The sequence below is a fragment of the Chlorocebus sabaeus genome, chromosome 11 (genome assembly GCF_047675955.1).
Source record: "Chlorocebus sabaeus isolate Y175 chromosome 11, mChlSab1.0.hap1, whole genome shotgun sequence".
Taxonomy (NCBI): domain Eukaryota; kingdom Metazoa; phylum Chordata; class Mammalia; order Primates; family Cercopithecidae; genus Chlorocebus; species Chlorocebus sabaeus.
In genome coordinates, this window is record NC_132914.1 from 88,459,978 (window position 1) to 88,532,066 (window position 72,089).

General features: G+C 34.9%; 1 protein-coding gene across 3 annotated transcripts; it reads right to left on the minus strand.

The window, feature by feature from the left end:
* Positions 1-19,708: 19,708 nt before the first annotated feature.
* On the minus strand, positions 19,709-57,381 carry DCN (decorin). 3 transcript variants are annotated; one of them, XM_008004232.3, is made up of 8 exons: positions 57,181-57,381; positions 52,864-53,107; positions 39,189-39,301; positions 33,241-33,454; positions 32,004-32,117; positions 27,800-27,893; positions 26,375-26,513; positions 19,709-20,701 (listed from the first exon to the last, which is right to left on the minus strand). In XM_008004232.3, exons 2-8 carry the CDS (start codon positions 53,072-53,074, stop codon positions 20,507-20,509), a joined length of 1,080 nt encoding a protein of 359 aa, XP_008002423.1. In that variant the 5' UTR covers positions 53,075-53,107; positions 57,181-57,381; the 3' UTR covers positions 19,709-20,506. The 3 variants fall into 3 exon arrangements, with proteins under 3 accessions (XP_008002423.1, XP_037852647.1, XP_008002422.1); XM_037996719.2 differs by lacking the exon at positions 57,181-57,381 and adding an exon at positions 57,100-57,116; XM_008004231.3 differs by lacking the exon at positions 57,181-57,381 and adding an exon at positions 53,893-54,076.
* Between the last annotated feature and the right edge of the window lie 14,708 nt (positions 57,382-72,089).

Sequence of the window (72,089 nt, forward strand, 5' to 3'; positions counted from 1 at the left end):
GTTCTCCTTCCTGTTGTCTTGTGAAGAAGGTACCTTACTTCCCCTTTACCTTCTGCCATAATTGTAAGTTGCCTGAGGCCTCCCCAGACATGCTGAACCATGAGTCAATTAAACCTCTTTCCTTTATAAATTACCCCATCTTGGCCAGTTCTTTATAGCAGTATAAAAACAGACTAAGACACCCTGCTTGGGTGGTTGACTCTGCAGTAACAGAACCAAGGACAGAGTGCAGAGAGCATAGTGAGGGAAGGAGACAACGGACTCAGGTGAGTTCCTGTATTAGTTTATATTGCTCCTACAATAAATTGCCAAAAATGTAGTGACTTAAAACAACACAAATTTATTATCTTATAATTCTTTAGTTTAGAAGCCCAAAATGAGTTTCACTGGGTTAAAATCAAAGTGTCAGCAGGACTGCATTATTTCTGGAGTAGCTAAGAGAGAATCCATTTTGTTGCCTTTCCCAGATTCTAAAGGCCACCAATACTTTGGCTCTTAAATTCATCAGCAATGGCTGTTTGCATCATATCACTCTGACATTTCCTCTTCTGTCTCCTTCTTCTATGTTTAAAGCTGCTCTGATTACATTAGACCCACTCAGATGATGCAGAACGATCTCCTTATCTTAAGGTCAGATGAGTAGAACCCTTAATTTTTCAGCTACCTAAATCCCTTATTGCCATATAATGTAACATATTCACAAGTTCTGATAATTAAAATCTGGCCACCTTTGAGAAGCCGTTACTCTACTTAGGAGAGTATCCAAAACATTTTGTGAAATTACAGGTTCACTTAAATAAAATCTGTAAAATCATTTCATTAGAAGAAACTCTGTTATTTAGATCTCTGACTTCTAATATGTTTGATAACTTAAAAAAATAAATTATAGCCACACTGCATGGGATCTCCTAATACATACTCTAACATTAGAGAATTCAACTTTCTGTTTTTGTGTTTTTTCATATTCAATTAGGAAGGTGACTTGAGATGTGACTTTCAATGAAGTAATTGAGCTGTTAGATCTCCATATTGTTAATCTAGTATTCTTTTGGAAGCCAGGGGAAATAAAATTATAGTGGACTTATTCTGTGTCTGGTTAACATCCTTTCTGGGAATAGACTTTGGATTAACCTAAAAAATACACTGGGAATTTTGCTTGTGGGTATGTGGATTGTTTTTCCCAGAAGTGACGCTGCACACTAGACTGGGCAAACAGAAGAGGGAGGGTGTGAGTGCTGGCAAGTCTGGATTTGGTTCTGTGATCATGACTCAGAGTGGAATCTCAAAATAAATTATAATCTTATTTTGCCACTTTGGAAAAAGGAAAAAGACAAGTACCTGAGTAGAAAAACACACTGTAGTTGTGCTGGATCATAGATCACAACCATTGAAAACACTTTCCCAAATTTCTAATATCACTTTGGCCATGAATGCTATTGGGATTCATATTTATCTTATCTCCCTCCTTTCTCTGCCTTCTTATCAATCCTATTTCCCTTCATTGTTCCTGTGACCACTTGTGGCACCTGCCATTGTACTATGAATATATATGTGTTCAGTACGTATGCTCTCCCCACAAACAGGGACTGAACAGAACAAGAAAGTACAAAAGCAGGGGGTGTCTCATGATTTTTAGATTCACTACCTCATACTTTATAATCCTTTATATATAATTGTTTCTGACATCCACTGTGGCCTAAACTATATGGTTAGAGTATACATTTTGAACATTAATTAGAAAAAGTTGAAAAGGAAGTAAAATATGTATTCTTAAATACAGTTAATACATGGTTTAACTTGAATACCATTCCTCCCTTCCTCAATTCCAAATATTCCTTTATTTTAAAGAATATTTTAAAGTGTAGAAAGGAAAAAAATAACACTGGGAAAGAGATAAGTTAATGAATACATTTTAATTCCAATATCTCCCTCTCCCACCAAATCAAAAGTCTTTCTGAATGAGGTGGTGAAAGATGCCCATGATATTACTTTTTTAAATAGGCTATGACTCTAAAGTGCCAAGTGATTCATGAAATAGAACATTCTTGTATGTATATTGTTTTACTTGATCCTTATTAAAACCCAGAGAAATACAAATTAGTCTATATTAAAGATTAGGAAAGCCAGGCCTCAGGCACAGGAGTGTAGCCTCCAAGATTCTGTGACTTTTCAGTTCTATCAGCCTTGAAATAGATAATATTTTCTATGCCCTCGAGTGGTGGTTTTCCCACCAGCCTTTTCCAACCCACCCTGCCCCAAACTCAACTCAGAGTCTTCCCTCATGCTTCGTTCACATAAACCCTTGGACTCTGCACTTAGTATGCTGCCTACCAGTTTCAGTTACTTTTTTGTTTCTGTCATAGCCCCATCACAATTTACCTTTTATTTACTTTTTCAATTACTTTTCTTACGTATATGTATGGGTGTGCATGTATCCATCATTAGAATGGGCCCATGCCTGTTATTTATTGTGTTGTCACTATGGTACTTTTAGTATCTAACACAACATTCTGCACAGGGTAGGAATTCCAATATTTGTTAAATGAGTCAATGCACAAATGAAGATCCTGGTTTAATCTAGTCATTGTTCGAACTTTTATACACACCAAAGGATTCTGAGTTCTATTAAGTGCCTCTTGAATATTCTGTAAGAATTACACCAAAATGGGGGTAGTGCAGAGATAAATAATGTCTTTGAAGAAAGTGGGAGACACCAGGATTTCCCCCACATTTTCAAGCCATATCACGCAAGCATTTGAGTGTGATTCTTTTATATCGCAGTAGGCTCTTAAAACTCCTCTTTCTCAACCAATTTTTGCTTCAAAAATATTCACATTCTGGATCCCACAGACTTAACAGTCTGTCTTTGCCAATTTAACATGTATTATTAACACTAAAGTTGAGTGTAAATGATAACAATATAGGACTTGAGGGCAAGCAGTAGTATTGGTTCTTTCACTAACTTGGTATTTTTTTCTTTCTTTTTCTGGGCAGTCATTTAACCTCTTTCATCTTTACAATCTTTAACATTTTTAAAAAGCTATTGAAGTGTAATTATGTAAAAAATAACCACAAAAATAATAGCAAGCATATAAAATGACATTAAAATCCCACTGTGTGTCTGGAATCATCCTGTGTTCTGGGAACACAACTAGAAAGGAAGGGTCTCTACTTTTAAGGAGCTTATATACTTGGGAGAAGAAAGGTAATAAAAAAGTAAATAATATAATTTGAATGTAATTGAACCTATAGAAATAACAAGATCAAATAAGTGTACTTTATTTTATTATACTGCTAATTTAAGAAATATTTTGAATTAGCCATATGTAGGAAAATGTTCATATGCTTTCATCCAGCAATCCCACTATATAGATAAAATATTAAGTGATTTAAAACCAGGACGATATATGTTTCAACACTATAAAATAACAGAAACAAAAAAAATTCTAAAATAGAGGATGAATAACACAGATAAGTGACCATATAGTTAATTCAAACAATAAAATATACATTATCAAAATTATATGGTATTATATAATGAAGTGGAAACAATACTATTCAAGGAATATAAATCAGCAAACATGTAATACAAAATTTCATAATTTCTATCTGCAGTGATATAACAATGTACACTTGGATTGCAATACACACCAAACAATGAAGCAAAATACATTTTAATTAAATCTTTGAATTAATTATCTCCTTGAGCTAATGACTTCCTTTAGCTTTTATTTAGTATTATAATTTTGTACAACTCTATCAATAAATAATTCCTGATGCAGATATGGGATTTGTTCTTTTATGTGCCCCTTTTTAAAATTATGATTTAATTCTCTCATCTTATTAATGTATTCTTACTCCAACCAAAAATAACATAAAATATTTTCCTGTTAAACTTATCTGGGCATTTTTGATGAAACCTTGAAATCTTTTCATTTCATCTTTCCACTGGTAGTTATGGTAATTTTCTTAGATGAAATTATACTTTCTGATTTGAGAAAAGAAAATTATAAATCAAAATTATACATTCTATGAATGCCATCACATCTTTATATAGTATGATAAACATTACGATTCATTTTGTCAAGTACTTCTCTCCTCATCCATATACCTATGTTTATTTTAAAGAACATTATCTGATTACTTAGAAATCATTACCTCACTTAAAAACAACACTATTTTAAAACAAATACACAGTCCAATGACCATGACCAAAGAAGACTTCAGACATTTTACCTAGGGTAAACATAAGCAAACCTCAAACAAGACATGGCCCAGTTTGCAAAAAGAAATCTTTGAGGTGACTGTTTTTAAACTTCATTGACTCTAAATTTCCATTTCACCAGTAATGACACTTCATAGTTCCTAAGGATCATTCCCTAAGGACTCTGCCTAGCTCACCAAGACACACAACCCAGTAACTGTGGAGTGACTCTCCTTCTTTTCGCTAGCTGAAAACAATGTGGTGTTCTACCACAACTGTAGTTTTTTGGGTCCAGAACCGAACCAGAGAATTTCATTTGGTTTTCTAATTTGGTCCAGCTGTTGAAATAGATCTCTCTCTTTTCTTTCTTTTCTTGTTTTCTTTTCTTTTCCTTTCTTTTCTTTTTTCCTTCCTTCCTTCCTTCCTTCCTTCCTTCCTTCCTTCCTTCCTTCCATCCTCCCTCCCTCCCTCCCTTCCTCTTTCCCTCCCTCCTTCCCTTCTTTCCTTCCTTCCTTCCTTCCTTCCCTACCTTTCCTTCCTTCTACCTCCTCACCCCTGTTTTTTTCTTTCTCTTTCCTGGAAACATTCTTTGGACGCTCATAGCAAAATGGAAGTAATCTTATTGAAAAATGTAAGTTTTCATTATCAAAATTGCTAGTAGCAGACTGGTTTTATATTGCAGGTATCTGTGGATACTTACAAGAAATCATGACGACTATACTAAATGTGGTAGTGCTATGTCTCCTTGAGATTTCCCTGCTGCCCTCTAGTATCCAAGTTACTCCTTCAGGTTCCTCTTACACTCTGGCAGAACTCAAGTAACAAAACATCCCTTTTAATTTGACCTTCCCTGCCCCCCGCCACCATCACTCCAAATTAAGGAGAAGGAGGTAAATAAAAGCAAACATAAAATAAAAGCATAGTTTTGAATAATAGTTCCATACCTTTTGAATAATTGTTTTGAAAGTGATAGACTAATCAAATAGTCTCCTTTGTTTAACCATTCATTTATTCAATTAGCTCATTCAGTCAATACAGAATGCCCAAGTGTGTGTCTGGAATCATCCTGTCTTCTGGGAACACAACTAGAAAGGAAGGGTCTCTGCTTTTAAGGAGCTTATGTACTTGGGAGAAGAACAGTAATAAAAAAGTAAATAATTTCTTAAAATAACATGTGTTATGAAAAATAAATAGGATAAGAGATTGAAAGTGATTAGTGTATATGTTGTTTTATATTAGTATAAATGGGAGCCAGGGAAAGTGACATGTGACCCCAGATCTGGAAGTATCTCAGGCAGAGAGAAGAGCTAATATAAATACCCTGAAGTAGGTAAGGCTTGTCATGTCAGTGGTAAAAGTGAAGTGCAGAGAGTTGGGCAAAGAAGTAATCCTGTACAGCCTCACCGTTTGTGTTGTTGTCCAAATATAATGGGATATTCTTGAATGGTTTAATCACGGAGTGATATGATTCAATCTAAGTTTTATAAAGGAACTGACACTGCTGAGTGAAGCAGTTGGGTAGAGAGAGAGAGAGAGAGAGACAGAGAGAGAGAGAGAGAGAGCAGAATGGAAGCAGAAAAATCCCTCTGAATATTTCCCAGCCCAGGGGAGCAACTGCAGTGTTGAATTGGGTGGTAGCAGGAGAGATGATCAAAAAACAATATTGAGGACATGTTTTGGGTGGTACACTGATAGTACTTGTTGATGGATTATTAAAATACTTCCTAGATTTTCAATGAATGAATAAATGCTGCTATATTATATAGGTAAGAACCTGTTCATTTTTACAACCCGGAAGTCGTAAAAATCATATGTTCTCCTGGAAGAAAAAGGTAAGCATAATAATGCCAACTAGCAGCAAACACATTTGGAATCCAGGTACACTACTAGTATTTAAAAATTGATAAGAAAAAAATTATACCTCTTGTTTAACATTCAGGGTGTCCACAATCAGTACATTAAGCTGTTCCCTGGTGACTTGAAAAGATGTTCTCTACTCACATTTTTATTATTCCTTTTTTTCACTCATTTAACAAATATTTATTCACTGCCTACTATGATCCAAGTCCCAAGGAAGTAACATAAAGAAGCACATAGGCAGAGTTAAATTTTTTTCTGTTAAAATTCTGACAATATTGCTTCATTTTCTTCTGAGGTTTAGTTCTGTGGAGAAGTCTGAAGTAACTATCATTGTTTTGTTTTTCATTTGTACAGAGTATGTTTCATTCATGTTTGTCCCCATTTATATTTGTGTGATTTTTTTAAATTGATATTTATGTTCATTTTGAAATTGAAATGCTTTACCAGGTTTTATTAATTTTTTAATGCTTCACTTGCCCACTTTTAGCCTGAACATTCAAACTTTCAAATCAGAAAATGTTTTCTTTCCCTGCTTTGTCTTTGATTATCCTTCTGCGCTATTTAGTTTCTTTTTAAAGATCACCAATTAGCCATAAGGTAGACTTCTCTTTTCACATTTTCTTTTCATCACATTAGATTCTTTCATTTTTTGTGTCTTTTCTTTGGCCTCCTAGGAGATAACTAATATCAGAAATGTTGCCCATTTGAATTTCTGTAGTGTTTATTCACCTCTGTACTGTTTCTGAAGCTATACATTTTTTGTTCTCATCTCATATTTCTTTTATTTTAACTCTACCTACCATCCAATTTTCTATTTTTTCTATCTCAATATCTTTTATTTCATACATACAATTTATTTGGCATTAACTTAGAGTAGAAGATAGAGCTGTCAACATTTGTTTCCTAAAAAATGATTTTCAAAAGAGGTCTTTCTTTCCACAACTTCAGTGTTTCTCTTTATGTTACGTAATCTTTTCATAAGGTTGTAACTATTTTGAAAATGTTTTCTCATCTTTGAGTGATTTCTATCCAGTCTGGCATTTTGCCCATAAACAAAAGTTTCAGGTTCTACTTAACATCCTTTTCTTTCTTCCAGCTTTTAAAGAATAATCCTTTTAGATATTAAGTTGGAAAATGAAGTGGTGAGTAACATTTGGTATTTTTACAAGGGTTTTCTTTTGAATGTGAATCTACTGAGCTAACAGGAAGTTTCTGATTCCATTACCTGGTCATCTTATCTTGCCAGACACATTAAAAAATGAAATTTAACAAATAACTTAGAGGCACAAGAGTCTATCTGGTGCTTTCAGGAAGCTTGAAAACAAAAGCCTATGTAAGATATTCTTAAAATGAATTGCCTCTCTATTTCCAACTTCATATTGTTAAATATGAAATACTATCTACAATGCAATTTTGCGTGAACTTCTTGAAGTTCTGATCCCAAAATTAGTGCCAAAAGTAGTTTAATAGAGGCACAATTTAGGGATTTTAAAAGCTTTTGTTACCCTAGAAATTAACTTTAGATAAGTAGTGTTCTTGGTCTCCTCATTTTGGCCAGCAAAGGATCAGTATTCGAGCAGTAAGATAATACAGTGGGAAGTATGCATGGAAGACTCTTTAATTCTATTCCATGTCTCCCCCATTTCATGAACATTATTTTATGGCATCCCCAATTCTTTTTTATACCCGGGTTTGGTTAAGGGAATTCTTCCTGGAGTCTAGCAGGACATTATTCAATAATGTAGTTCATTGTGTTGCTGAAAACATGCAACTTCTGGTAAATAACACACCAAAAGTTTTCTCTGGAGAGCAGCTCCTCATCAGGGATTTCATTTTCTAGCCCTGACTATCACAAAAGGAGATGCCATGATTAATACTCACTAGTGTAATGTGAGTGGAAGTGATGGCTGGCATTTCTAGATGGAGGTGTATGTGAGATGGGGTTTCATTTTTCACACTCCCATCTGCCATTTGCCAGCTGAATGCCAGGATGCCAAGCATCTCAGGGAAGGTGGAGCCACAAGACAGAGGGAGTCTGGACCCTAGCATCAGCACAGGAAGGCAAGTTGCATATCAATGAATATCCATATTGGACTGTTTATGAGCAAGAAATTAGCTTTTATTGTATTAAATCGCCAGGGGGTAGATTATTTTCCCCTAAAACATCTACTGTCATCTTATAACTAGAACTAGTTTGTGTTTAGTTTCTTATTAAGAAGGTGGAAAAAATCAAATCGGTTGTTTCTAACTTTCCAATGTTTCTCAAAAATAATTCCAAATGAGATGCTATAGGTAACTAGATGTCCTTCAGTTTCCCCACCATTTTAAGTTGCCTTTTCCTTCAACACACAAGAAGCATAAATTGCATACCTCATCCTGCATGATGGGGAAATTATTGGGGAATTTCCTATGTGTTTATAAAAAACCACATGAGATGGAATTTCAAGAAATACTTCATGTTGCCTGCACCATGGAATTTCAAGAAATACTTCATGTTGCCTGCACCTCACACCCTGAACTTCTTCGTAAATCTCTTTTGGTCTTTTTGTAATAATGAGTCAATACCAAAAGATGAATTTCTTAGGGCCATCCCTAACTTTACACTCACCCTTCTCTTCAGTCCACAAAACACAGACACTATTTGAATTTAGATATTAGAGAAACCATAACATGTAATAGGAAAATTTAACACAGATGCCATGTATCACGACTTATACAGCCCACTAGATATGTCCCTTCACAACTGTTCCCTCCTGGCTGTCTCTATCTTTACAACCACTACTTTTGCCATGTTGCCCATGTTGCTGGAGACAGATCTCATACGCAGCACTAACATTTCCCATGTCTTGTCTTTTCTTATTTAAATCAATATACCATAACCTGAATACATGCAATGAGTTATGACAGATGTATATACTTGTGAAACTAATACTTTGTATAGAACCTTACCATCATCACCTAAACTTTTTACTTTTCCCTTTGCAGTTCATATCTCCCTTCGTCCTCCTTTTTTACTAAGTACTATTCCATTTTATGAATAAACTACTTTATAAAATAATTTTTTTTTTCATCTGAGAATGGACACTTGAGTTGTTTCTAGTTTTTGGTTATTGCAAATAAAACTGCTGTGAAGATTTATGTCCAAGTCGTCTTAGTACGGACATGTGTTGTCTATGAAAAATACTTTTAAATGGAATAGTTGGGTCATATGGTAGGCGTATGTTTAACTTATAGTAATTATCAAAAATAATGTTTTAAGTGCTTATAATGTTATACCTTGTCACCAGCAATATATGAGAGTTCCAGTTCCTCCACATTATTTTCAAGGCTTGGTATTAGGAGTTTTAAATTTTAGCCATTTTCATAGGTACAGAGTAATATCTTATGATGGTTTTAATAAACATTTCCCTGATGGCTATTGGTATTGATTGTATGTGCTTTTTGAATATTTATTATTTATATATTTTCTTTTTTAAGTTTTATTTATAATTTGTGTAGGTATATAGTAAGTGTATATATTTATGGGGAACGTGAGATGTTTCGATATAGTCATCCCTGTGAAATAAACACCTCATGAAGAATGGGGTATCCGTCCCCTCAAGCATTTATCCATGAAGTTACAAACAATTTTATTAAACTCTGTAAGTTATTTTAAAATTTGCAGTTATTATTGACTATAGTCACCCTGTTGTGCTATCTTATAGTAGTGTTTATTCATTCTTGCTATTTGGTTTTAACCATCCCTACCTGCTTCCCAGGCCCCCACTGACCTTCCCAGCCTCTCATAATCATCCTTGTACTCTCTATGTCCATGGGTTCAATTGTTTTGATTTTTAGATCCCACATGTAAGTGAGAACATGCAATGTTTGTCTTTCTGTGCCTGGTTTATTTCACTTAACATAATGATCCCCAGTTCCATCTATGTTGTTGCAAATGACTGGATCTCATTATTTTTTATGGTTGAATAGTACTCCATCGTGTATATACACCACATTTTCTTTATCCATTGATCTGTTGATAGACATCTAGGTTGCTTCTAAATCTCAACTACTGTAAGCAGTGCTGCCACAAACATAGGAGTGAAGAACTCTCCTTGATATACTGAGTGTAAACCCAGCAGTAGGACTGCTGAATCATGTGGTAGCTAAATTGAAAATTTATATATTCTCTTTCATGAAGTGGATATTCAATAATTTGCTCATTTTCTGAAAGCTATTTGCTTGATCTTATTAAAGTCTGAAATTGTGGAGACATACACACACACATAAACACATACACATAGACACTCTGGATAGAAATCCTTTGTTAAGTACATGTAGTGTAAACATTTTCTCTCAGTCTGTAACTCTCTTTGTTCTTGAGATGTCTTTTGAAGAGCAAAGATTTTTAATTTGATATGGTTTAATTTATTACTTTTTTCTATGATAGTTCATGCTTTTCATATGTTCTCTAAAAAAAACTCTGCCTATCTTAATCTTGCAAAGATTTTCTCCATTGTTTTCTTCTAGAATTTTTTTTTAATTTTAGCTTTTAATTATACATATGCATTTTGGGTTAATTTGTAGATGTAATATTAATATAACGTAATAGTCAATGTGGATATCCCATACCAATATCCAGTTGTGTCAACACCACTTGCTGAAGAGATTTCGTTTCCTAATTGAATTGACTTGTCATTTTGTTGAAAGTCATTTGATTGTTTTTGGGTTGACTCATTTCAGAACTGTTTTCCGTTCAACTGATCTTTATGTCTGTCGTTTTGCCAATATCACTGTATCTTCAGGGAAAGACTTAAAAGTGAAAGTCCTCAACTTTTCCTCTTCATAAAGGGCATTGTATCCATTAGATTGTTTGCATTTTCATAGAAACTTTAGAATCAGCTTATCAATTTCTATATAAAGGCTAATTAACATTATGATTAGAACTGTGATAAATCTATATGTCAGTTATCAATACTGAATCTTTAAATGATGTATATGGTATATGTCTCAATTTTTCAAGTCTTCTTTCATTTCCATTAGGAATGTTTTATATATTTTAATGTATATATCACACATATCTCCTGTTAAGTTTATTCATGTGTCATTTTTTTGAATTTAAGATAATTTTTTTAAAAAATTACTTTCCAGTTCTTTGCTATTAATAAATAAAAATTGAACTGACTGCTATATATTAACACTGCACCCTATGACTTTGCTAAATTCATTTATTAGTTTTAGTGGGTATTTTTTATTCATGTCTTAGTATTTTTGATGAACATGTATATATCATTTTCAAGTGAACATAATTTTATGTTTTCCTTTCCAATTTTCATGCTTTCTATTTATTACTTTTTCCTACTGTGCTATCTAGAACTTTCTATTCAAAGTTTAATAGAAATGGTGACCACAGCCATTCTTGCTTTTCCCTGATCTTAGGGGGGAAAGCATTCTGTCTTTCACTATTTATATACAGTATCTCAGTTAATGGCCCTAAATAACTTGAGTGGTAGGCACCTAATTATTGTTTCTCATTTTGATTTGCTTAATGTCTCACAGCTTATGAACACCAAAAGAAAGACTACCCTAGGTCAGGTTGACCATAGGCTTTTATTCTGTCTCTTTTTAATCGTTATTTTTATAGATTTAGGAAGTTACATGGATACATGGCATAATGGTGAGGTCTGGGCTTCTAGTATGCCTGTAACCTGTAGAGTGAACATTATACGCAATAGGTAATTTTTAAAACTTCACCCCACTCTCATTCTCGCCACTTTTGGAGTCTGTACTACCTATTATTTCACTTTGTGTGTCCATGTGTACTCATTGTTTAGCTCCCACTTCTGAGTGGGTACATGCATTATTTGACTTTCTGTTTCTAGGTTATTTTATTTAGAATAATGGCCTCCAGCTCTATCCATGTTGCTGAAAAATACATGATATTATTCTTTTTTATGGTTGCATAGTATTCTATGGTGTACATACACCATGTTTTATTTATCCAATTATCCATTATTGGACACTTAGGTCAATTCTATGTCTTTGCTATTGTGAATAGTCTATAATAAACATACAAGTGCAGGTATCTTTTTGATATGATAATGAAGACTGGTCCTTTTAATTGACCCAGATGAAAATAAAGAAAAAAATCAAATAAATGAACAAAGACTTCTGGAAATATGAGATTAGGTGAAGCATCCACTCCTACAAGTTATAGGCATTCCTGGGGGAGAAGAAGAAAAAGTAAAATCTTGGAAAATGATAATGATAGAAAATTTCAGGAAAACGTCCCTCGTATAGCTATAGAATTAGGCATCCAGATACAAGAAGCTCAAGAAAACACTTGGAAGATTCTCAACAAGACAAATCTCATCAAAGTATATGGTCGTCAGACTACCCCAAGTCAATGTGAAGGAAAAAAAATAAAAGCAGTTAGAGAGAAGCATCTAATCATTTATAAAGAAAATCTCATCACACTAACAGCGAGCTTCTCAGCAGAAACCTTACAAACCAATAGAGATTGGGGGCCTATTCTTAGCTTTCTTAAAGAAATAATAATGTCAACCAAGAATTTTATATCCTGCCAATCTGAGCTTCATAAGTGAAGAAGAATTAAAGTCTTTCCTAGGCAAGCTGCTAACGGAATGTGTCACACCTAGACTGGTCCCAGAAGAAATGCTCAAAGAAGTTCTAAATATGGAAAGAAAGGGACAATGCTTTCCTTCATAAAAGCACATGAAAATATAGAACCTATAGATACTAAAAAGTGATTACACAATTGAGACTACAAAGCAACTAGGTAACACTAAGACAGGAGCAAAACCTTGCTGGCTTATATTCTTAATGCCTGCTCCGCACTGCCTCAAGAGAAGCTGGATCAGAGTCTGCCGCTAAATTTCAGGCTACCCCCCAGGCTGCTTGCACCAGGCTTAGACCCCCAGGCACATTCTCTCTAAGCTTTGAGACCAGGTCTGTGCTAGACAACAGTTGAAGTCCATTCCAGAAATCTCCTTTCCTGAGCCAGAGCTGTTTTTTATGACCCATTCATTTGGCAAGGGTATGACTCTCTGTGCATGGTTGGGGATGGAAGGCATAAATGGGAAGGAGAGGGAGTAAGGGAGTGCAGCGATAGAGGGCATGCCACAAAGAACACTGAGCCATTAAAAGAAATCGTTTTCTTCCCTAACTCTGTTAGTTCCTCAACTCTGTTTCCCCCGGCTAATGGATTAAGTCTATATCTAATCTCATAGCAGTAGTCACTTATTAATCAAATACCTCTTAAATTATTTATTCCTTGTCTCTTTTTCTTATCATAATATAACCCTATTTCACTGTTGATTTTGAAATAGCAATGAGATTATATCAGTGAATACGCTTGTAAACCAAAAGTTGCCATATAAGTGCAAAGTAACATTGCCATTGTTGTTACTATTGGTACTGAAAGAAACTCAGAGAATGCATACAAAACTGAAATAAGTTTGCTATTTCTGAGAGTCACAAAGGACCAAGATTAAGGTGCCCTTGAAACCTATGAAAAGATTGCTTTTACATTTTATTACCTGATTTTCATTTTTTGCCAACTACGCCTAAGACATTCTTTCCGGGAAAGGAATTTAAAAGTGGATGTTAGTATCTGGGAAAAAATGTAGGCTCTGTGAATATGACAGTCATTTTTAAACCTGGACTAAATTGTACAGTCATTCATGAGTAGTTTGAGTTTTTGCACTAACTTTCCCTTTCAAAAAACTATTAACTCTAGTACTACTAGCATTTATCTTAGGTAGATATATCTCTAGTATTCTTGTCAATAGGAGTCACTGAAACGAGGAAGGAATGATTTTTTAAATCTATCAATCCAGATGGTGTGAAATGAAGAATCATCTTAATCAAAATAACAGCATCCAGAAACATCTGGTCCCATAAGCTTTGTTTATCATTTCCTGAACCTCAGTAAAAGCTTTGTCTGTGATTTGTAGGTGGCCTGGTATTTCTTACAGTTTTCCAGATGTTTTTCCTGAAGTCAGGACAGCCACAGGAAATTTGTTTAACATTATAATTTTTAATCATGAATGAGTATGTAATACTTTTGACTTTCATTTCCTTTCAGAACCTTCTCAGATATTGTCTTTTTGTTCAGTTTTGAAGTTTATTGAAATACCTCACTTTTACATTCCAAAGTTATCTACTAGAGGGAAGAAAATATACATTTTTTGTTTCTATTTTCTCTAGACCTAGCATAGTTTCTGTCATAGTCTAAGTCCTCAATAAATATGTGAACTAGTGGAGTAAATGAATGAAAAGTTAAATTGAAATTTTATTTTCTCTCATATAAACATGTTAAGATGTTAACACACACATATACTTGGTTTTGTGGAAAGAGGAGGAAAAATAAATTATTTCAAGACTTTTTTTATGTTGTTCACATATCATTGTCAGACCAAGTGGCAATATGGGTGCTTTATAGTCATCAATATAAACATTTACGGAAGTAGATGAAGTCATTTCATGCTGCAATTCCATGTAAAAATTGCCTTAGCTATAGAAGTTGTATGTGTTTTCATAATTTTCTAGTTAAACGTGCTAGTATAATGTCTGAGGCTCACTGAGACCTCCTGCAGTTTCAGGAATATGCTTTCTTTACGTTGTAAGACTGTTTGTTTATAACTGTCAAACCACCAGCAAGTTATCAACTCACATTCAATACAGGCACCAAGCCACACTTTTGTTAATGTGAATTCTTGAAGAGAACAGAAACTAGACTGTTTTTATAAGTTTTAAACTCATAAGTCAAAACACAGCGATTAAAAAAAAAAAAAAACAAAACAAAACAAAAAAAAAAACAATGATTTCTTTCTCAAAAGGCTTTTTTCTTTCCTGGGTGGTGTTCAAGCAAGAACTGTTTTGGAAATGCTGACAGGATCATAGCAAAGGCATCCAGAGAGAAACATATAATATGTTTATTTATCTTAGAAACCACAGAACATTGCAAAAGGCCAAATTGGCCCTGTAAAATGTGTTGCTAACATGTACAGTATGATAGCTTAGTTTGGATAAAGTCAAGTCATTTCTGTGCTGATAAAGAAGGATCATTATCTATATTCTGGCATCTCTAGAATTTATGTCTACAGCTCAACCCTTTCCCTTGAACTCTAAAATTCTAGATCTAAATCCTTCTTGACACATCCATATGGAAGTTGAATATGCATCTCAAAAAGAACAGATTCAAAACCAGATATTTGATTCTCAGTTCTTCCAACTCAACCTCCCAGTCATTCCCATCTCAGTAAATGGTGACTTCATCCTTCCAGTGGCCCATGCCAAAATTCCTGAAGTCATCTCTGTCTCTTCTCTTTCTTTTTCATGCCCCATCTGATCATTCAGCCATCCCTGGCCTCTCTACCATAAAAACAAACCCATATTTTCATCCCTTCTCAACAGTTTTTCTACTATTATCCAGGTCAAAGTCTTCCTCATCTCTCAGCTGATTGTTGGACTAGTATCCGAAATACTCTCTCTTGGCCTATTCCTGTTACCTTACAGTCTATACACGCAAAGGGATCCTCTCAAGACAGTTGAATCAGGTCACTCCTCTGCTGAGAGCCCTCTAATAGCTCCCTGTCTTACTCAGAGTAAAAACTCATCTTTACAATGGCCTAAAGAGTCCTACAGGATGCAGTTGTCATTACCTTTCTGACCTTGTATCATATATTATCTCTCCTTGTTCACTTTACTCTTCTCACGTTTGTCCTCTCTGGTCTTGTTGGAACCTGTCATGTATTTTTTCCAAATTCAGGGCCCATTTTTTTCGCTTGCTCCCTTCAGTTCTTCATCTCTCTGCTCAAATGTCACTCCTGATAAGGTCTTTTTCTGACCATCCTATATAAAATAGTGAGTCTCACCCCCTTCACATCCCTTATTCCCCTGTTCTGCTTGACATTCCTCCACTTTAATTGTCATGTCCTGGAATGTCTCCTCCTGCTGCAACATCTGCTGCAGAGAGCAGGGCATTATGCGCTGCTGTGTCTCTGCCACTAGAACAGTGTCAAGCACACAGTAGGTTATTAATAAATATTGGCTGAATAAATGAGGTAATATGTGCTAGTAGATATGTCTGATCAAGACAAAAAAGTTGGATTGTTTTGACATTTTTGAGTGTATTTTAAAATTGATTTGTGGTTTTGTGCTTGTTCCTGATAGCCTGGAAGCATTCTTTCAGCCCTCACAGTCCCTACAGAATGTATGGCCTGGGAAGAGTCTCCTGATCTCCAATGCCTAAGTGATTGATGGCGGTCATAATACTCAGGAGGCAACTCACCCAGTCCTTGTCTGGTTATCTTATACTGGGGTAGGGTGTGCATATGGCCTTTCTCTTGGTTCAAAAATTGTTCAACTTCATTGAAGGTTCTTTTGCTTTCCTGAATGTTTGTGCTTGTATATGGTTTTAATAAGTTTAGTGTTCTCCTTTTCTTGATTTTACTTTGTTTTCCACTATTATATTTTGTAGTGTGAAATTGACAGTCTGTCACAGACCTGTGATTTGAAGTAATTGTGACAGATGGTGTGCTTGAATCCATAAGCAGATCCACTAGAAGGAATGTTTTAGCAATAAGTGTGGGAATTTAAAATTGAGCCATAAAATCAAGAGTGAAACGACTGCAATGTCGACTCAGCAACCTCGACTGTCTGTGCTGCAGGAGCGTCTGAAGGACAGTGAAGTCTTGTGAAGAGCTGTTGTGTGTGTGAAGGGGCAGTCTTGGACCAGGACTGCCTGGAACATTGGATGAATGAGAAATGACTTTATACAACATTTTTAGTTTACTTGAGGGATTAGGCATTTCTTCCTTTGTATAAAGATAAGATTATGACATCCTGCAGCTGCTTCTGCAATAAAATTGTGGAATAAAATGGTTTCTTGAAAGAGCGTTATGGAGAAGGGTAAAGGAAAATAAAAAAGATAATAGTGATGATTCAGACAAATGAATGAGCAGAAGAAGAGGAGATCTAACTTATGTCTAATTTATGTCATGAGAATTACATAGTAACATTTATTGCCAGATCAAAGTCTTTGACGAGAAATGCTTTAAAAGAACATGAGTACTGTGTTCTGGAAAATCTGTGTCACTTGATAAACTAAGATGGCTGTCCTGAAGACAGAAAGTGGTATGGCCTAGGCTAGCATAAATGTACAACAGAGGCTTTTCCAACCGGGGGGGTCAGAGACAAATTAATAAGTTTTCAACCTTTTATGTGAACCACACATAATCAAATAAGAGTTTTACTAAAACAAAAAGATAATTAAACATTTAAGAAGGAAAAAAGAAAGTGGATATGAGTGATTAAGTTGAACAAATATTCCTCCTAGAAGATATGTTCAAGACTGAACCCCCAATACCTGTGAGTCTGACTTCGTTTGGAAATAGAGTCTTTGCAGATATAATCAAGTTAAGATGTGTTCATACTAAATCAGGGTGAGCCTTAATCCAATATAACTCATGTTCATAGAAGAAGAGAAAAGACACAAACACATGAGCGAGAAGGCCATGTGAGGATGAAGATGGAGGCAGAAATTAGTCATGCTGCCATAAGGCAAAGAACAACTAGATCTAACCCGAAGCCTAGGAGGAGCAAGGAAAGGTCCTCTTCTAAAGGCTTTGGGAGGAACCTGACCCTGCTGACACCTTGATTTTGAATTTTTAGCCTCCAGAATTGTGAGAGAATAAGTTTCTGTTGTTTTAAGCCACCCAGTTTTTGGTACTTTATTATAGCAGCTGTGAGTTCCTTAAAGAGGCCAAAAAGCAGGAGACAAAAGACAGACAGGGTACAATAGGAAATGAGAGGACTCTCTGCTGACTAATATTTCTCCAAGTGTGGACCAAGAAGCAGCAGCATTGCTGGAAGTTTGTTTGAAATGCAGAATCTCAGACCTCAATCCAGACCTGACACGTAAGAATTTCCCTTGAGATTATTATAGCTCCAACTGTGTGCCTGTAATAACAATGGCAGTAGCAACAACCATAGTTGAGCCCTTTCCATTTACTCTATGTTTACCTAAAAGTTATACTCTACACTCGCTAACTGAATTTACATACCAATCCATAAGACATGTACACTTAATATTCTCATTTTATGGACAAGGAAATGAGTCACAGAAAGGTTAACTAACTTCCCTTAGTCATGCAAACAGTAAGTGTGGAAGTCAAAGAAATGAGCTATATTTATCTTTATTTCAAAGGAAATAAAGATACATATATGTATATATACAAAAAAATATATAAAGATATATATATGTGTGTGTATATATATAAATATATATATGGGGGGAAGTTGTGTTGACACTTAAGAGTACTGGAGAATCAGGACTGTCTCTCATTTTGATATTGAACCAAATTAGAAATAGCTTGACTACTGGAAAAGTGTGTTGAATCTGCCTTACAGATAAGTGTCCAAAATGGTCTTCCTGTCTTTAGATTTCTACTTATTTCTCACCACAGTTGTCAATTAAGCAGCAAGATAACTGCAGGCTTTTCCTCATAAGAGAAAGGCTGCAACATAAAGGGTGTTCAAGGCTATAACATAGAGTGTGCATCACTGAAGGCTACAACATGAAGGGTGCATAACTCAAGGCTACACCATAATGGGTGCATCATTCAAGGTTACAATAAGAAGGGTGAATCGGTAAAGGCTATAGCATGAAGGGTGCATTATTCACGGTTACAACAGAGAGAAGGATGCATCATTCAAGGTCCAGCTCTGAACAACAACAAAATGTCCACTGACGGACATGCACCTTGAATTCCTGAACGTGTTCCAGTAGAAACCACCTCTTCAACTGTAGTCATGACAGGAGGATTTCTTGGGAGATGAAAAAGAGAAGAAAAAGAGAGGTTCCCCCACTCTTATAAAACATACTGGAAAATTCCAATTTTATGGTCCTGCAAGAATGTGGAAAGATGGAAAACAGTAACTTTCCCTAATGTTAATATTAGCTCGAGATATATCAAATGTAAATGAAAATTATTGCTTCTGTTTCAGAAAAAGAAAAAGAGTTTAAGCTTTCTTTATGCCAACCTGTCAGAGATGTATCCAGACATACCTCTTGGATTTGGAACTTAGTCCCTGTCTTGAATAGTGCCTCCCCATCCAATCTTGCTCTTGGACTATTATGCATCTACAGAAACCCACCTCAACTGTTATCTCCTCAAGTTGTTCGTGTTCCACTGCACTCATTCTGCTATTAGCGGAATTGATTACCCCTCATGTGAACCTCTACTGTAACTTGCATATATTTCTGTGATAAAATTTATTCCACCATATATCAAGTATTTGCTGCATTTAATAAATTATTTAAATTTATCCTGTAGTATTTCAATTATTTTTCCCATATGAAACTATGATTTATAGGGCCTTTAACCATCAAATATCCAACTTCATAGAAGACAAAAACTATTTCCACATATTTGCTTATTAACTGTTGATAGCACAAATGTACAATTTGATAAATGTCTACTCGAAGTAAATCATCCCCAGGCTTATTAAATTGTCTACATTGGTAGCTGTTTCTAAATTCTACAGAAAACATTTCTAACATTGGTGGTTTAACTAAAGAAAATACTTATGTCTAATACATCTAGTAATTGTAGAAATGTTCAGTCTGATTACATGAAGTCACATCATAGTTTTAATATTTATTTAGCAGAGGAGTAAATTGAAACATCAGTTCTCTAGACCAATCAGGAAATGTATGCTTTGTGCTTTATAAGCTTACATTGAACATAGATGACATAAGTTACCATACTCAAATGTAAGACAGAGAGAGGTAGAAGAAATAGCTGAGAACTTGAAAAGATAAACTGTTATTGTCAACAAAGCAATGTCTTCTCTCTTCATAAAATTGTGTTTAGGGAATATTAACAATTAAGCTTGTATACAATAGTAATTTTGAATGTATTTTTAAATTTATTTTTTCAAAATAATGACATTACCAAAAATTTTACATAGCCTGTATTGAATTCACACATTCAAATAAGGCTTACCAGTAATAATGGGGATTAATACAGAGCTAGTGTTTGGCATTTGACTTTATCTCAAAGGAGCTAACTGCTCAATGAATTACAGAAGACTCATACTCTTTTTATTTTTTTCTGGAAATTCAAAAAGAAAAGCTTTACTAAATATTGACATATATATTTACTCCAAATTTTACATTTAGTGAAATAAGAATATCTCTAATAGCTCAGTTAACATCAACAGAAAGCTTCAAAAGATGATCTGAAAATGGCAGGCAAAATTTCTTTTTATTGTAGGCAATTACTTAAACTGGAAATTTGGCTTTATGCATAATAAGTCATGTGGGTAAAACATCCACATTGCAGTTAGGTTTCCAGTATCTAGCTTTTATTTATTTTTTAGCAATGACATTAACAAGATTTTGCCAGGTTATAAAAATGAGGGCTTTCTTGAGAATTACTTGTAGTTTCCGAGTTGAATGGCAGAGCGCACGTAGACACATCTGAAGGTGGATGGCTGTATCTCCCAGTACTGGACCGGGTTGCTGAAAAGACTCACACCCGAATAAGAAGCCTTTTTGGTATTGTGTCCAGGTGGGCAGAAGTCACTTGATCCAACTACAGAGATATTGTTGTTATGAAGGTAGACAACCTACAACATGAAATGACAGAAGATAATTATCATTCTCTAAATATGTTGAGGCCCTTCAGGTAAATATTTTATTCTTTTTATTATTTTTTAATCCTTCACTTTTTTTTTTGAGATGGAGTCTTGCTTTGTCACCCAGGCTGGAGTGCAGTGGCGTGACCTCAGTGCCTTGCAGCCTCTGCCTCCCAGGTTGAAGCTATTCTCCTGCCTCAGCCTTCTGAGTGGCTGGGACTACAGGCACACACCACCATGACTGGCTAATTTTTGTTTTTAGTAGAGATGGGTTTTTACCATGTTGGCCAGGCTGGTCTCGAACTTCTGACTTCAAGTGATCCAGTCACCTCAGCCTCCCAAAGTGCTTGGATTACAGGCGTGAGCCACTGCAACCGGCCCCACTTTGAATAACTGATTACTTCTCAGATTAAACTTTTGATTTCTCCCTTCCTTTTGAAAATTTGTTTTTCCCTTCTTTGGTCTTGTCTTCCTCATCTCAATAAATTGCATGCCAATCATTTCAGATGCTCAAGCTGTATACATTGTCATTATCCTTGAGCTCCAGTTCCCTTATGCTCTCTACATAATCAACAACAAATCTTGCTAGCTTAGCCTTCAAAATGTACACTTAATCTAGTTCTTCTCTCCATGTCTACTCCTACAGCCTTGTCCAAGTCACCATTGTTTCTTTCCAAATGATTGAAGTTGCCCTGATTATTCTTCCTGCTTCCCCTTTTGCCTTCCGAAATTTTATCCTTTTTTTTTTTTTTTTTTTTTTTTTTGAGACGGAGTGTGGCCCAGGCTGGAGTGCAGTGGCCGGATCTCAGCTCACTGCAAACTCCGCCTCCCGGGTTCCCGCCATTCTCCTGCCTCAGCCTCCCGAGTAGCTGGGACTACAGGCGCCCGCCACCTCGCCCAGCTAGTTTTTTGTATTTTTTAGTAAAGACGGGGTTTCACCGTGTTAGCCAGGATGGTCTCGATCTCCTGACCTCGTGATCCGCCCGTCTCGGCCTCCCAAAGTGTATCCTTTTTTTTTAAGCTCTAAGAGCAATTGCTTTAAAAAGTAAACCAAATTATATGTTCTTTGCCTCAGAACTCCAGTGGTTTCCCATCTCATGCAGAATAATAAAATCTAAAGTTCTCAAAGGGGTCTACAAATCCTACATGGTCTGACATCCTTCTACTCTGACCTCCTCTTCTCTTACTGTACAAGTCAATCATCTGGTCTACTTGCTGCTCTTCTAATGCACAAAGCATGATCTCTTCTTAAGTTGTCAACACTATTAACTCAACCTGGCATAATTTCTAAGGTGTCTGCAAGGCTTCCTGCCTCATGTAATTCACTTTTTCTTACCAGACAGACCTTCCCTGACCACCCCATTCTGTCATTCTCTGTGGCAGAATTACATTTCTGCATTTTTCTTCATAGCATTATCAATATATAGCATATTATGCTTATTTGCTATTGTTTGTTTCTCTCCTGTAGAGTAAAAGCTCCATGAGACAGGAATGGTTCTGCTCATTTATGGCTGTATCTCCAGTACTAGAACAGAGCAGGTGTTCAATAAATATGTGTTGAAGGAATAAATGTTATTTCATATATCAGGTCTACATGACTATATTGGGTCTACATGAAATATTATGTTTTCAGGGCAAAAAAATATATAAACCTTTTAACAAAATTATATAGAACAAGAAAGTGCTGTGTAGTGAAAAAGAAAAAGAGAGCGTAAAGTACAGGAATTGAAATAAAGAATCAGGAATTCCAAGAAATTCTTAAATATTTAAATATCACAGCATTTAGAATGAATAGACCTAGGAAGTTTTAACAGACATGTATTTTACATAATACATTTTACTTGACGAATACAGTGCAATAAAATTAATCAGAGATTTTTTTCTGAATTTTGTTTTACAATCATGTTTAAGATAATGGTAATTTGTCCATAGATTTTCTTAGGGTCACTAAATACCAGACTTATACAAAGAACGTTAGAAGTGAGTTTACACTTCACTTTGTGGATATAAGTTCTGTAGGTCAAGAAGCATCTTCTCTGAAATGATACAAGCAAGGTTAAAATATAACGCTAAGACAACAAGGTCTTAAGTGAGCTATGAAACCTATGAAGTACTCCCTTAAAAAAATAACTTGAAAGTCTAGGCGTGGTGGCTTATGTCTGTAATCTCAGCACTTTGGGAGTTTGAGGCGGGTGGATCACGAGGTCAGGGTTCAAGACCAGACTGACCAACATGGTGAAACCCCGTTTCTACTAAAAATACAAAAATTAGCCAGGCATGGCGGTACATGCCTATAATCTCAGCTACTCGGGAGGCTGAGGCAGGAGAATTGCTTGAACCCGAGAGTCGGAGGTTGCAGTGAGCTGAGATCGTGCCATTGCATGCAGTCCAGCCTAGGTGACAGAGCGAGACTCCATCTCAAAAAAAAAAAAAAAAAAAAAAAAAAAATCTGAAATATTTGCTCTACCCACTAGGACATTCACATTCATGTACTGGTGAAAATGGCTTTGTTTCTGTAAGGGCTTAAAAGTAGATGTCATATAAAAACAGGAAAACAAGGAATATTAAAGTGAAAGCAACACTTATATACGTGGTTTATGATTCTCATCTTTTGGAAGTTTCTTGTTGTCATTTACCATCCTCTATATTCCAGTAGTGATTAACAACTATAGGAAGGGGTGTTTGGTGAGCATTTATGGTTAATCTTGAAAGTGAGAGAAGAAAATATCAAGACATAAGTATTAGTCTGTGTAGAGCAAAATAAAAGTAGATTCCAAACTCATTCTATGGGGTCAATATTTTCTAAGACCAAAGCCAGACAAAATTCATCATAAGAAAAAAAAATGTATTCAAATCTCTCTTATGAATATGGACAAAAAATCTCTAACAAAATGTTAGGAAGCTACATTTCACAACATATAAAATGATTTTCTACTATGGGACCAAAAATGATTTATCTCAGGGTTGTAAAATTGGTTTAACGTATGAAAATCAAAGTAATATCAACGTAATACACTATATCAAACATATAAAGGCCAAAACTTGCATGATTATCTCAATAGACGCAGGAAAAACATGTAAGAAAAAAAAATTCATAATAAATGTTTTCAGTAAACTAGAAATAGAAGGGAACTTCCTCAACTTGATAAAGAACACCTATGGAAGACCTGTGGCTAACATCGTAACTAATGGTAAAACGAATGCCCCCTCCTCCTAAACTAACAAATAGGGCAAAGATGTTTAATTTCATCACCTTTATGCAACATTGCGTTGGAAATTCCAGCCAATGCAATGGGTGGGTTGTGGGAGAGGGGGGACCTAAAAGAATCCAAATAAAATAACTAAAGCTGTCTATTTGCAAATAATATATCCTAAATATAGAATATCCAAAGGAACTCACAAAAATTACTGCAACTAAAAACAAATTTGGGATAGTACCAGGATAGCTCAATATATAAACATCAATTGTATTTTTATACATTAGCAGCAAACAAATAAAAAAGATTAACAATGCAAAACAGGCTGGGCGCGGTGGCTCACACCTGTAATCCCAGCACTTTGGGAGGCCGAGACGGGCGGATCACGAGGTCAGGAGATCGAGGCCATCCTGGCTAACACGGTGAAATCCCATTTCTACTAAAATAGAAAAACAAAAATTAGCTGGGCGTGGTGGCGGGAGCCTGTAGTCCCAGCTACTCGGGAGGCTGAGGCAGGAGAACGGCGTGAACCCAGGAGGCGAAGCTTGCAGTGAGCAGAGATCGCGCCACTGCACTCCAGCCTGGGCGACAGAGCGAGACTCCATCTCAAAACAAAAAACAAACAAACAAACAAACAAAAAAGTAATTCAAAACAGCATCAAAAAGAATGAAAAAAGTGAATGTAGTAAAATAATTGCAAGACATGTATGCTAAAGATGACAAAAACTGTTGAGAAAAAGAAAAGAAGATATAAATAACCCTTGTTTGTGACGTGGAAGACTCAATATTATTAAGATAGTAATTCTTTCCAATGATCTGTAGATTCAAAACAATACATTTCAAAGCTTTACAAGAATATTTTTCCAGAAATGAAAAAGTTGATCATAAAATTGATACGGAATGCAAAGGAACCAGAATAGCCAAAATAACTGAAAAAAAAGAACAAAGTTGGAGAACCTACATTTTCTAATTTCAAAACTTAATCCAAAGCTGCAGTAATTGAAAGGTATAATACTGTCATATGACTAGACATATAGATAAATGTAATAGAACTGAAAGTCCAGAAATAAACCCTTACATTTATGATCGAGTGATTTTCAACAGATAAGACAATTCATTGGAGAAAGAATATTATTTCCAGCAAATGGCATTGGGACAATTGCTATCCACATACAGAAAATGAATTAGACTCATATCATATACTAGGATTATCTCAGAATTAGATTATAAAACCAAAGTTTTATAAAATTATAAAATTTATAGATGTTAAAGAATTCTCAGAATCTACACAAAACTGTGGTCTATGAAACAAACAACAATGATAAAATAGATTAATGATTCCCTGTGGCTGGAGATGACATATTATCTCACACCAGTCAGTATGGTGATTATTAAAAAGTCAGGAAACAGTAGATGCTGATGAGGCTGTGGAGAAATAGGAATGCTTTTACATTGTTAGTGAGAGTGTAAATTAATTCAACCATTGTGAAAGACAGTGTAGCAATACCTCAAGGATCTAGAACAAGAAATACCATTTGACCCAGCAATCCCGTTACTGGGTATATACCCAAAGGAATATAAATCATTCTACTATAAAGACACATGCACACATATATTTATTGCAGCACTATTTACAATAGCAAAAACATGGAACCAATGCAAATGTCCATCGATGATAGACTGGATAAAGGAAATGTGGTACATATACACCATGGAATACTATGCAGTCATAAAAAGGAATGAGATCATGTCCTTTGCAGGGACATAAATGAAACTAGAAGCCATTATCCTCAGCAAACTAACACAGGAACAGAAAACTAAATATTGCATGTTCTCACTCATAAGTGGAAGTTGAACATTGAGAGTACACGGACACAGAGGGTAACAAAACACACAACAGGGTGTAGGGGGTGATGGGGGAACTTAGAGGACAGGTCAATAGGGGCAGCAAACCACCATGGCACATGTATACCTATATAACAAACTTGCACATTCTGCAAATGTATCTCTTTTTTTTAGAGGAAATAAAGGAAAAATGATGAGGCCATGCCAAAAAGAGGCAGGAGCTAGACCATAGAAGCTCCTCCTAGTCAATTCTTGAATAATTTGAAAACTAAAATTAATAATGACGGTGAAAAAAAAGAATTTTGATTTTACTTGGGGCTTCAAACTCCCCCTACTCACTATGGCACCACCACCAACACCACCCCTACTGAAAAAAACCAGCATTACAAAAGACTCTAAGTTTCATCTCCATATTTTTAAATCAAAAACTTTATTGAAATCTAGCTAATGTAAGTTGTGCTTCTTGATTTAATTTTTTAATGGTATTTTGTCATAGAAATTCTAACTAAGACACTCTGAAAAAAAAGTTCTAAGAAGAGCTTCCTGCCTCCTAGCATCCTATAAGTGGGATGGGAGTCTTGCTCCCTGGATATTCCTCACATAAGCAGTGGCTTTGCATTACCTGGATGTACTTATGCTCTGCCAGCCCACCAGGTACTCTGGTAAGCTTGTTGTTGTCCAAGTGAAGCTCCCTCAGATGAGGCATGTTGGCCAGAGAGCCATTGTCGACCACAGAGATGCTGTTGAAACTCAATCCCAACCTGCAACAGAAAGCAGAAATGGAAGCAAACACCACACATGGACGCCTTTCTTACATGCATTGTGTAATTAATCAAGTCCATAGGAAAGGACATTTTTTGTTTCTGTACTTAACTGTTCCCAGTTCTTGGAGTGCTTTCTCCAACCTCTCTGAGCCTGGACAAAGCCCATGTATTATTAAAGTCTCGGCTCAAAGTCACTCTCTTTGAGATTCATCTGACAGAACGTGATTGGACATAGTCTCCTATTCCTTACAATATCCTAAGTTATTAATATTATTAGAACATAATATTCCTAATAACTTATTTTTAAAAACCGTTCACTTATTCAAATATTTATTTGTATATTTAATAAACAAATGCTCTTGAAAACTTATTATGTGCATGATATTATGTTAGGCACTGTGAGGGACAGAGGTCTCATGGATCAAAAACCACTTTTCCCATCAAAGAATATTTTATCTAGTAAAGGAGTTGATTATACACACACACACATATATATACATATATATATATTCAAAGATATATTTTATATTTATTTACCCACCATGAAATGTATATATAAAAACAGGAGTGAGTAAATCTGACATGATATTGTGCTTCTCTGTAGGGACAGTCAGTAATATATACACATAAAAAATAACATAGTGTTCCTTGAAGACAAATGAAAACGTTTGCCAGATTGAAGTTATGTTTGAAACCAGGACAAGTACTAGTATCACTTATTTTTTAAAAAAATCATTAAGAAGGGCCAACAACAACAAAAACAAAAGCTTTTCTTTTGTTGATCTACATTAAATGTCCAGAGATATTTTATTTTAAACTTTTCAGAGAAGAGAGGGTTAGAGAATCTCATAACTATTAAAATAGTAATTTGTGTGATGCTCAATATTTCTCTGTCTTGGTAGACTTCATTTTAATGTATTTTCAAATTCTGGAAACTGTGTTATAATTTACTTAACCTTCTGTTTGATGCAACTAAGTTAGAACATACTAAATGCACATACTGATTTAATCACACACTTTGTGTATAAAATATAACTAATCTATAAACAGCGTAGTATTAATAAAATGTGAGGCTGATCTTGGTGGTTTTAGTAAGTGTAACTATTTCATGGGCTTCTTCTCAAGAAATCATTAGATATGCTGAAGTTTGAGATTATTGGAAACAACAGCAGCAGCGAAAATGTAGTACAGTCAAAAATCAATAATCACATTTGTAATTCTTACCATATAAGCACTAATATACCTAGCCATTGTTCTGATAGAATGTAATGAAAGATTATTACTTAGCCAAATTATTCAGTCCTTTCAGGCTAGCTGCATCAACTCTGCTGATTTTGTTGCCATCAAGATGTAATTCAGTAAGGGAAGGAGGAAGACCTGGAATGTGAAGTTGAAGATGTTGAATTAGCAGATAAACATTGTAAGTATGGAATGTGGACAGACTTAAAGAAGACATATGCCATCAATTTTCTAAAAGATACACGGTTTCAAAGAATCAGTTTTACTTATCTTTTTTTTCATCCCTTTTATAATAATGTGTGCTTTTGGAAGTAGTGGAAGCCCTTACTATTTTTCTCTTAGGTTGACTTTAACAAAAACCTGGATTATTTTTATCAAGTAGTCGATTTTTGTTCTTGGAATAGAAGAACTGAAGTCAATGCTGAGTCTCATTACTCTCTTCCACCTTTGTTAATGGGCTAAAATTGACATTGATAAAAGATAGTAACTGTAAAGTGGGAAGGTCACTATTCGAACATAATGAAGAGATTACATATAAATCAAACCCATATACAAACTTAATTGTCTATTTCATTAATGAGCATCATTAAAAATTAACACTGATATGCTATGTTGGTCTTAGCCTTAATTGACTTTTCCATAAAAACATCAAAAACCTCTGCAAAATGTCTGTGTAGAAACAGCTAACGTTTACTCATGCCTATTAAATCCAGAATGTTTATGCAGGAGGAGTGGAGAGGTCTATAATCAAGTGATCTACCATATGTGGAACACTTGGGGGAATAATTTCAGATCCAAAGTACCCACTAAACCTCTACATAGTACTTGCATGGCTGTAATTTCCAAAGATTGAGTATCATAAATATAAAAGTTTAAATATTTTATTTTCATTTCCTCCTAGCGTCTGAGGATGTATTATATTTTATACAGCTTTTAAAATAGCATATTGTTCCACTTAATAGCAATAGATACAGAGAAAATAGCAAATTGGTTATGTGTAGAAAGAGCATCTGATTGGCAGAAAGTCTTGGCTATTTGTCTATAAAGACACAGAATTGAAAAACCATAGGTTTCATTTTCTCTAAAATTTTTATCATATCACACTGAATTCTGTTAATATTGTCCATTTAATAGAATAGTTTAGTCCATATTTGACTTGAAAATGTTTCTTAGTTTCCTATGGTAGCATATTTTGTGTGGTAGCTGCTAGGAAAAGGAACATCTATTTATTGTATGTCTGTTACTCATCGAACATTGACCTTGGCACTTTTCCTACCTCAAATCCTTTAAGCTTCTCAAAATATAAACTATTCGTCACTCGACCCCTTTCACAGATAAAGAAATAAGACTCAAAGTTACAAATTTTGTAGATTATCTTTCTATTAGGTAGGGAATGTAATATGCTTATAGATGGCAAAAAAGAAGTTAAAATAGCATGTTCTTAACTGGAGGAAATGAAATAACAAGTACATTTTTCTTATAAATAAATATTAGGACATCACAATCACTCTGGGAATGAGGGATTTCAACCACTTGATTCTTCTGAGAATAAACAAATATGCTTTTAAATACCCCCATAGTAGAGCAAGTGTGTATATAACAGAGCAAGTTTTATACACACCCTTTCTTCTCTATCGCCATGAAGATATGTGTATTTTTTAATGCAGTGCCTCTAGGACACCAATTGCTATCACATCCATCACCCTTACTTAGTTTCAAAGTGGCTCCCTTTTTGGGATGTCAGTTTCCCAAATGTAAAGTTATAGTTAGGAAGAAGTTTGACTATGGGAGAAAACTTAGCAAAGGTTTGAGATAGACAAATTTATAAAGTGCATCATTAGCTTCTGCCACTGTGGCATTGAGTAAAAGAACCCATACTCTAGTTCTTTTATTTATTTATTTTTATTTTAAATTTTCTTTTTTCTTTTCCTTTTTTAAGATAAAATATATTGAGGTTTATATTGGACCAAGTACTCGCGTGTACCTTACAAGCCTTACTTCTACATAGTAATCCTCACAATAATCCTAGTAGATAGGTGTTATTAATAGCTCCATGTAACAGATAACAAACCTGAGGTTATAGGAATGCAGAATAATTATCCTAAAGTCACAGTACAACTAAATGACTGAGTTAGGTCTCTCACCCAGGTTGGTCTAAAAGTATGATTTTTATAGTCTCTACACTACTTTCTACTGCCTTTCCATTTCCATGAGTGATGGGAGAAAATATCACCAGGAGGTTGCTGATATTCAGGCATAAGTATCCCAGCCTAAGCAAGGTGGAATCATGTATTAGATAGGCGTTAATGATGAATAGAAAGGAGGACTTAATATGCCAACACAGCGAAATAGTTAAACACACGAGTTCTGACATCAGCACCACACAATTCCATCTCTGCCGCTTCCTAACTCTAAGAACTTAATTATAATTGTCTTTACCTGTTTAAGCCTCATTTTCCACTTTTATGAAATGGGAATGATAACACTACTATATAGGGATGTTGTAAGAATCATATAAAAGACTCCATGACAAGCGTTTGGCATGATACACGGAACTAAATACATGCTTAATAAATTGTAGTTACTTAACTTTTCTATTAAGTGGTGGTAAATAAAAGCAAGCTATAAATGATGAGGAAAGAATACCTGGGATAGATAGAAGACACAGCAAAGTAAAGGAAAAGAGATCATGAAATGATAAAAGGTATGAGTGAAGGATATTTTGGAGCATGCATTAAGAGGGACAGCAAAGTCTGAGGCTGTGCTAAATGTAAGTCATCTGGCTGTATGAAATAAATTTCAGCAAGAATTTTAGCAAGATCTATCTATCTAATCTCTCTCTCTAAATCCCCAATTTATATCTATCTGAGATATAAATATTTCATTCCTGCACTGGAGATAGCAAAAGATCACTTGTTACATGCAACAAATTGGAGATTCAACATGAAAGTGCTTTATAAATTATAAATCAGTCTTTATCATCTACGTATCTACCTATCCCAGTAGTTGCTACTAAGGGAGTCAAGAGCATGCTCTGTATTCAAAAGACTAGGGATAGGGCAAGGGGTGGTAAGAAAGCATCCTATGGAATATGTACTTTCAGGAGTCAAAATTTCTATTAAAGAACAATAAAGCACAACTGATGTTTTCTGTGGCCAAATGCCTACATTTTTGTAGGCACTCAAGAACAAGGCATCTAAGTTGAGAAAGGGACAGACTGAGGGTAAAACTAGAGAATATAGAGGGCTTTTGTGAGACTGAAAAACCAAGAGTAGGGATGATGTGCAAGTTAGAGGAATTTTTTTATTGGTGGTTTGATGCCTTTTCTAATTCACAAAGACCGGTTTTTGTGCCTCTCCTGGGAATCCCTTGGAACAATGAAATTACCCTTGTGGCTATGCGGTCATTGCTGTGTATTTGTCTGGCTTTGTTTTAGACAGTAAGCTCCTAAAGGCATGTAGCATATCCTATTCCCTGCCCTGTCTTAAGTGTGTGGTACATCGCCTACACATACTGATTGTTCAGAACATTTTTAATTCATAATAGAGAGTTATATTAATTCCCTACTTATCTATATCCTAAATATTTCTCTAATTATTTATTTAACTTTAAAACAACTTGATGAAGTGGACAGCAGTATTATTTCCACTTGACAGATAAAGAGATAGAGGACTAATGAATAACTTTTTCAAAGTCTTTGAACAATTTGATGGTAATTTGGGCTCCAGCAAACTGACTCCAAAATCTACACTCTTCACAACACACAACTACCACTATCATTCAGATATTAATAACTGGAAAAGAATTCCCTAAGGTATTACAGACCCAAGGTGAAAACTGGATTAATTTCAGAGGTACTCCCATATGTCTTGTTTTTTTTTTTTTTGCAAACACCAAGGCATGTTAATTTTTTAAATAAATATACTTTTTCTTTGTGATTTCACAATATTATAAAATCACTGTGCATTAAGTTGTGTCTTAGAGTAGACATTAACAGGAGTCTACCCATGTCTACAATGAGCCTGGATGGCCCAGTGGCCCCAGACTGAAGCACTGGATGTGACACTAGCAGTAATAGAGAATTTGCTGGAAATGTAAACACTGGATGAAACACTAACAGTAATAGAGAATTTGCTGGAAATAAGGTTGGTCTCTTAAGTGACAATTCAAGTTTCCACAAGATTTTTTTTTTTAATTAAAGTCTTTGAATTTAAATTTTTCAAAATGTTTTGGAGAATCTTCTATCACCTTGAGGAATGCTGGTGATATTGGTATCAGCAATGCGGATGTAGGAGAGCTTCTTCATTCCCTGGAAAGCCCCATTTTCAATTCCTGAGCTCTTCAGCGGATTGGTGCCCAGTTCTACAAATGTAATAAGAGGAAGGTTTTTAGAGGAAATTCTAGGATATTACTAGTCACTGTAGTATCTGTTTCAGCAAGCAATCTATAAAGAAATAGGGATTAATATCAACTTGACTAAAAAACAAAAGTGAAATTAAAGGGCATGCTCCTCAGGAGAATAGCAAAATGGGATAAAAATTTCCCTTATTAAAACAAATAAAAGCCAAACCAACAATGACTTATGAATAATAATGGCTTATGAAAAAGACTATTAGTGAAAGCAATAACAATAAAATTATTTAAGATGAATACACAGGTTTGCCCAGAAATCAACTAAAGCAAGTTTACAATTCCCATCTTATGTTATTACTTTCCTAAGGTGTTTTAAAATTTTGTTAAAGAATTTCAATCTAGCACTTTATAAGCCAATAATAAAATTACAATTTTTACTATATGTTTAGTGAAACATTATAACTTTTGTTTTGTTTTGTTTCGTTTTGTTTTGAGACGGAGTTTTGCTCTGTCGCCCAGGCTGGAGTACAGTGGCGCGATCTCGGCTCACTGCAAGCTCCGCCTCCCGGGTTCACGCAATTCTCCTGCCTCTGCCTCCCTAGTAGCTGGAACTACAGGCCCCCGCAACCACTAATTTTTTGTATTTGTAGTAGAGACGGGGTTTCACCTTGTTAGCCAGGATGGTCTCGATCTCCTGACCTCGTGATATCCTGCTCCAGCTTCCCAAAGTGCTGGGACTACAGGCGTGAGCCACCACACCCAGCCATAACATATTTTTAAAGCAAATGATTTATGAGTGTTTAGAATACAACAGGTCCCCAAAATGAAAACGTATCTCAAAATATCTCTAGTTAAGCACTATTTAAACTCATTTTTGCATATTGTGCATGTGGTAGGGTAACTTCAGCCCCAGGGTTTTCTCCGTATTCTCAGATACTCAAGGACAGACATAAAAACATCACTGTAAGGTCCAGATTCAAAATCCCAATTTCTCTTGGCCCTGCTCTTAAAAATCACATAGGCTCCAGGCATGTAGGTCGTAGCTGATTTACCTTACTGCACCTAAAACCCAGTTGAAATCTCTTAAGGTAAAACTTGAGTTTTGGTCTTAAAGTTATAAAAATGTCTGTACCTATGACAATCATCTGGTTCAGTCCATTGAAAGTAGTTTTTCGCACTTTGGTGATCTCATTCTCATGGGCACGCAGCTCCTGAAGAGTTTTGGGCATTTTTTCTGGCAATTCCTTCAGCTGATTCTTGGACAGATAAAGTCGTTCCAACTTCACCAAAGGTGTAAATGCTCCAGGGCTAATTTTGCTGATTTTATTGTTGACAAGAATCAATGCCTGTAGATAGTGAAGAAAAACATCTCCTTAGATCCAAAACCTTCCACATACATGCAAAATGAGTGCATGTTTGTTCATTCCATTCATAGGGATAGCAGAGAAATCTACAAAATTGCAAGAAATCGGAGAAAAAATTAAGCATTAGTTCTTTACTTAAGAAGTGTATAGGCCAGATGTGGTGGCTCACGCCTGTAATCCCAGCACTTTGGGAGGCCAAGGTGGGTGGATCACTTGAGGCCAGGAGTTTGAGACAAGCCTGGCCAGCATGGCAAAACCCCATCTGTACCAAAAATACAAAAATTAGCTGGGCGTGGTGGTGTGTGCCTGTAGTCTCAGCTACTTGGGAGGCTGAGACAGGAGGATCGCTTGAGCCCGGGAGGCAGAGGTTGTAGTGAGCCGAGATCGCACCACTGCCCTCCAGACTTGGTGACAGGGAGAGATTATCTCAAAAAAAAAAAAAAAAAGTATAATATCAGGACCTGAAAATCAGGAATGAAGAGGAGGGAAATGTAATAAGATGTATAATATATCCATAAACATACATGCACCCTACACACACAGACATGTATGTATGTATATGTACATGTATATATGTATGTAATTTTTAAATAATAAATACTCCTAACAATTGAAATGACCCAAGATACCTGAAAATAATCAATGCCACAGACATCCATCCCACAGTCAGGTTCTAAATCTAAAAGTCCATCTTCATTGATTGTGATCACAGATTCCGCAACAAAAGGATGATACCAATTTATGCTATCATCAGCAATGCAAGGAACTAAACTTTTTCTGCAGCCTTGCAATATTTGATATTATCTTTCTTAAGAGTATGACCAAAATAATATCATGCTGTAGTTCATTGCTTTTCTATTTCCTTGTCATTTAAAAAGGTTAAGCTATTTTTGTAATTTTCCTACCATTTATTGTATTTTTTGGAGAGAGGAGATTGCTTGATCAGAAATACTTCTTGTTTATTAAATTTTAATATATTTTAATAATTGATCTAGAGAATAAAGATATGGTCAATATGACACAGAGAGCCTTAACATATTTTTCTCCTGATTTTTTTTTTTTTTTGCCTTTTTTATGTGTAAAGATATTATATGACAAATACGTTAATATTTTGGGTAATTATTTGATTTTTATTTCTGAGTTCTCCTTATATAAGAAATTACCTCTAATTTATTGTTACTATGCTTATAACAATTGTTAGGCCTATTTTTGGACTATTTTATTCTTTTTCAATTATCTGTATGTCTAAGAAAACCACTTATGATTCAAGCCACTTTGTTAACTAATTATAAGGAACTTAAAATAACTTATTAAGGTCGAAATTTACATTTTCAATTGTAGCATATGTTTTACATATATGAGAATGTGGAGGGGCAGAAGGGGACCTGTAACAGGAAAGCGAGTCTTTTTAGTCTCAGAAATGCAAGAATGTTTTCTAAAGGTAATAGCTGATTAATTAATGTATGTATATCCTCATATAGTCCACATTACTCAATGAATTAAACATTCTTATTAAGTAATATAATCTTTTAACTAATCCTGAAAGATACACTGGTTGATTGATACAAAATCCTAACACATTGCAATTAATAACCAAAAGTTCAAAAACCTGTGGGAGTTAAGGTCATAAAACAGTTGACATTAATAAACACAAATCAGGGAAAAGCCAGTGCAAGCTGAGTGGAGTGAGGTGACATATATCATTACAAGACATTCAAAATTGTGGATGCCTAATGAAAATCGCAAAGGAAATATTCAATTCTTATCCATGGAGGAAAATTTTGAAAGTGTGATGTAATTAAATGTATTAAACATGATCTGAAAAATCTGTATTATGTTAAATGTTTTTAAAACCTGACTTTTAATATCATTTTTTTCTCTCCAAAGCCATTTATGTAGGGATTACACTGTACCAAATATTGTTCTAAGGTCTTTTTTGGTGACAGTTATATTTATAGGCGATTATTAGTGCACATACTCAAGCCAGAATTTTGAGTTTAGAATCTCAAGCTCTGAGTCTTACTTGGCCTGTGACTATGAGCAAGTAACTTAACCTTTCTGTGCCCATTTAAAGGACATATCAAGTGTGACTACTTCATAAGAATAGTTATAAGAATTAAATAAGTTAATGTATATAAGGTACTAAGAACAGTGCCTAGTATATATAGTAACTGCTAAACAAGTGTTTGCTTTTGCTCAGTCTTTGACAATTTTTGTTGATTTTTAATTAAGAAAAGTTCCTTACTCAACTTATTAAGCTTCAATTCAAAGAAAATATAGTAAATGTTGGCATTACCACACTTAATTTTCCATCATTTTATAGAACAATTATGTAGCTTTTCCTACTATATATAGGTATAAAATTACTCTTATGCAACATGTACCACTCATAATGAAGTACATACAGGGAATATGATTCTGTTAAATTCTTTCTATTTTAATCCTTGCTAAATTTTCATTTCTCTCCTTCCTTAAGTGTGGCTTTGCTAGCTGAAATTATGATGTTTATTTGCAAAATAACAAGGACAGAAAGGATCATGAATGAAAGAGTAAGAGAAAAATAGCTGTTTAACATCCTCTGAATGGTTGAAGGCTCTAATGAACTCTCTTTATTCATCTGATGTATACTTTGAAGTAGAAAGAAAGAGATTGTCAAGATGATGGCTGCTCAAAAACATAGTTAGAAGGAGACTTGGGAAAAGAAAGAACACATTATTACAAATGCCAGATTTAATAAGAATGTCACGGACACTAGATGTCACTTATTTAAGGATATAAAGGGTTTTTTTTTTAATATTCAGTTATACTTAAATGTACAGGAAGTTGAGATGAGAGTAAGAATGTTTCATCCTTTAAAAAAGTAGCTAAACGGCAAACTTACGCAAATAAAAGTTTTAAAAATATTTTAGTAATCTAAATTTAGTAATATTCATTTTTTTATGGTCTCCTTTTTAAACTTATGCCAACAGTAGCTTAAACAGTCATTGACAAACTTTGCTGGTTTCACCATCAGCTCATTCCCAGTAAAACCTTAAGGTGAAGGCAGGGAATTGGTGAATAAGTTTCTAATCGGCAGAGAGACCCAAAGGTTGGAACCTCCAGTTTGTCCTTTTCCTCCATTGTTTCAGCTGTTTCTTTCACTCTAGCCAACTTGTATTTTTATTTATCTGCTTATTTTCTTCCGCCTTTGCTTTCTTCTCGTACAGAAAGTCCTTTTCTCTTTGCCTTTCAAACTTCTGCTGATCATCTAACATTCCTTCCTCGCATATTCTCTCAAAACTGTGTCTGGTAATTGGATAAATAATGATGCCTAATTTTTCCTTTTACTTTATGTCTTTAACACTCACTACTTATATCATATTGTGCTTATATTGTTGGACACATCAATAAACTGATCATGGCACTGTTTTATCTATCAATTTTTTTTTTTTTTTTTTTTTTTTTGAGATGAAGTCTCACTCTGTCGTCCAGGCTGGAGTGCAGCGGCGCGATCTGGACTCACTGCAACGTCCGCCTCTCGGATTCAAGTGATTCTCCTGCCTCGGACTCCCAAGTAGCTTGGAATACAAGAGCGCGCCACTATGCCCAGCTAATTTTTTATTTTTAGTAGAGACGGGGTTTCACCAAGTTGGCCAGGATGGTCTTGATCTCTTGACCTTGTGATCCGCCCACCTTGGCCTCCCGAAGTGCTGGGATTACAGGTGTGAGCCACTGTGCCCAGCCTTTCTGCATTTTTTAAATGATTCCTTGTAGAGTCGTAAAATTTTAGAAAAAAAAAATTTTCTTCCTTTAAAAAAATCTGGTATATTTTCTTCTAATGGCTAAATGTTAACTGCTTTTCCCATCTTGGTTGTTGGAAAGTTTGTACTAAATGGTATCTTCATTATACTAACTGTAATAATTATGACAAGTTTATTCTATTTTATATTATGTTATTTCCCTTGTATCTATATTTTTTATGCTTATGTATATCAGATGATTTATATTTATACTTTACTAAGTAGTGCCTATTCTCATGATATATCCTCCTCAATTATCTTCTATAATGACTAAAATAAATAACTAGATATGAAATTACAGTTTGGTATGTCTATGTTCCCAACATTAAGAATGTATTCCTATGACATTCATTATACGAAGCTGTGAACTCTAATCTTCACAGGCAGGTAACAAATCATTAGGTAAGTCTCTCTATTTTCTGAAAATTCTGATTCTTTAAATTTTATTTTTAATGTTGAATAAAAATCTGCTTCTCTAAAATTTCTGCTCACTAGGACGATTCTGTCATCTTGCAGTTGAAGCAAGTAAATACAATCGTTTTTGTTCAACATGGCCCTTCAAATGTGCCATTAGTGACCCTCCACACTCAGTTTAGACATTCACCTCTCCATCCACTGTGCCTGTGAGACCTAATTTCTAGATTCTTTATCTCCATGGTCGTCCTTCTCTAGATGTTCTTTAATGCATTTCTTAAAATGCCAAGAACCAGACTCAGTACTTCAGAGTGGTCTACCAGAATGGAAGTAGACACGGTGAGATTTCTAGAGTATCTGTTTTGGACATTGAGGTCTGGCTTAGTTATATTTCATGTGCCCTCATGTTTTGAGGGAAGACCATGTCACACTCATCCCACAGATAGAGAGCTGGGTGAGAAAATGCATTTTATAGTGATTCTGGTGTTCGATGTGAACAAACGATGCATTTACTCTTACAGAATGTTGTCTTAGCAAGGCTTATCTCTATTTTATTGGGTTGGTCATTTCCCTTGCATAGTATATCCTCTCCCAACTACCACTATATTCATTCTTTGTACTTTTTGGCCCTTCCTCATGTCCTGGGAAGCTGACCTCTGGGCAATGCATTAATCAAATGCCCTTGTCTTTTCGTCCAAAGTAGATTCAACCACAGGGGACACAGGCAGGAAATTAAGAAGTGAAACTATAGCTCCCCACCTCTCCCATGGCTCTGAGACCCTGAAATTCTTCTAGACCTTTGTGGGACTGGGCGCCTCACAGTGCCTTGTTGGGTTCCCATGCCCCTTTGCAAATAGAGGTTTCAATAACATCTCCTCCATGAAACCCCTTTGTGAGTGGCATCTCTTTTCTAATAAAATCCTGAGTGATAGACTGAACATTATGATAGGGTAGAGAGGTAAGAGAAAACCAAAATAAACGTACAGATAAGGACACAGCATGCATAATCCTAACTATAAAGCAAGAAACATACATATGAAGACAGAATTATATTTTACTAAATAAAATATGAATAATTATCTTTTTTTCACTTGATTCCAATCTTTGAAATTTTAGAACATCATTCACACCTCTCTTAGAAAATGCATGGAAACAGACAAAAGAAACAAAGAAATAAAATAATGCTAGGATCAATCCATTTTGTGTTTTGTTCCACTATTAAAATACAACTTAATTTGAAAGACAATTTTTATTCCCGAAAACGTGAGACAGAATTAAGATCTAAAGTATTTTTATGAATAAAATACCTAAGATATATGGGGTATATGTATAAAAGGCTGGGTAAATTGTTAGTGGTTAATGAATATGATGCTTTGCTTCCCTACCACTGCTAAAAAAGTGAGGTTAATAAACACTAATGTGCTTCTTTGTTGGCGCATAGTACTCTTGGCCTTATCTAGGTGGTGTTTTGAAAAATACCTTGAGTCCTATCTTATTGTGATTTAAAAATAAATAGTTCTTACGTGAAGGTTCTTCAGGTTCTTAAAGTCTCCATCTTTGATTTCGGTTATTTTGTTGTTTTGCAGGTCTAGCAGAGTTGTGTCAGGGGGAAGATCCTTTGGCACTTTGTCCAGACCTAGCATAAGAGTAATAGGAGTGTGTGGTGAGTCGAAGGGACACATGGCTACAGAATCAGACAGTATATATTTACTAAAAAACTATTGTTGTGATGATCATGTTAACAACAACAATTCTTCTTCTAAGAATTGCATTCATTGTAGGGTAAAATTTTTGCTTTATCTTTTGCAACCAAGTCAAATGACTCTTTGTATTTAATAATAAACTCAACATGATATTTTCCGCATGGAATTACTCCTCTGCATTAGGGGAACATTTGTGTTTCATTAGGGTGTGGATGAAATCTATATATTTTACCTCTTGTTGTATTGAAAAGTAGTTATTTTGATAAATAGTCAGCATAAGTGATTTGTAAATCTATACATTTTTACATAAATAACGTGTCAATAATTACTCTAGCCAAATCATCAGTAACAAAGATCTTTTTGATAAACCTAACCCTGTCACAGATCTACAGTTAAAATTATATAAATGTATAATCAACTTGTGGCAGGATCTTGAAAATTTATCCAACATTTTGGGATAACGGTTCTTTCAGTTTTCATTAGAATGCCAAAACAATATTAATTTCAGTTGATATTTTATGACCAATAGATATATGGCTACTTAGAATGAAATAAATTTGGTAGTATGATGTATCTTAAATTAATTTTATGAAGGATTACTTTTGGACTTCAGATTTTGGTCTAACTGACTGAATTATTGTTTTTAGGTTGCAAGTGTAAATTCATTGAATAATCAAATGGTCCATAGTATTAAGAAATATTTTAATAGTCATTCAGCTAGTCATATAAGGATGAACCAGAGTTACACAGAAGGCAATTATTTTGAATAAATCATTGTGAATCACAATGGAGAAAAATACTTAAAAAGGCCATTTGCTTTTCATTTTTCCATTGTTTCATATTGAAGTAGGACATTAAGTAAAAATTTGATGTTCTATTAACTCAAATTAATGTGATCATTTCTGTATTTTAAGACAGCATAACATAAATCAGAAATAGTTTTTAACCTTTAGTAGAAGTAATCTCTCCATCATATCTGAAACTGGAAGTACTGAAGGTTGTTTTTTCATCAATTCAACAAGCCTTTATTGAATACCTCCTGGGCAGCCTAAATTTATTAGATCCTGGGTATATAGCAGGACCAAAGTAGACATTGCCCATGATTTCATAAAAATATAATTCAGTTTACCGTTTTCAAGTAAAATAAAATTACAACAGGGTATAATTACTGCCATGTTGAAAAAATCACTTTTCAATTTTGAGTTTTATGTAAACATACTTGTAAACCACCATGGTAGCCATATTTTGACTGTCTTCATTTCTTCCACGAAAATTACAGAAAACATACCTGAAGCTACCTATTTCTGAGTCTTTTCTAAATAATTTTTTCTTTACAATACCACTACTTCATCGATAGTTGAGGTTGCAGGTGGAAGCGTGTTCTTAATTCAGTGACCACCTATCTTCATAAATTTAAGTATCAAAATACAGGTAATTCTGAACTTACGTAAATATGTTACATAAATGTACAACTTTCATAGACACAGTTCCCATCAAAATAACAAGAGTTAAGTGTTTTCAGTGATGAACAGTAAAATACCAGAACAGTTACCTTGTAGGAGGTTGTTTAATGACACTGTACAGTTGTAATCACTGCCATTTTCAGAAATGTCAATTTGCTAATTTCATGCAATTAGGAATAGTAGATTTCTGCCAAATCTTTGATAATTAGTGTTCTCCAACCCAGAAAAGACAAACTTCTTTTCATTTGGAAGGTAGTTACTACATTTTATCATTCTTTCTTGGGCACCTTCATCGAAGTCCTAATTTCCACTTATGCTTACGTTTATTCATTGGTGAACTTAAATTCTAGTGACTCTCAACATTTTGTCAATGCGAAACTGCAGATAAAATTTCAAATGTGTAGGGAAAGAATGATGTGTCTGGTGGCTGACACTTTTGATTACATTGTCATCCTAAAATTTTATAACAATAGGAACTACTTAAGGTAATTTATATACATCTTATTTCTAGAGATTCAGAAAAAAGGAATACCATCCTCAGGATTCTAATTCTTGTATTTTAGTTCTCGGAGAGCCATTTCAATGATTAAAATCATAGTTCCACAACCTGCTCTGAATTAGTAAATTTATGTTTATTTGGGGGATTTCACATACTAGTATTTTTTATTAATAATTTAGTTTTAGAGTTTATTTTTTAAAATGAAAATATGTTATTATTTACCTTACAACAACCCAATGAGAGAGGTAAGGCAGTATGGTAATCTCATACTTTCAGACAATTCTTTTAAGAAGTTTCATAACATGAACAAATTTATCTAGTTAGGAATGACAAAATGTGGAATAGATGACAACTCTCCTGGCTTCCAGCATGACTTTTTTTTCTGGCATACCTATCTGTATCCCCTGAAATAATTGTTCTGACATCAGACCCCGTAATATGCTGTACCTGTAAGGGGTAGATAATGCATTGGAGTGTTAACTAGCTTGCTCAAAGACAAGAGGCAGAGTATAATGGAGAATGGACCCTAGTTGTTATGAGTTCTCTGAATGTCATAAAGGGAAGGGCCCTTAAATATCAGCTCGTCTATGGTTCCCAAATGCTGATTAGGCAGACTCTGTGATGAAGTTTTTAGCAATCTATATCAAAATTTTAAAAAAAATCAATAAAAGCAGTGTGGTTAGTTTAAATTATCTCTCACACACACAGAGACACACCACATACACACACACACACACACACACACACACACGATTTCTGAGACCATCTGAGACCAGTTCCTGCCTTCACGTCCATTTCTACTTTTAAATACACGTTCTTTAAAAAATGATGATGGTAGCAGATGACAGGCTCTTCTTTTGTTAGGTTTGGTATTGACCTTAATGAGAAATTAGCGTGTTCAACATTCAAAAAAGTTTACTTATCCCAGAAATCAGAGAATTTGAAGCCAATCTAATCTTCTCATTTCATAGGTAAAGAAACAGAAACCCAAAGAAATTAAATAGCTTATCTAAGGTGCCTCATGGCTAAAGTAGACCAAGAACCAGGATAGTCTGAGTCCTCACTCCAGAAGTATGTGGGGTTTTTTTTTGTTTGTTTTTTTGTTTGTTTGTTTTTGTTGTTATTGTTTTGAGACAATGTCTTGCTCTGTCGCTCAGACTAGAATGCAGTGGTGTCATCTCAGCTCACTGAAACCTCCACATCCTGGATTCAAGAGATTCTCCCGAATAGCTGGGACTACAGGCGTGTGCTACCAACGCCTGGCTAAGTTTTTGTATTTTTAGTAGAGATGGGGTTACACCGTGTTAGCCAGGATGGTCTTGATCTCCTGACCTCATGATCCGACAGCCTTGGCCTCCCAAAGTGCTGGGATTACAGGTGTGAGCCTCCGTGCCTGGCCGTGGTTTGCCATTTATTCATGCAATTGATCATTGTGCATATTTTCTTATGTTGATCTACAGCTATTCCTTGAGTATATTATACTCATTCCTAGCTACTCATTTTTGTTCATACAATGCATATTTTATTTAAAACTCCACTTATTCATTTATTTCTATTTCCATTCTAACAATCCCTTGAAGCATATGCGTTATCTCCTCACCTCTGTAATATTCATCCTGATAACCCGTGTATAACAGTAATCTTGCACCGCCGAACTTCTTATAGGCTACAGATTTATAAGTTTAAACTATACTGTACTGTATTGCAGGGTCTTTGTTTGTTTTGTTAGTGTATTTATTTATTTTTTTCCTGGTAAGGAGGACTAATTATTGTTTCACATCAGCAATTTGCTCTGGCTGCTTTGAAAACAGGAAGAGCCTTTCTGATTAATTAATTTTCAAGTCTATCTGCCTTGCTGTCCCATGATGAAAAGTTTATGAGTATGGCTTTGAGATCATTTCTGCCGTGTTCTGTTGTAACCATCTCCCTATAACTTGCTATCATAGGAATTTTTAATTTTCATCAGAAGTATTAGGATACAACTGGTTATAATGATTATCTATTTTTTCCCGATTCTCAGTTGGCCAGGAACATTTTATAAATGAATGCTACTTACTGTCACGTATGTCATTCCCATTATCTGCACCTGAAAATTGCTCTCACTTTCTTCAGTGCTTTTGCCATATTTGTGAAGCACGTTTTGTCACATAAATATCTAAAGAAGACTGATTTTTCTGTCTTACAGGGTGACTACTCCAGCAGTAAGAGTTTCTCTACGTGGCATATATTTCTCCTGGGAAAGGATCAATTAGAAGCTTCTAAATGAAGAAACACATCCCCATTCATAGGTTTGTATTGTCAAAAACAATTAATCCCGAATCTGATTAATCCTCTAAATTCCAAAAGAAAACGAAGAAATTGTGAGTCTGTAGTTTAAAGGAGAGTTAAGAGACATTTCAGCTGGGTGCTGTGTCTCTTGCCTCTAATTCCAGAAATTTGGGAAGCTCAGGCAGGTGGATTGCTTGAGCCTCTGAGTTCAACACCAGCCTGGGCAACATGGCAAGACCCCATGTTACAAAAAATTAGCTGGGCATGGTGGCACAAGCCTGTAGTCCCAGCTGCTTGGGAGGGAGGAGAGGTTGAGGCTACAGTGAGCTCTGATCGTACCAGCCTAGGCAACAGAGTGAGACCCTGTCTCAAAAACAAAGACAAAATTTAAAAAAGCTATTTTTAAAAAAGCAATGTATGTACTTCATCTGGATCCTGATTCATGTAAATAAGCTATAAAATATGGTTATTTTATTTGAGAGCTTTATTTTTCAGAGAAACATATTGACATGTGTATTGATAGATAAAATCATATATGTGGAATTTGCTTCAAAATGATATGGAAGTGGGTGGAGATAGAAAAATAGTGGCATTAGTTGACACTGGTTGAAGCTCTGTTGTGGGTACACAATGGGGTCATTTTATTCTGTAGAATTTTCATATTTAAACATGCTCCTATAATAACAATTTTTTATAAGACTGTTATGTGAATTTCAATTCTGGTTCCTCTTCTTGATCTTTAAGATTAGAAGACATATTGAGGTCGGGCATAGTGGCTCACGCCTGTAATCCCAGCACTTTGGGAGGCCGAGGCGGGTGGATCACGAGGTCAGGAGACAGAGACCATCCTGGCTAACATGGTGAAACCCTGTCTCTACTAAAAATACAAAAAATTAGCCAGGCGTGGTGGCGGGCACCTGTAGGCCCAGCTACTGGGGAGGCTGAGGCAGGAGAATGGCGTGAACCTGGGAGGCAGAGCTTGCAGTGAGCCAAGAACGTGCCACTGCACTCCAGCCTAGGCAACAGAGAGAGACACTGTCTCAAAAAAAAAAAAAAAAAAAAAAATTAGAAGACATATTCTTTAAACCCTCTGTCCTCAGTTTTCTTAAGTCTTTCACAGAATTTTTGTGAAAATTCAATAAGTTATGCTACAAAATAATCTCCTACCATAGTGCATAGCAGCGTCTCAAGTATTGCTACCTATGATTATTATAATAAGCAAAATAGAGGGTGTTCCTCTCATTATCTTTCTGAATAATCTTTCTGATTATTCATATGTAACTCCTTCTTTTCTGTACAATCACCATGCATATTATCCTAGAGACTGAAATCTGTTTTTCAGGTATGTCAAACACAAGGTGTTCATCTAAAGATCTTGGTCCTGAAATGTTTTTTTCTTTACAGTTATTTCCTGTTCTTTCTGCATTCATCATTGTTCCCATGAAGTTCAGGGCCTTTGGGGTGGTTGTCGTCCTATCTCTGCCTTTGGATAAGCCTTCAGTTTAGGAAGCATATGATCCGATCCCCACTGAATAGTTAGACCCCTCAAAAACTGCTCCTTGTCAATTTAACCCTACTTTAATGGTGGCAAATGCTACACTCTTGCAAATCTATAAAATACTACTCTTTGTTTGTACATCATTAGAGTCAGAATGGCTTGGGTTAAAATCAACTCGGCTATTAAGGAGAGATGACCGGAATCTGTAAGTTAGCATTCCTCAGGCTCCATTTCCTCATCTGAAAACACTAAGCCTGAAGTCAATTGTGGTAGAAATACACTAGGACTAAAGATTATTTCTGATGATGAAAAATGCTTATTTGAAGTAAACTTAATCTTCAAAACATATAAAAACTGATAGTATTCAATGAAACAGTTATCCTACCTTAATTTTTTAAACTTTTAAATAAATTTAAATTCTGCCTTTAAGCATATCTGATTGTTTCAATTGTATGTGATTTTTAACTCAATAATTCCTATTGATAGTGATGAATTTTATGGTTATTCAGAAAATAATATAGAAAGTAAAATGTTAGCATTTAAAATTGTATGTATCAATTAGCCAGGTTCAATTTACATCCAAAAAATGTTCCATAATGAAAACAAAGTCATCAAGATATGACTTAATACTTTTCTTACAATCTTAAGTAGAAGAATTAAGTAACTATGAAGTTAATTTATAAATTAATGTAATTATAATTATTTAACATCTTAATGTAGTTTGTAATTATTAAATAATGACCTTCATGGGGGACATGTAATATCTGTGGGCTTTCTCTACATAATATATAATTATGCTCAAACTTCTCATTAGAAATGTATATAAATCTAAGTATATATGCAGATGATTATATTTTCCAAATATGCCATACATTAAATTTTGTATCCTACATCCTCTTCTACAATAAGCATTTGTCCCATTACCATTAGAAGGTAGCATCTAATTCCTCTCTCTTCCCTTTGAATGTAGGATGGTCTTTTTATGCCTCTAGGAATCAATAGACTGAAACACCATGACATTTGAGACAAGGTCAGAAAAGATTGTACAGCTGCTACCCACTTCTTCTGGGATGCTTGCTCTGGGACAGCCAGGGGCCATAGAATAAAAGAGAAGCCGCCTGAGGCAATCCAGAGGATAGAACAGTCAAGCTTGTGGGCGATAGTGGTAGCAACTGTCAGTTATGACAGTGAACTGTCTCAGGTGTCCAGCCCAGGCTAGCCTTCTTATGACTATAATCTCGGATAACATTTGACTACAAGTGCAAGAGTGACCCCAAGTAAGAACAGCCCTTCAGAGCCCTTGCCAAATTTTCCATACCTCAAGTCATGAACAAATTAAATTATTTTTAAGCCACCAGGTTTTGGGGTAAAGTTCATTCAGCTGTAGTAATAGGAGCATAGTGGTTTCCTACATTTATTTTTCATTGAGCAGCCTTTATTTAACATAATTCTAAATTTTCCATTAAAACACACTATTTTCAAGGTAGCCTGGATTAGATATTTGCTCTCCCAGTTTTTTATAAGGAGTTTTATCTTCTTTAAAATCTAGTTATTTATTAAAGCAAATAAGATACTACTTAAGACATTACCAAAAAATCATTTCTGAATAAAGACTAGTAAGAAATAGACTTCTTTTTTTTTTTTTTTCTTCCCTTCTTTTGGTTGTCCCAGTGATGAATAGCATTGTTCTGTTAGCAAATGTCAGCAATCTGGTAAACATCATGTTGGACAAAGACCAGGTCGTCTTAAAACATCATGCTTTTTTTGCCATGTGGCAGGAGTCCAAATTCTAAAATTTGTTCTTACTTTCAACAATTTTTTTTATAATTCTGTATTCAACTTCATAATTGGGACATTGGTGGTGTACTTCAGTTTTTGGGCATATGACCAAAATAATATTTAGGAGCTCCAGCCCCAGCAAAAAAACTTTTCTGCTCAAGGCAGACATGTTTCCCTCTTTCCATCTTAAAAATGGCAATCTGACTGTATTATCAGTTAGACCAGGCTTCAGACATAAACAATTCTTCTCTTTAATTCTATTCTCTTTCCAGTCAAACTCAAGGAATTTCTAAGCTTCCTGGTTTTACAGTTGTCCTTAAAGGGAAGGAACAAGGATGCACTGAGAAATCACTTCTGTTTCTCAATCAGACATGTTCCCTTCTCTTTGCAGCTTGCTAGAGTGAGGAATATTGTAGAATATTCATCCAAGCAATAATTCAAGAACCAAGCCACGCATATGTTCGTGTATTCATTCATCAATCATTGATTGATATTTAAAGAGTCTACAAAGTATAAGGCAATTTATTGTGTAGAGGTTGTACAAAGATAAATTATTGCACTACTTCTTTTCTAGTGAAGAAAACAATAAAATAGATACATAAAAAGATAATTAAAAGATACTGTTTAATCATAGATACGTATATATAATTGATTAGTATAGAATAATCACAGCAAATGTAGATTACAGTAAAAAGGCAGAAGTAGGCAAGCTACAGAAGTTAAAGCAGTCCACAGACTAAGTCAAGAGTAACTGAGTCTTGAGTGTTACAGTATATATGCTAAAGGCTTTCTCTTTTTATTAAGACTGAATTGCAAACTCATTTTTTTTTTTTTATTTCTGAGGAACTGTGTAATCTTTTTCCACTCTTTTGAAGGAGAAAAGTGAAGATTAGAGGTCTCATAGTTTTCCTCTTTTACCCAGGGAATTGATATTTTAGCTAACCAATTCCCACTATATCCCCTGGAGCTAGGGATGTTCTTCCAAAGGAAAATGAATCACAGCTGCAGTCTCACAAAATGCCTTGATCCCACACAGCTGCCTCTCTCTCCCTCCTGGGGACTGAGAAGGAAACCAGGGTTATGTTAGTTGTCAGTCAGGTTAAGGAGACAGACGCTTCCTTTGGCCTTCTTGACTCCCTCTCTTCCTCCTCTCCATCTTTTAACCCCTTGATTCGGGAGACTTTGGGTCACATTGAGCATTACTCTTGCTTCATCTAAAGCATACTCCACTCCTACCCAATGTCAGTTTAGGCAATCCAGTGGGCATACTCTGTGCACAGCCTCCTTCCCATATCATGTTTTGGAAACACCCTTTTGCTGCATTCGAAACCCTGAATGAGGAACACCTCACACCCCTGCTGCTGCAGAGCCAGACATAAGTGATAAAGGCAACTGAGCATCTAGCATTCTGTCTGTCCCTCTACAAAACTGTCCTAATTTATTTTTCTGGGTTGATTTCACGGGAGAAGTGTAACGGTTCATTTATCTCTTGTATAAGGTCTGCTTCTGGAAAACCAGTTTCCTCAGCCAAGCGAGAAGCTGTAGTACAATATGTCCCAAGTGGTAACCTCTGACAAAATTTTTCACTAGTTCAAGAAAAATGAGTATGAATAAGAAGCAACTATAGAATTTAAAAGGTTGTACTTTTTCTGAGTTTTTAAAAAATTAAAACATTATTTGCATTATAACGTACATTATTAGAAACCAGTAGTTATTTGTAATGCTTCCATATGGCAAAATTACATGTGTTTCATCTTCTGGCACCATTTCTAGAGGGCCAAGTGTGTGGGGGTGTGAATCATTTATGATTATAAAATAGTCAAATCCTTCATTGTTCTCAAATCAAACAAACTCATTTTGTTCAAAGGAATATTAGTTTGGAGAACATTCAATTGCTTAGTAAATGCACATTTTTTTTATCCTTGTCCGTTTACACTTGGAGATGATGTGGTCCTCTTTAGAGAGGTGGAGAGAGATGGTACTATTTTGTCTCTAGCTTGACAACCCATATACTTATGAGAGACTCTTAATAAGTCTCTAATAAGGATATGGCTTATTTTCAATTAGTATAATATGATATAATTTGAATTGAGAATAATAAGTATAAGTCATTGACAGTCTCTAATAAGTATATGGCCTATACTTATTATTCTCAAAAATAAATAAAAATGAAAGGAAATACCAGAAACAGCCTCATGTTCTTAGCCAACTTTGCCTGAAATGGTAAGTGCAGTGTAACAGTTACTATAATAAGTATTTGTACATATATTTTTCTATTCCTACCCAGTGAAATAAGATATATTTCCATTTGTCAAATGAGGAAACAAAGTTTTGAAAGTTTCAAGGTTACAGGTAGTAAACAGCAAAGCAGAATTTGAGATTAGAGTTGTTTAACTGCACAGCCCAAGTTCTTTCCACTACTAAATAGTTTTCAGAGACACTTCAACTCTTGAAATTTGTTTATAAGAAATATATCAAGAATTATAATTTTAATTTGGAGACTAGTCAAAAGACAATACTTGTTCTTATTTGAGTTGTCAGGACTGATTTGCATTTCAGTAATGAGGTGTTAGTCCATACCAAATTATACTACCTGATGGCACCTGATCCAAAGATGAATGGCTGAGTCAAAGAGTACCTAAGTAAGGGAAGCTGTCTTCCTACAGGATGCCAAACATATAAAATAGAAAATCCAATCAAAATCAGAACATTAAAAAAATTTTTGATTTTTAAAAGACTAAGTTACCTTGTGGATTTATTATTATAAAGTAACTGAAAGACTTCTGAATTTGCTAACTCTACATTTATTTATAATATTACTTTTTGAAATAAATGCTGTAATTAAGAGGGAACTGATTTATGTCTTAATATGATAGATAAAAGAAGATAAGATATGGGTCTCATAAGATTGTGGTTCCAATTACAAGGTAAGTTGCAACAAGTTCAACGAAACAACTTGACCAATATCTATGGGGAATTCATGTTTACTGTCTCAATCCCTTATCCTCTAAAAAAAAAAAAAAAAGGAAGAAAGAAAAAGAAAAAAACACATTTTAATACTACTCTGATAAATTAGAATTAGGGACTAAAACAGTCCACGCATTTTCCAGAGGCCTCAAATTACCCTACAGAGTAATTACATAATTTTAATTTCACAGTTTTTGACTTCTCAGCTTTGAAAGAATTGTTTAAAATTTTGATATTTCATTTTGCCAAGAATATTTCTTAGTGGGAAAAAGTAGTCAAACATTTTAATTTAAAAAATGTATTTGTATTAAACGTTATTTAGATAATAAGATGACAAAGGACTTTTGTCCTTCAACACTGTAGCTTCTCTCTGCTCATTAAATGTCTGCCGAGGATAATCCACCAAGGATAATCCTGAAGACAACATTAGTCTTTGATACAGATAAGCATTAACATTTGCATCCCCAACTGCTCTGCATTTATTTTCTTTTTTATAATAATTCAACCTTCATGCTTATATCACTAGAGGACATAAAACAAATAAAAAATCAACTATATTGCATTTATGGTGAATTAGGTGGTCCATTTCTCCCTGCTTGCTTTCTTTTTTCTTAATCTGTTACTGCATGTAATCATATCATTTTAAAACTGCTTGAAGCTGCTGCTATGACACAGGTACTAAATTTCTAAGACTGTGATTTTTCTACCGATGAAGATGTCAAGGCTCTCAACAGCTTGCCAGCATCATAAAGTAAGAAAGAGTTAGATAATAGTTAAAAATATGAAATGAGTTCATTTGGTTTTATTTAAAGTCAAGCGAATTTCATTTCCCTTTAAGAAATGTATTTTCTTAGAGATATCTGATTTTAAAATTTATAGTATATTTAAATATTCACCTGTAAATTTTAAGATATTGAAAATACATCGTATGAGACCACTGCTCATTGGAACTTAGTTCTCTTAGTTAAATATGGTTTTAAAGACAAATTATTTTTATAATTTTAGCTACTTCCTTAGTATATGAGTCAGTAAACCTAGCCATAATAAAGGGATGATGTACACTTTGAGCTCCTAGAAAAAAGATAACATGTAGAAAACTTTCTCATCTAAAAACAAAACAAAATAAACAAAACAATATCAACAGCAACAACAAAATGATCACAAAGGTCCCAAGTCAGTGAATTTGCTGCTTCCTAAGACTACATTTTGTTGTTGTTGTTTCGCTTTGAACAATAGACTTATGCCCAGTGCTTTCATCAGGGTCAAGCTTTATGAACTATTTTTCATGGAAGCAAAGACAAACTATATTTATGAAAAAATAAAACTTCACTAAAGTGACTGGCCAACTCTGCTTTCCTTAAAAACATCAACCCTTCATTTTTGATAATATATGTAGTGAAAATAATAATACACTCTTTTAACTTGTTCTCAGAGGCAAAGTGAAATTTAACTCGCATCACATTTTTGGGGAACTTCGCCATTTTAGTAACTTCAGAAAAGATTATCCTGTGTATATCCATCAACTGGTGATTTCTTTGTCCAGATTTTTTTCAACCCTGTTATTTTCCTGCCCAAGACAATAATGCAGGTCATCTCTAGATACTTACAAAGTTTCTGAAGAGTAATCCAATCTCCCCTGTGGTGAATACACAATTCAAAAAGTAATAGTCACCACCACTAGAATATAAGATCCACAGGAACTAGGGCCATATTTGTCTTCCTCATCCTTTCCTCCCCATGCCTAGAGCAGAGTTCATCCATGATGGGTTCCCAATATAGCTTCTGAATGAGTGAACCAATCAATCCACTGGAATTATTCTGTGGCCTATTCAAAACCTTTACATAACATCTGTATTTGGGTTTTAAATGGCTATACAATATATGTGTTGAAGAAGCTATTTCGAGTGTTTTTCAGTTGTTACTGCTGAATCCACTTTATGTTTTTCCAGGTTCCTAGAGGTAGTTTATTCCAATTGTAGAAGCTAGAGGCATTTTTCTTCTGCAGACTACTGCTAGAAAGCATGTTCTGAGTAAATATAAGACTTCTGAAAGAAGTGCCTGATCATAGTATGGGATTTCCTCCAGAAGGAAGTACACATGGTGGAATCATGATATAAAGATTTTTTTTTTTTCTTTTCATCTCCAATAAGAAAATACACCCCTTCCAAAGGAGGAATGTGAATCAGCTGCCATGTAAACTGAGTTCATTCCCCTTTGGCCCATCCACTGAGCTTCAATCTTTCTGGAGATTTATCTTCTAAGTGTAATGCTCTTGGAATTTCCAGACCAAATTTTTCTGAAAAGATGATAAATCAAACTGTCTTTAGGGTGTTAGGCTAAAGATATATGTAACATGATTATATTGAATATTTACACCATACCTTAGTGATAAATATTTCCTCTGAAACTTTCTAAAGAATATAAGCAGCTGGATTACAAAATGTCAAAAGTAAAGATAAAACTAAGGCTCAGAGATGAAAGGAGTATTTTGATAATTGAAAGATAAGATTTTGTCATAAAATTTGACAAGTTTTGCTTTTGATAACTGCATATTTTACAATTTAGTAATGCTGAAACTTTGTTGTCTGGGCTAAGTGAAGAGTAGAGAGACTGACCTGATTTTCTTAATATCTAATATTTTATAAAACCACGTTATAGAATTAAGATTAAACCATCACTCTGAAATTTTAGAACATAAGACACTGTTTTCTTCAAAATTTTATTTTGTAGAAGAAGGGATATTAAGCTCAGAAATATTTTTTAAAGTGATTTTTCCAAGATTGCAAAGTAATAGAGGAAAAAAGGAAGAGGAACGGGTGGGGGCGGGGAGAGGGGGAGAGAGAGAGAGAGAACCACAATGCTACTTTTCTTTCTATCCTGTTCTGCTTCCTTTATTCCTCATTAGGTGGCACTGTGTCTCACATTTGGAGAGATTAAAACCGAAAATGCTAAACTCTCAGAGTTGCCATTCCCAAGAACAAAACAAATAAGGTAGGTAAAGAGAAATTGCATCCCACTCACCCAAGTCAGAACACTGGACCACTCGAAGATGGCATTGACAGCGGAAGGGGCACACTGGGCCTAGAGGGGGCTCATAGTCGCGGTCATCAGGAAGTTCTGGGCCTATCCCAGAAGCCTCATCTTCTAGCATAAAGTCAAATAAGCCTCTCTGTTGAAACGGTCCGGCCCAGGAAACTTGTGCAAGCAGAAGGAGGATGATAGTGACCTTCATGACTTATCTCATGTATTTTCACAACCAGGGAACCTAGGAAACAAATGAGAGTTTGAAGAAGAGTAGCACTGCCTAATCTGTGTGTTGTTTCTTATATAGTATGCCACAATAGAGTGAGCACAGAGAAAAGGTGCAATATAATATTTCATTTATTATCAGGAAGCAGTGCATTAAAAATGTATTGAAACATGATCGGGTACATTATAGTATCATTTGCACAGCTATTTACTTAGGATGAGAAATCCAAATATTATTTAAATCTGCTTGTTTTGAATTTTCAGTATAAATTAAGATGTATACTATATATTCAAATTGTTGGCAAAATTGTCACGATAATAAATCATGTTGGACTTTTCAATGCTCACTTAACACAAGCCTTGCCATGGTCAAATAAAATTCTCTCTATACATATAGGAGATCTCCAATTTCTGCTTCAGAAATATCTCTGGAAGCCAGTCACATCTCTCCATCCTACCACATTTATTTTGGTCCAGGCCTTTCTTATCTCTCCCTAAACTACTACAAGAGCTTCCAATTCATCTCTGCCTTGCATATTTCCTCTATTTCAGTCCATCTCCCACTTTGTTGCCCGAATCATCCTCTAAAAATTCAATTTCATCTTATTAATTTCTACTACAAACCATTTACTAACTTCCTTTGACCTATCAATACTGCCCACAGTCCCTGTGCTATATGTCAGACCACTCACAAATTGGTATGAATTAATAGCTCTAGCCACATTCCTTTCATTGTCACACCATTCCCAGTCCTCACCTGAACCCTGACAATCAAAACTACTTGCCATGTAGAATACCGACCTTGCAAGAGTGTTGTAAAGATTAAATGAGATAGTGGGCTTGTCTTCTGTGTCCCCTGGCTCATCCAGGCAGGATGCTGCTTTCTCCCTCTTCTCTGCTCCCAAAGCACGTTGCTCTTACCTCTTTTAAAGAACTTATCACATTATATTGCAATTTGTTTTGCGTGCTTGGTCTGTCCCTCCACTAGACGATGTACTCCTTCAGGGCGTGTCTTATTATTCCTTGTTCTGTACCCGGGCCTTGCACAATATTTTGCACACAAATGACTCAATTGACCATCACTTTATTGACAAGACGATTTACTCCATTTGTTCCAAGCAATCAGTCTGATTTTTTAAAACACAAAATTAGCTTTTTTTCTATATCGAATTTCTGATATAAAAAAGTTAGCAGATTGAAAACCTCAACTTGGTATAAGCAAGATTGGCTTTAAAAAATAAATCAATTTCCTAGTTTCTCAAACATTATTTTTAATAAGCTAATAAACACATATGGAAAATTCTAACTGATTTTTATATGCTGTATATATGATCTCATTTTGCTAACAGGGCATTTTGTAAAAAACTAAGTATTCTTTTGATAAATGTATTCCATATTTATCCATTCATTCCACAAGCACGAATCTATGTTGTTAAATCAACTGAAGTGCACTAAATAAATCTGAGTGACAAAATCGTAATAAATCTGAATAACAAAAGGTACTTGATTATATAGAAACAAAGTCATTTGGGAGACAAAATATTTTTTAAATCGCATTGAAACTATTCTGATATCTCCAAAACATGGCAGATATTTAGCAGATATTTAGTCCCATCATAGTAGATAATTAGTCCCATCATCTCTACCTTGAATTATACACTTAGATGAATCCATATTAAAGCTGTACGTTCGTAAGTAGAATTTTAGAACTGTTTTGAGTCATTATCCAATTGTAGCATATTTTTAAAAAAGGAAAAGAAAGAAAGAAAGAGAAAGAAAGAAAGAAAGAAAGAAAGAAAGAAAGAAAGAAAGAAAGAAAGAAAGAAAGAAAAGAAAAGAAAAGAAAGAAAAGAAAGAAAGAAAGAAAAGAAGGAGACAGAGAAAAGAAAATAAAAAAGAAAGATCTTTGTATGTTCTAACCTTAAGGTATATTCTGGAAATTTTTGCCTAGATTCTCTAGAGAAGAAACAAATGTTTTTCAGTTTCTTACATTTTTGTTCTTAGTTTATATTTACTACTGATATGTGTCTAAGGCAGCACATGTTGAATACAGGCTTGTGGCTTTTGGTTTAACAAAATATCATAAAGATTATTCTTCACACTGCCACTTTAAGTTCAACATTAAGCTTTTTCTAGGAGCTCACTCCCACTCGGTTACTGAGTTTCCCTTTAAGAGAAGACTCTTGTTTTGGCAGCCTGTTCCCTTGAATTGTATCTGAGGGAGTGGTTTTGTATCTGTTTCCCATTAAAAATGCAATGTTTATGGTTTACCACAGGCTTGCTAGCCTTGCATATTTAATGTCTTACAAGCTTAAAAGAAAAATGAAGCCAAGTAATTGCAGATTTAATAAATAGCAACGACAGTTAATGCAGATGTCGCTTTGTAATCTTTTCTCCAGAGCAGAACATGCCTGTTTTTTTCACTAACAACCCACAAAAAGAAAGTGTTGAGTATTAGCTGAGAGAAATAGTATTATAATTTATGTTTGTTTACTTCTGCTAAAATGCCACAAATTCTCCAAACAATATTCTTTTTGATTGAAGCTGAATATAGACAGGCAGCTTATAACTTCAATCACCGATTTTTATTTCACTTGCATTTGCTCATGTGTGTGTGTGCGCATGTGTGTGTGAGAGAGTGTGTGTGTGTGCATTTAACCCTGACTGTACTGTGAAAAAATAATAGCATGTCCAGAAACTTTGTGCAAAATCCTCCATAAAATCATCTGTTTTAAATTAGTGTCATGGTACTTGAAGACCCAACATCTTAAAACATTTCATGTGGGTTGTCAATACTGATAAATCCTTTAGTCATTTCCTTCTTTCCTTAATTAATCAGAAATATAAAGAGCAAAGAGCAGCTGTCCAAGTAGAAACCAAGGAGATTGTTATTGAGATGATATGCTGTTTAAATTTTATTGAAACTGTTTTAAATAGTCTGAAAATGCATGACACTCTCCAAGATGCTAATTACTAATGTAATATCACTACTCCACTAAAGCTAGTTGCCATAGTTTACAAATGTTTTACCAAAAATAATAATTTCTGGTTCCTAAAACTACTTAAGCCCATTAAATGAACTGTATCATTCAGATCAACATTTGCATTATGTCATCTATGCCTTTAGTGTCACTTTCAAAGACAAAATTTAACCCTCAAGAGGTAAGTGAAGCTGTAAATGCAAAAGCAAAATTAAAATCCTACAGCGCTAGATGATTAAAAATTTCAATAATATATATATATAATTTTAAAATAAAGATTAAAAGCAACATTTATCCACAAGCAAGGGTTACTATAGGGGGCATTTGGCTCTTTTTCTGGTTAGAAACAGCAACAGGAAAAAAAAGCCACAGGTATTTACATCACTGGGAGCCCACTTAACCAGTGGTCACTGTGTTACCCTGTTTTAAAATTAGAAAATTAACCCACATCCTCATTTTATAGTGAATGTATCCTAAAATTTCATTTGCAGTGAAGATACTGACTGGGACACTTTACATTTAAGAAATTATACAGCTTCTTTAATATCTTAGGCATTTAAGAACATAAATATTTTCAATGTTTATTTTCACTTCTCTGGTGATAATTTCTATTGATTTCTGGGGTTGAAGAAATATACGTTAGGTATCTTCAGCTAATCACCAGAGTTTAGTTCTTCTGGGCTTTTGAAAGTTCTTAAAGCAGACAAAAATTCAGGAGAAAAATACATTTTTAAATATACAGCTCAATTACAAATGTCCTACTTTAGAACACTTTTCGGTTACCACCTCTTAAAGAGCTAAACATTCATTAATACAAACACAAAAACATTAATACAGAGAGTCATGGTGTTAAGTTACAGTTTTTTAAGAAGCATCTTTGCAAATACAGAAGAGAAAGAAATAAAACAATACATTCAATCATTTTATCAAATATTTAACTTCTGTTTTCAAATAATACTTGTTTAAAATGTTGCATAAAGACTATAAAAGTTTAAGTTTTTTTTTTTTTTTCTTTTCTTTTTCTCACCAAATAATCCCTTCTGCTCGCAACTTGACCGAAGTTTTATTAGTCTGTAGCAGAGTTCAGGACAATTATTGAAAACCATACCTTTTAATCCGGGAATTTGCCACAGGAGCCCTCAAAGCTGAGATGTAATTACACTAAATATTCAGCTCAAGTAAAAGAGTTTGCAGGTGTGGAAAGGAGGAGGGGGTAGGTGCTGCTCTGTGACTGTCACTAGGTTGAAAACCTCCTGCTTCTACTCCATAGCACAGTTAAAAAATAAGGTTTCCCTCAATGAACACAATCCGGCTGACACCCACATTAGATCATATGGTAATGATATGTCTCTTGTATTGTAGCCAGAAACTTTATCGGCCTTTTTTTCCCTCCCATTTGCTTTATTCTTTTTGCATCTGCTTAAAATTCTAAACTGCTTATGTAGTATAGTGGAACAACTTGATTTGAAATTTGTCTTATTGTAGATTCATTTCCCTAAGATATTGTAACTAAAGGGTTTGCTTCCCCACCCCCATCCCATTTCATTCTCCACCCTTTCTAGCCTTGTTTACAAGTAGTATTTAATATACTTCCAAAATGGCATTTTTTTTCTTGCTTTCAGGATGTGTAAGTCCAGAAAAATGGAATGAAATTAATCTTGTAGTTGTTTTAAATGCGGACTGCAAAAATAAATGAGTAGCCTTATGTGAAACTACTTATTCCGATTCTTACTTGCCTTGGAGTGTTTGTGTAAATTCAAGCACTATGCTGTGGAGTTTCTCTGTGTATTTTGGACATATTTCTAAAGTGTCCTGAAAGAAAGCCATGGTTTTATATGAAAAGTATGTCATCTATCACTTTCATTAATCATAGTTTAAAATCTTTCTCATTGTCCACCAGTTTTTAAATGAAATACATAGAAAACTAGTAGTTGATCACAACATAGTTTCGTCATCTATACATGAAAAATTTGATTTTCATAGATTATACTTTTATGAAAACTAGAACTTTGAAAGGGCAATAGAGTCTATGTGTCTTTCCAAATTTCAGTAATGAAAAAAAAAACAAACTGCAACTACAAGGAAAGGTATTTATTTAGCCACTGGAAATATTTTTTGAGCTTTTATAATTCCCTTGCTGGATGCTGTTAGTTGTCTCTGTGTAGATCTCTGTGTTTTGACTTGTATCATTATGCTCTGGCCCCTAGGCTGTTACCAGGTGGAAACTGGAAATCAACAGCTGTGAAACACGAGAGGATCCCCCTCCCATCCTCCAGCCTTCTTCCTTCCCTCCTCCAGCCATCAAAGTATATTCTTCCACAGTAAATATTCTTTTTCCTCAATAAAACTTAGAGAAATTAAATTCTTGAGTGGGTGTCTAAGGAGGGGGGGGGGGTGTTACCACGTTATAGTTTGCCTTATGTCCGAAGCTTAGTCTCCCAGGTAAACAATTTACCCTACTCTCCATCTCTTTAATATTTAATAACCACGTATCTAGTTATTCTGATAGTTTAGACAAAGGCAATCACTACTGTCCCTGGACATTGGTGCGAAAGTTCACGATCCCCTTACCTGGAATTTATTAATTTCCTTTCTGAACTCTCCTTATATTGCATTTATCTCTTTTTGATGACATATAATCACTCCTGCCTCACATTGTAATTATTTATATACATGTCTTACTCCAAGGGAGGAATGACATTGTGTTCATGTTTGTAGAATCCCTGCGCCCAGAACAACCATAGTATATACTAAGTTACCAAGACACATTTACTAAATTAGTAAAGACAATCAAATGATTGGCTATTGACCATACCCGGACTGGTGTTTTGCCCCGATCCTGGTTTACTATTTATCAAAACTTAACTAAAGTGTATATCAAAACCCTACTAAAGTGTATATGACAAATTATGGCAATCATTATTACAAGACAGAGAAAGAGAGAAAAGAAGTATTAAAGAAAAGGTAGAAGAAGAATAAGGAGGAGGAGAAAAAAAAGACATAATGCCTTTTTATGTAGATAATTTTACTTTTATAAAAGCATTATGGTTAAGATTTAGATCTTGTTCCTTCCCCCACCATAGTAAGCTGTATGAACTCAGGCAACTTACTTAACCTCTCTGAATTTCAGTTTCCATATCTGAAAAATGGATAGAAGTTCTTACCTAACTCATAGTGCTGGAGTAGAGGTTAAATAAGGCCATATATATAAAACACTTTACTCAGAACTTAATCCCTATAAGTGAAAATCTCCATAAATGCTAGCTTTTATTATGTTCTGATATATTTCAAAACAATCCTTTGAGTTAGAAAAGATAAGTCATATTTACTATTTGTTTTACAAATGAGAAAATGGAAGCCCAATGACTTGCCCAAGTTCACAGAGCTGGCAAGAAGCAAAGCAGAAACTAGTATCCAGGTCTTCTCACATGTAATCCAGTTTTCATTACTAAACTGTAATATATCTTAAGAAAGAGCAAGCAAAGTCTTATTGTATAGAAAATTAATTATCAAAGTTTTGAGATAACATCTTTTCAGACTATTTTACAAACCATGACCAAGTTACACTGCTTTTAAAACTTTAATTTTTTCAGGAACAAATAAAAATTTCCTTTTCGTTGTTGTTGTTTGGAAAGAAACTCACCTCCAAAATCTCAAGCATTTTACCAAACATCATCATATTTAAAAGCTGCATCTTTAATCACAAGTTACATCTATTGTCACACTAATTTTTCAGTAGAAGAAACTATGTCCCAACAAAGTCATATGCAGTTAAGTCACCAAGAGGTCGTGACACTATGACCAGAAACCAGGCCTCTTGCAATCCAACATGCACTGGAACCATTTTAAGGTTAGAAACAGCACTGTGCACAGATTGCTTAAACTCATTCTGGCTTGGAATGTTTGGGGTAGGATTCCCTGAATCCCTGACTGTCATGTAGATATGTGAAATATTCCAATTCAGAGCACATCCCACATCTACTGTTAGAAGTACTTAAACTTTGGTTTCTATTGTCAACCCACTAGCTAATAGGGTTAACTGTATTCTGCACATTGTCTAAGTTCATTTCAGGACCATTCTCTGTCATTGACATCACATACAAAGTATTTAATTGTACCTGATCATTAAGGATATGAAGAATGCCACAGTTTAGAAAGGTCTCCTTCTGATACCCCTTTCCTTTCTAAGAGGTCTGGAGGCAAGTGATTATCTTCACAATCTTGATGTGACTGATTTGTCTGTGGATTGATTCTTCAAAGTCAGATCTGGGTCTGGTGTGAATTGTCTGGCTTTATACTTGCCACTGTAGACAGAGTTCTTCCCTAGCTGAGAAAGATGGCTAGGGTGGAACTGAGGGCACTTTGAATACAGAATCGCTTTAAAGAAAATTTGGTGTAGAAAACTTTTAGCTTGGCTATCTTCCCATGCCTCTATTCCTCCATCCCTCACCATTGTGTTCTGTGTCCTGGTACCTTGTACAAGTAACTTAACCTCTTTGTTCTCCAGGTTTTTAACCTATAAAATGTGAATAGCCACAGTGATATCTCCTTCATAGGTTTATAGTGAGGTTCAAAGAAGTTCAATACATAAAACATTTAGAACTGTGCCTGACACATCTCAAACAACACATGAGCATTTGTTGTTGCTTCTGCTGCTGCTTCTATTGTGGTTTTTGTTATTACAAACCTTACCTTGGACACTCCAGTACAATAGCCAGACTGCACGTCTTTTATAGTCCAATGGGTTTTCTGCCTAACACCACAAGAAATCAGTTAAGCTCAAGCCTGTAATCCCAGCACTTTGGGAGGCCGAGACGGGCGGATCACGAGGTCAGGAGATCGAGACCATCCTGGCGAACACGGTGAAACCCCGTCTCTACTAAAAAAATACAAAAAACTAGCCGGGCGAGGTGGCGGGCGCCTGTAGTCCCAGCTACTCGGGAGGCTGAGGCAGGAGAATGGCGTAAACCCGGGAGGCGGAGCTTGCAGTGAGCTAAGATCCGGCCACTGCACTCCAGCCTGGGAGACAGAGCCAGACTCCATCTCAAAAAAAAAAAAAAAAGAAATCAGTTAAGCTATGATATAGTTTGGAGTTAGATAAGCTTTGGTTTAAGCCTTGACTTTGTATTGTTAAATAACAGCCTGGCTTTCTTTATGCATAACATTTTATTGGGCTCCAAGTCCAGCTGAAATCCATTCATGGACTTCATAAGGAAACAGACTTCAGGTTAAGAATTTCTACTCTGAACAGTAAACTAGAAATGGGAATAGAGACAGGGACCGGATAAGTAATGAATTAAAATAGATAAAAAAGTATCAAGGAGATATGCAGTTCCTTAATTTGCTGACTCTTCTTGAATGCTCTGGGGCATCTCTTTTGTCAGTTGTAATCAATTAAAAGATTAATTATTATTTTGCTAATATTGATTAGTTTGTACTTGGACAGTAAATCAACGTTTATTGAATATCCATTAGTCTGCACAAGGTACATACCTCTCTGTTAAATACAAGGAAATTTACAATAACTCATCAATCAATGAATCAACAAATACAGACTGAGGAACCACTGTGGGAGGAAGTGTTAATACCAGGCCCCATGGAAGATACCAAGAAATACTAAGTACGAAGTGAAGGGCATAGCCTCAAGGGAAATAGGTTGCATAAGGAGATACGGCATAAACTATAGATTTCTATAATAATATTTTAGTTTCAGCATACCAGAAAACTTATAATGTATAATTCCTGGCCAAAGTAAAGTATGATGTAATTAAAATAATTGTCTTAGAAAGTCAGAGGAGGGCTTCAGGGAGGGATCACTTTACATTTGAGTGGTTAGGTAAGTGTTTATAATGAACAAGGTACAATTTGAGCTAAATCCTGAGGGATGAAAAGAATGTACATGGAGAGAAAAGAAAGAAATGGCTTTTTATGCTGGCAAAATGGCACTAACAAACCTTGGCAATGGGAAAGCAGAGGTCAATAAATAAATCATTGTGGCTTAAGCAGATACTTTCTTTCAAAGAAGCCGTGAGCTCCTTTATTTCTTTGAATATTCAGTAACTCTCATGGTATCTGACATGTCAAAGTCACACAATAAATGAATGTCCCATGTTTATGGAAATAACTAAAGGGAGATAATGAAATAAATGAAGGTAAGGTCTAACTGTGGAAGGACTTGAAATTCTCCCATGGAGCACTTATCCATTTATTCATTCATTTGTTCATCAAATATTAATTTGGTGATGAATATGTGCCAATTATTATGCTTGAATCTTAATGTTATCAAAGGTAATTGAATGAGGTAATAACATGATCCAATTATTATTTTAGAAAATCAAATCTAGCAAGTACAGGTAGGGTGGTGAAACTAGAGTCAAGGAAACTAGTTAGAAGGTTATAGTTTTAGTTTCAGTATATTAATACCTTAGTAAGGGAAAGGAAGATAGATGAGCATGGCGAAAATAGAGCTACTTCTCAGGAAGATGATGTAATACATTAAAAAGAAAAGTCTGGAACACTCATTCTGCACCAGGCATCATGGTACATAGTCAATTTTAAAAGCACAAATAATGTGTGATGAGGCCACGCACTCTAAACACTGCCCTCTGCACCACTCTAACCAACACTTCTGCCATTGTAAGCGATAGCAGGAGCAGTTGACTGCTTTGTGTGCATTTTCATCTCCAAGGAGAATATGCTTCCAATGGAAAGGAAGAACAAACAAAAATGATTACCTTAACTAAAGTTCTTGATGTATGTGAAAATTATAAGAAATTACTCATGCTATGTGAATTCAACTTTACTTTTAGGGTACTAAAATAATGTATCATCTTGAAAGGGACTCTAGTCTGAGCAAAGTTGGAGAATCACACAATCTGAATTATAGAATGACAGAAAGAAGGAAAGATTCATATGGAATTTTCCCCTGATTAGCTGGCTTTTCACATGGGAAAGGACCTTGTGTTTATTGAAAGCTTCTTGCACTGAGTGATGGCAAAAATTTTGACATTTTATAGATTAGATGATCTTTGGAACTGTGTGTACTGGGAGTGAGGGAAAACTACAAAAGAGAATGATAAAAGCCAGACATTACCTGGAAGACTCCTTCTCAGGCCCTGCTCCTGCTTTTTTGCATATTAGTTGAATATGCTGTTGAAACCAGGCCTGCTACCATATACCTGCCAAAATAGACCCTTTAACAATGCTCTACCTCCTTTTCCAACAAAGAAAAATGACCTGCGTGAAGTCAGAAGTTGAGGCCAAGCACAAGATACAATATAATAGAATAGTGTGGAATGCCAGACATATGGAAAACAACAAAGACCCTGCATTTGTTATTTCCTTCAACAAAGATCTCTTCTCTTCACTAGTTTTTCAGGAAAGTAGCATAATGTGGCAGTTCAGCATGCAAACCTGGGGCCAGATTGCTTATGTTTGATTCTCAACTCTGCCACTGGCTATCTGTGTGACCTTAGGGAACTTCTCCATGGATAGTACCTGCTTCAGATGAGAATAAGATGAGTCAGTGTATGTAAAGGTTTAGAACAGAACTAAACCTTCATGTAAGACAAACTCTGTTAAATTAATGACACATAAAGAAAATTTCAGAATGGATTGAAGATTTTAAGAGATTGTTTTCTTTTTCTACTTGACTTTTATTCACACTCTAACCTGAAAGTTATGTCCTGTTTAGTTTGGAGCATTCAAATGCAGGTCATGTCTGTGCAGCATGTATTTACTGTAGAGCCCCTATTTGGTGTGTAAATATTCTCCTTGCAATTTAGCCGGTATCCTAGGAAAAGTAAATGCTCCACCACAGGGTACAGCCTTGCAGAATTTAAGTAGGCAAATGAATGAAAAGTTTTATTCTAATGTTGGTACTATAAAATAATGACTTAGTTTAGCAACTTTTTCTGAGATAGTTTCAGCCCCTTGAGAACTATTTGATTTGATTCAAGCTGCTCCTTCAAAGGCAATAATTCATCCCTTGCAATTTGCCTTTTTGAGATTATTTCTTTAATAATTCATGACATGATTTTTGATGCAGATATATATTAACATGACAACAAAGTAAAACATGCTGTTTGAATCATGAGTGTTTTTATGTTTTGAAACAATCCTGTATCTTGTATAAATCCATTTCCACTACCTGCGAAAATAGACTGCTTGAAAATAATTTATGTGCCCATTCTTTATAGAATAATGTCTAAGCTTATCATTTATAAAAGCAGTAAATCACCAATATGCAAGCTTACTTTATAATTATGAGCCTGTGGGGGCAACAAGAGAAAACTGGGGCATGATCACATTTGGTGTTTCAGGGTTAAATCTCTTTGGAGCTTTCTTCATCAAAAGATTGGCTTCTTATGAAACATCTTCATTCCTGGAGGCCAGTTTCAATAACTTTTCTAGCATTACTCATCGTCCATGACAATTCAAATCCAACTAGAAACAGAGTATTTAATTCTTTCCATGGGCCAAGAACCATAGAAGTCTGTGCTATCAAAACACTCTCCAAATAGGTGATTTGTTAACCCTATGAATGATAAGAACATTATGTGCCTGTCACTGGAAAGTAAAACCACATAGGGAAAGCTGCTGAGAGATTACAGGAAATACTGTGAAGGTTTTTTGTTTTTATTCCATGTAGTTGCAAATCTTGACTGCTGCTAGCTGACAATTAAAACGTGGTAGTATCAATGTTACATTAACTCGTGTTTAATGATGCCATTGCAAATGCGGTGGTTTAAATGACTCCTCTGTATATGTACGCTTTTCACTGTGATAAAAATATACATAACATGAATTTTACTATTTTATATTTAAGTGCTCATGTTAGTGGAATTAAGTATATTTACATCATGCAACCATCATCACTATGTATTTCCAAAAGCTTTACTACATCCCAAAGACTCTGAATCAATGAAACAATAACCTCAGATTTCCTTTGTCTACACCTCCAACCACTTATACCCTCTATTCTACTTTCTGTCTTCATAAATTTGCCTATTTCAGGTACCCTATATGAGTAAAATCATACAAGTTTTCAATTTAGAAAAAAAAATAAGCTTTCTATATTTGTTTCCTTGTTTTGTGCTAGATTTTTTGTTAATTTAAGTGGGAGGAGAGTGAAATGGGAAGAAACTATCAGACGCAAAGGAGGAGACAGCACTATGAGGCTTCAAGGAAAAGACTTCTAGGAAGACAGGCATTACTTTAGTCAATAAGCACTGGGAATTTGCTGTGATTCTTCAAAGGTGCAATTTGGAGAGGCTTAAAATTTTTTTTTTTATTAAAATCAGTACCAAACAGAAACACAGCAATTAAAATGTACAACTTTTCTGTAAAAATAATTCATCAAAGAAGCTTTAATGTCACCAAATGTTTATTTACAAAATATCCACTGTGGACATAATTTGGAGAACAGTTAAGGTATTTGGAGGGATGATACTGACTCCCTATTAACAGGCCCTATTTTAAGTTCTCTAATCAGTATTGACAATAGGGCTTCAGTAACATACCTGTCTTGTCACAGTAGTTTTATGAAAAAAAGGAGAGGATATATCTTGTGACTATAAAATACAGTTTAACTAACTTGTCATAATCAAATAAAAGCTTTAATCTTGGTCTTATGAGAAATATTTTCCGAAAAAACAACTATTTTTATGGAACAACTTAATATCTTCCTAAAATAATAATATCTATTACTGTACAGTGTTGTTTTTATTTTTAAAATACTGAGTACTTTGAAATTAAAAACAAATGACTTAAATGTCTAAATTTAAGTAACAGAAATAATTTAAATATTATGTAAAGAGTTTTAGAAAAAAAAAATCAGTACAAGACAAAAGTTGCCTAAGGTTACCTTCATTTGCAGTTTTAAAACCGTAATTTAGCTCACCGCACAGTTAAATCATGCTAAGGCATCCTAGATATGACTCCCAGAAGGCAAACTCCATAAAAGCAAGGATATTGTCACTTTGGTTCACTTTTGTATTTCGCATGCCTAAAACAGGCATGGCACATGGTAAACCTAAATAAACAGCTGTTGATTATTAGCCCTGTAGGGGTCAAGATTCTTCAAACCCTAAGGCATATACATGCAATTTTTCCATGTTACATCCCATTAAGCAGCTAGAAGAATCTGTCTTTGCTGGCAAAAGCCTGTTGGCTTGGCATTGGTTCAAGTCCAAGCTCTACTCAAGCTGAATCTCCCTTCAGAATGGTAATTTTTGACGTCTCAGTCCACCCAGTGCCCTGCCAGGTTCCAGAGTTGAGATTTCACCATCTCAACTGGCTCTGCTCAAAGTTTCACAAATGATCCCCCAGGCACCCACAAATTAAATTGCAAAACCCTACTTGTCTGTACTTCCTGTTGCCTCTCCACTTTTATTTCCATATCTCCAGGCTTTTGCCAGAGGCAGGATTTCCCCCTAACTGGGTAATCCTCAAAATGCAGTCAGTTGATTAACAACTTCGTAACCTTTTTCAAGTATTCTAAATGATGATAAAATCTGCAAAATCATATCATTATAAAGTAGTTATATTTTATGTGATATGTTAAAATACATGTGTAATTATTATGAAACTATTTATCCATGTATCATCTAAATTCATGTTGCCTACTACCAATTGTATAGATTTTACTTTTTTTGAAAAATATTTAACATCCTTTAACCTGATGCTTTTAAAACCAAATTCCAAGACATTGTATTTAACTTAACATTGGTAACAATTAATTCCTAAAAGACATCAGGCATATAGATATTTGGAAGATTTCTATCTGAAGACCCCTTTAGTTTGTTGGGATCATATCAGACACATATTCTTAGTTCGCCAACCTTGTGAGGTCATTCAAACTTCTGTCTTTAATGTCACAAAACATTCCTAATAACAGTGATATAGTTTGGATATTTGTTCCCACCCAAATTTCATGTTAAAATGTAATCTCTGATCCTGGAGGTGGGGCTTGGTAGGAGCTGTTTGGATCACGAAAGTGAATCCCTCATAGCTTGGTTCTGTCTTTGCCATAGTGAATGAGTTCTCTTGAGATCTGCTCATCTATAAGCATGTGACATCTCCCCCGCCACCCGCATCTCTCCCTCTTGCTCCTATTCCAGCCATGCAAAGTGCTTGCTACCTCTTCACCTCCTGCAGTGATTGTATGATTGTAAGCTTCCTGAGGCCTCCCCATGAGCCAAGAAGACTCCAGCACCATGCTTCGTGGAAAGCCTGCAGAACTGTAAGCCAATTAAACCTCTTTTCTTTATAAATTACCCAGTCTCAGGTATTTCTTTGAGGCAATGCAAGAACAGCCTAATACAAACAGTCATCTAAAGGTTTTACTAACCTTATGTCTTATGTGTTACTTCTACTACATATGGACCCCAAACATTCAAACTTCTCAAAATCGTATAGAGGTTTATCAAAAAACTAAAAATAGAACTACCATACAATCCAGCACTCCCACTTATGGGTATATATCCAAAGGAATTGAAACCAGTGTGTCAAAAAAATGTCTGTATTCTCATGTTCATTACAACACTATAAGTATGGAAGATACGGAATCAATGTAATTTCTCATCAACAGATAAATAAATAAAATGGTATATATACACAAAGGAGTAATATTGAGCCTTAAAAAAGAAGAAAATCTTGTCATTCGTGACAACATGCATGAACATGGAAGACATTATGGTAAGTGAAATGCTCCAGAAACAGAAAGACAAATACTGCATAGTCTCATTTGTATGTGGAATAAAAAATGTTAAATTCGTAGAAGTAGAAAGTACAACTGTGGTCATCAGAGGCTGGGGGTGCAGGTTGTGGGGAGGAGGCAATGGAGGGATGTTGGTCAAATGGTACAAAATTTCAATTGAGGACTACGCTTTTGAGCCATATTGCACAGCAGTGTGTCTATAGTCAATAATGTATTATATTTTTCAAAATAGCTAAGAGAGTAAATTTCAGGTGTCTCCCCACAAAAGTGAGGTGATAGATATGTTAATTCACTTAATTCAATCATTCACATTTTATTCATAGTGAAAACATCACATCACACCACAAAATGTATGGAATTATAATCTATAAATTAAAATAATATAAATTAAAATAAAACAAAACGTCTAGTGCCCTCCCACCATCCCACTTCCCTCTGCATAACCTGGTCCATCCAGGTTGCAAAATGACAAATCTTCTGTACAAAGAGGAGCATCCCTTAGAGGAGCACTGCTCTGAGGGTGAGAAGATCCAAAGGAAATATTCAGAACTAGCAGGAGATAGTAGAAAAGCCTCCCAAAGCTCAGATGGGAAATCTGGACAAAAAGAAATACATGATGCTTTCTCATCTCACAGTTGGTCAGTTCTACCTTTTGATCTGGAAAGTGAACTCATCTCAAATTGGAACTCATCTTATATTCAATATACTATCAAATTACATTGTATTGATAGTATATTGAAATGATAGACTTGGCTAACAGATTTATACATGAATGTTTATATATTTTTCATAGGATATAAATGCCAAATGGACTATATTATAGCATTTTGTTATAAAGTATAATGAAGTGTGATATATTGTAGGGGTTTTTAAACATGGTACCCTTTGAGGGTTGAGTGAAAATGTAGCTGATACTTACCCAAACCTCCTACCACTAAGAAAAGCTCTATAAAATATAATAGTTCTCAACAGTCATTTTATAATATGCATATGAAGAAAGCATATATGAATTTCTCACATTTATAAACATCTCTAAAGGAAGGGATGCAATATAAAATAGAACATATAAACAAAAATGTATAAAATTACATTTATCATGTCAATTTATTTTTATTTGACTCTTAGTTAACGAAGCAATTTTTCTAGTTTCCTCAAGCAAAATTAAGGCTATTAAATGGAGATATTTCTTATTTTCTCATTAAGCATTTCATACTACAAATGTCCTTCTTAGTACCACTTTCACTGCATGCCACAGATTTTTATATGTTGTATTTTCATTCAGATTTCAATACTTCCAATATTTATTAAATTTTCTCTTTAGATACCTTCTCTGACCCAAGTGTTACTCAGAGTGTGTTGTCTAATTTCAAATATTTGGAAATTTGACAACTATGTTTCTGTTTCAGTTCCATTTTAATCCCATTGGGTCTGAGAAAATACTTTGCATGTCATCTAATCTTTTAAACATGTTAAAGAATATTTTATGTTCCAGAATGTGGTCAATCTTGATTAATGTTCCATGTCAGCTTGAGAAGAATGTATACTCTGCTATTGGTGATTGGAGTATTCTATAAATGTCAATTAGCCCAAGTTGATTGACGGTGATGTTCACCTTAAATATATTCTGATTTTCTGCTTGATTATCTATCAGTTATTAAGAGAGAGGTGTTGAAAGTTTCTGCCATAATAGTAGATTTGTCTATTTCTCCTTTCAGTTTTGTCAGCTTTTGCCTCATGTTTTTTGACACTGTTTTGGGATATATACACATTTAGAAAAAATTAGAATGGACTCTATCATTATATAATGCCCTCATTTATCCATGATAATTTTCCTTGTTCTGAAGTATACTTTGCTAGAAATTAAATCAGCTACCTTAGCTTTCCTTTGATTATTGTTAGCATTGATGTATCTTCAACCTTGCCTACACTTTGAACCGATCTATTTATTTTTAAAGTTGGTTTATATTACACAACCAAAAGTTAGCTCTTGCTTTTTTATCCACTCTGACAATCTGTATTTTACGTGGTGTTTTGACCATTCATATTGAGAATTATTATTAATATAGTTGGGTTAAGATCTAATATGTTTGTAACTTTGTCCTTTTTGTTGCATTTTTTTTTTTTTCCTTTCCCACTTTCTCTGGTTTTAAGTGAGCATCTTATATAATTCCACTTAATCTCCTGTCTTAGAATATATATGTATATATATTTGATGATTACCTTAGAGATTCCAACATACTTTTTAACTAATCAAATTTTCATTCAATAACACTATGACACTTCACTTGCAGTACAGGCTCCTTATAACAGATTATTCCCAACTCCTTCTTCCTCTCCCTATGATATTCATTCATTGCACTTTCCCATATGCTATAATCACACAATAACTTGTGCCTATTATTATTTTTAAGGAATGGTTAATTTTAGATCAAATGAAAATAAGAAAAATAAAATATTTTTATCTTTTTTGTTATCTCTGAGGCTCTTCTTTTGTGTATGTAATCAAAGTTTGTGACTCATATAATTTTATTTCTGCCTAAAGAAAAATTTTAACCTTTTTTGCATGCAGGTGTGTTGACCATGGGTTCTTTAAATCTTTCTTTGTCTGAGAAAGTCTTTCTCTCTCATTCACTTTGAAGGATAATTATGCTGGATATAGAACTATTGTCTGAGCTTTTTTTTTTTTTTCCTTTCAATGCTTTAAATATTTATCCCACTACATTCTTCCTTGCCTGCTGAATTAGTCCATCCTCATGCTGCTAATACATACCTGAGACTGGGTAATTTATAAAGGAAAGAGGTTTAGTGGACTCACAGTTCTACATGGCTGGGGAAGCCTCAAAATCATGGTGGAAGACAAAGGAAAAGCAAAGGAACATCTTACATGGCAGACAAAAGAGTTTGTGCAGGGGAACTCCCATTTATTAAAACATCAGATCTCATGAGGCTTATTTACTAACATGAGAACATTACAGGGGAAACTGCCCCCATGATTCAACTGTCTCCACCAGGCCCTGACACGTGGGGATTACTACAGTTCAAGGTGAGATTTGGGTGGGGACAGAGTCAAACCATATCACCTGCTTTGGGACAAGAATTCCACTGTACTCTTGTTCCTCTGTAGGTAGGATGCAGCATGTTCCTCTCAATTGTTTTAAGATATATTTTCTTCTCTGTCTTGTATAGGGGGAAGTAGGGGTTCAAAGTTGAATATGATTTGCCTAGATTTGTTTTTGGTTTTGTTTTGGTATCTAGCCTGTCTAGTATTCTCTGAGTTTCCTGAATTTATGATTTGGTGTCTACCATTAATTTTAGAAGGTTCTCAGGTATTATCACTTCAAATATTTCTTTTTTCTTCTGGTACTCCAATTATGTGTATGTTACACCTTTAAAAATTGTCCACATTTTGAAACTAACTTATTGTTTTTTCTCCTCAAATCTTTTTTCTCATTGAATTGCAGGTTAGGAATTTTCTGTAGACCTATTTTCAAGCTCACTGATTCTTTCCCCAGATGTATCTAGTCTACTGATGAACCTGTCACAGACATTCATTTCCGTTACAGTGTTTGCAATTTCTAACATTTCTTTTGGATTCTTTCTCAAGGTTTCCATCTCTCTGCTTACATTACCTAACTGTTCTTGCATATTGTCTATGTTTTCCAGTAGAGCTTGTAACATTATCATAGCTTTTTAAAAATTCCCTGTCTGAAAATTCCAACATATGTGTCATGTCTGAGTTTGGTTCTGATGCTTACTTGCCTCTTTAGGCATTTTGTTTTTTGCTTCTGCCGTGTCACTTTTTATTAAAAACTAAGCATTTTTTATTGATTGATAGGAATGAAGGTAAATAGGTTTTTAGTGTGAGGATATATGTAAATTTTCTTAGGTATTGAACTGTATCAATATTTGATTTGACTTTAAGTGACAAATTCTTAAATTCCCCTACTGTCCTTGTTTTGTCTCCCTGCTTGGCCTTGACTTTCCTTAAACACTCCTCCTCAGAGAGGGTATGTGCTTCACAGAGCTTACAGCTGTAATCCACTGTTGAGCCTAATAAGAAATAGGGGAGATAAGTCATTCTCTTCTCCTACAATTAATTTTTAGTTTTACTGGTCTTTTCAAGTATGTTTCTCCTGGTATAGCTTCCTACCTCCTTGATGAAACAGGAAGGCTAAAGGAGCTCCAGTGGCAGAATCGAGCCTACCCTCAGCTAGGATACAACCCTGGTAATGACTTCTTCACTGGATAGTAGTTCTTTGTTACAGAGAACACTCCAGACTTATTATACAATGACCTCT

What these genes read in the sequence shown, in the direction of transcription:
- DCN (XM_008004232.3), bottom strand. Translation starts at nt 53,074, where the DNA reads ATGAAGGTCACTATCATCCTCCTTCTGCTTGCACAAGTTTCCTGGGCC. An exon ending in AGAACCTGAAGAACCTTCAC is followed by an intron (nt 33,455 to 39,188) that starts GTAAGAACTATT and finishes CACTATCTACAG; the next exon opens with GCATTGATTCTTGTCAACAA. An exon ending in GAACCAGATGATTGTCATAG is followed by an intron (nt 32,118 to 33,240) that starts GTACAGACATTT and finishes TTACATTTGTAG; the next exon opens with AACTGGGCACCAATCCGCTG.